The sequence below is a fragment of the Giraffa tippelskirchi genome, chromosome 6, assembly GCF_054371585.1.
Source record: "Giraffa tippelskirchi isolate mGirTip1 chromosome 6, T2T-mGirTip1v1.2.pri, whole genome shotgun sequence".
Lineage (NCBI taxonomy): Eukaryota > Metazoa > Chordata > Mammalia > Artiodactyla > Giraffidae > Giraffa > Giraffa tippelskirchi.
Window position 1 is genome coordinate 90,435,240 of NC_137280.1, and position 72,089 is coordinate 90,507,328.

Here is a 72,089-nt window from a genome sequence, read left to right on the forward strand (position 1 = left end):
GATAAGGAAGCTGTGGTACATATACACAATGGAATATTACTCAGCCATTTAAAAAAATACATTTGAATCGGTTCTACTGAGATGGATGAAACTGGAGCCCATTATACAGAGTGAAGTAAGCCAGAAAGAAAAACAACAATACAGTATACTAATGCATATATATGGAATTTGAAAGATGGTAACGATAACCCTATATGCGAGACAGAATAAGAGACACAGATGCATAGAACAATTTTATGGACTCTGAGGGAGAAGGTGAGGGTGGGACGTTCTGGGAGAATAGCATTGAAACATGTATATTATCATATGTGAAACAGAACACCATTCCATGTTCGATGCATGAGACAAGGGCTCAGAGCCGGGGCAATGGGATGACCCAGAGGGATGGGATGGGGAGCGAGGTGGGTGGGGGGTCCAGGAAGGGGAACACATGTAAACCCATGGCTGATTCATGTCAATGTATGGCAAAAACTATTACAATATTGTAAAGTAATTAGCCCCCAACTAAAATAAATAAATTTATTTAAAAAAAAAGAAAAGAAATTTGCTGTTAAAAAAAAGAATGCAGAACATAAATGTCACAGGGCTCTAATCTGAAATTTGTATACTGGTGCCCTCCCATCTGTCTGTCCCAACTGTCACGTTTGCCATGTTGTGCATAAAATCATGCTCCCCAAACTCCTTTCATTCATCAATCACTGTCTCTCTCAGGACTTACTGGGCTAGGTTGCATCTCTGCTGGAACATGACCAAGGAGCACAGACTCACTGCCCCTCTCCTGCCTGGTGTGTGATGAAGTCTCAGGATCCCTCCACAGGACTAGAAGGAAGACACAATCAGGCTGGACCTTCTAATGTAGGTTCCTACAAAGGATGGAGATAAAGGTGTGGACTCATAATATTAGAACTGGCAACATAATGAGCTAGGGACACTGACCAATTATTGACAAAGGTATGACCTTAGGGCTCAATGCTCAAAGCTCATAATTAGCCATTCGGTCCATGTTGTCCCACTCTCTGGAGACTTGTTCATATTAACAAAACAGGAAAAAGAGAAAAGTGAATGTCTTGGGAAGGGTCTGGGTCCTTCTTCATCTCAGGAGGAAATTCCATGTACTCTTGCTTCTTACCTCCAACTTGCAGGATCTTAACATAATGTCAGACATTTTTCCCTCAATTTTACACATTCAATGTGTGATTTTGATATGTTGAAATCCACTGTATCAATTATGAAAACTATGTAGCAAGAGGTCTAGCCAACGATGTGATGCACTTTCCATTTTCAGAGTTAATAATTGTCTGTAAAGATAACATGCTTTCATCTCTTTAGTTTGCTACTGCTAAGTCGCTTCAGTCGTGTCCGACTCTGTGCGACCCTATAGACAGCAGCCCACCAGGCTCCACCGTCCCTGGGATTCTCCAGGCAAGAATACTGGAGTGGGTTTCCGTTTCATTCTCCAGTGCATGAAAGGGAAAAGTGAAAGTGAAGTCGCTCAGTCGTGTCCGACTCTTAGCGACCCCATGGACTGTAGCCTACCAGGCTCCTCCGTCCATGGGATTTTCCAGGCAAGAGTACTGGAGTGGGGTGCCATTGCCTTCTCCGCTCTTTAGTTTAGGTTTTCATTCCATTGTATGTTTCCTCCCATCAACTGTGAACTCTTTAGTTTAGGTTTACTTTAGTTCACAGTTGATGGGAGGAAACATACAATGGAATGAAAACCAAGAGTTGGGATAAATGAGAGCATTTCAGATCCTGCCCACCACACAGGCCTCATCCTCTCTAAGGACTTTGTACACCAAACTCTTCCAAGATCAAATCTTGCCCATCTGCTTTTCAGTATATTCCCAGATTCACTGCACCAACATGATCTCAACAAAAATTCCCTGGAAACAAACTAGGAATGGGTAGACCTTCCTCTCCCCTGGGTACTTCTACAACTTCAGGTCATGCAGTCTCAAGTAGGCCCCTGGTTTCTGATATACTAGGAGAGCCCCTCCATCAATGTTGGGAAAATCTGCAGCTGTTCCATGAACAGATGTAACAAATTTCCACATGTTATGTTCCACATGTTTCTGATTTCTGGTAATTCAAATGGAATCCACTCAAACCTGGATATATTTTCTCTTGGTTTCTTTGTGGTCTCAGCTCTTGAGGATTTTAATAAAATGTGGATTTGGCTTACCCATTTTTGCTATTGGATAAAGTGGGATGTATGTGGAGAGTGTTGGGAGGTAACCTTCTCAATCCTGTCCACGCAATCTTCCTAACAGAGAATGCTCTCCTGAGGAATGCAGAGGTTGGTTTATGCTTAAGTGACATGAAGAAAACTTTACTTAAACCATATCAGATTGGATATGGAGGAAAGAATGTCATGCAACCATGTATAAATAAGTGACAGAGGATATTTTTAAGGGAGATTGCATAGCAGATATGCACAGGTAGATATGAGAGAAAGTCACCGAGTGTTGTAGCATTTAAATATTTAGTTCATGGCAAAACTGTATCACTAAACTGAAATGCTTTCACATTAAGATCTAGGAATAAGATTCTAGGGTCAAAGACAAAGATGAACTTATAGTACATGAGACAAGGAAACCAAGGTAGTTATGTTTGTACCATAAAATGTGACGTATGTCATGTTCTTTTCCCAGTTCTCAATACTCCCTATCATGATGACCAAATAGTAACTCAGTAGATTTTATTGGGGGCTTCCCAGGTGTTGTTGTTGTTCAGTCACCCAGTCGTGTTCAACTCTTTGTGACCCCATGGACTGCAGCACACCAGGCTTCCCTGTGCTTCACCATCTCCCGAAGCTTGCTCAAACTCATGTCCATTGAGTTGGTGATGCCATCCAACCATCTCATCCTCTGTCATCCCCTTCTGCTGCCTTCAATCTTTCCCAGCATCAAGGTACTTTCTAATGAGTCAGCTCTTCACATCAGGTGGCCAAAGTATTGAAGCTTCAGCTTCAGTGTTAGTCCTTCCAATGAATATTCAGGGTTGATTTCCTTTAAGATGGACCGATTTGATCTCCTTGCTGTCCAAGAGACTCTCAAGAGTCTTCTCCAACACCACAGTTCGAAAGCATCAATGTTTCAGTGCTCAGCCTTCTTTGCAGTCCAACTCCCACATCCATATATGACTACTGGAAAAACCATAGCTTTGACTATATGGACATTTGTTGGCAAAGTGATGTCTCTGCTTTTCAATATGCTATCTCAGTTTGTCATAGATTTCCTTCCAAGAAACAAGCATCTTTTAATCTCATGACTGCAGTCATTGTAGGGAGTGATTTTAGAGCCCAAGAAAAGAAAATCTGTCACTGTTTCCATTATTTCCCCATTTATTTGCCATGAAGTGATGGGAACAGATGCCATGATCTTAGTTTTTTTTTTTCTAAAACTCAGTAACAATACAATAAAACAACTCATTTAAAATGGGCAAAAGATTCTGCCCAGTTTTACTGAAGTATGATTGACAAATATAAAGATTTTATATTTAAGAAATATAGTGTGATGTTTTATTATCCATATATATTGTGAGATGATTACCACAATTAAGTTGATTAATATATTTATCACCTCACATAGTTACCATTTGTGTGTGTGTGTCTGTGCGTGCATGCATAGTTTTTTCACATTTTGTTTTAAGCCAACTTTTTCACTTTCCTCTTCTTTCACCTTCATCAAGAGGGTCTTTGCTTTCTGCATTTAGGGTGGTGTCAGGTTGCTGTCATGCTTGTGAGTCAACCATCACAGCATTTTGCATGATGTTCACAGTGCATATAAGTTAAATAAGCAGGGTGACAATATACAACCTTGATATACTCCTTTCCCAATTTTGAAACAGTCCATTGTTCCATGTCCAGTTCTAACTTTTGCTTCTGTCCTGCATTCAGATTTCTCAAGAGACGGGTAAGGTGGTCTGGCATTTCCATCACTTTAAGAATTTTTAGCAGTTCGTTGTGATCCATGGAGTCAAAGACTTTAGTGTAGTCAATGAAGCAGAATTAGATAGTTTTCTGGAATTCCTTTGCTTTTTCTATAATGGGTGTTGACTACTTGATCTCTGATTCCTCTGCCTTTTCTAAATCCAGCTTGTCCATCTGGAAGTTCTCAGTTCACGTACTGTTGAAGCCTAGCTTGAAGGATTTTGAGCATTACCTTACTAGCATGTGAAAGGAGCACAATTGTGCAGTGGTTTGAACATCCTTTGGCGTTGCCCTTCTTTGCAATTGGAATGAAAACGGATATTTTCCAGTTCTGTGGCCATTGCTGAGTTTTCCAAATTTGTTGGCACAGTAAGTGTAGCATTTTAACAGTGTCATCTTTTAGGATTTGAAATGGCTCAGCTGGAATTCCATCAGTTCCACTAACTTTGTTAGTCATAATGCTTCCTAAGGCCCATTTGACTTCACACTCCAGGATGTCTGGCTGTAGGTGAGTGACCACACCATCGTGGTTATCCGGGTCATTAAGAACTTTTTCATAAAATTCTTCTATGTATTCTTGCCACCTCTTCTTAATCTCTTCTGTTTCTGTTAGGTCATTATGCTAAGTGAAATAAGTCAGACAGTGAAAGATGTGGAATATAGTATTTCTTTCTCTGTGGAATGTAATATATTAAACTCATACAAGCAGAATGTATTTTCTGACATATTACTAATTGTGAACATTGCGTGAATATTGTAGAACACCTAGGATTACTATTTAAGTATATACTTTCAGTTGTAATATTTATGGATTTAAAATGCCCTATATTCATTTGCTATGAGAATTTAACATGATCTAATAAGAAAACAAGTGATAGAAGTTTAACAGAACATAAACAGAAAATTAAACCACAGAACCACATACACACACTCACACACACATACACACACACACTCACGCACACACACAAAGTAACATTACTTTGGCTTCTTTCAAGATCCTTTGACTGTCACTTAGGTTAGCTTAAATGGATATGCAGATATAGTATTTTAGTGATTTTAGTAACTTTTCTGAGGTGATATTTCTTTCCCTAAACTAGTAAGAACTTATCTTTTTTCAAGTATATTCTTTCTTTTAATATCAAAGTCTCTCATCAGTAGAGTTGGTTGATGATTTTCTTAAGTGGTAAAATGGAAAGCAAATAAAGTAGTTCTGCACAGCTTTCAGTCAGCCAAGATTACTACCACAAAAACGATATGTGACATCTCAATTTGTGATGGATAGTTATCTTGCAGAATGCAATAGGAGCCGTAAGATGTAAATATTCTGACAGAGGATAGGAAGGCATGGTAATCAAGTGGAAAAGGAGGACATCAAGGCTGTATATTGCCACCCTACTTATTTAACTTATATGCAGAGTACATTACATGAAATGCGAGGCTAGATGAATCACAAGCTGAAATCAAGATTCCCAGGAGAAATATCAATAACCTCAGATATGCAGATGACACCACTCTTTTGGCAGAAAGTGAAGAGGAACTAAAGAGCCTCTTGATGAAAGTGAAAGAGGAGAGTGAAAAAGCTGGCTTAAAGGTCAACATTCAGAAAATTAAGATCATGGCATCTGGTCTCATCATTTCATGGCAAATAAATGGAGAAACAATGGAAACAGTGACAAACTTCATTTTCCTGGGCTCCAAAATCACTGCAGATGGCGAATGAAGTCATGAAATTAAAAGACACTTGTTCCTTGGAAGAAAAGCTGTGACAAAACTAGACAGCATATTAAAAAGCAGAGACATTACTTTGCCAACAAAGGTCCATATAGTCAAAGTTATGCTTTTCCCAATAGTCATGTACAGATGTGAGAGTTGAATCATAAAGAAAGCTGAGCACTGAAGAACTGATGCTTTCAAATTATGGTGTTGGAGATGACTCTTGAGAGTCCTTTGGAATGCTAGGAGATCAAACCAGTCCATCCTAAAGGATATCAGTCCTGAATATTCATTGGAAAGACTGATGCTGAAGCTGAAGCTCCAATACTTTGGCCACCTGATGCGAAGAACTGACTCATTGGAAAAGATCCTGAGGCTGGGAAAGACTGAAGGCAGGAGAAATGCGGATGACAGAGGATGAGATGGTTGGATGGTATCACCAACTTGATGGACATGAGTTTGAGCAAGCTCCAGGAGTGGTGACGGACAGGGAGGCCCGGCGTGCTGCAGTCCATGGGGTCACAAAGAGTCAGACACGATTGAGTGACTGAACTGAACTGACTTGTCTTGTAGAATTCAATAAGAGACCTAAGATGTAATTATTGAGACAGAGAACAGGAAGACATGGTAATCAAGTGAAGTCCTAACCAGGCTGTTTCTAGTAAAAGGAAAAGTCCTCCCTTGAAAGAAGGTAAACTTATTATGAAGATTTGGATGACTCAACGTATCTCAGGCATTATTAGAGTCACACAGCAATTGGAATATGATACCACCTATTCTCCAGCTGTGTACCCAAAGCTAAAACATACCCTTGACTTCCACTTGTCTTTCCTGGGCACATTTTGCATCTTCCAATTGCAGGAAGATACATAACAGCAAACCTTTATACCCAGTTCTATAGTATCAGTCAAGAGTCAGTCAAGTAAAAAAAAAAAAACAATTAGTGTTTCTTCAAAAACTTTTTTATTGGAGTAGAGTTGATTTACAATGTTATGTTAGTTTCAGGTGTACACTACAGTGAATTAGTTATACATATATCCATTCTTTTTCAGAATGTTTTCTATATAGTTCACTACAGTGTATTGAGTAGAGTTCCTTTTGCTATTGAAAGGTTTGTTGCTGACCCATGTAAAGACGCCGGGATTCTTGGCCTCTGGAGGAGAAGAATTCAATCCGGGGCCAGAGACAAGGCTTGATCGCTCAGAGCTTTTGTGTAATAAAATTTTATTAAAGTATAAAGGAGATAGAGAAAGCTTCTGACATAGGCATCAGAAGGGGGCAGAAAGAGTACCCCCTTGCTAGTGTTAGCAGTGGAGTTATATACTCTAAGATAACAGGATTAGCCAGAAGGTTTAATCCAGAGACTGTCCTTCAAGCAGGATACATTATTGTTATAATCCTTGTAAAGACAGACCTACTCCCATAATTTACATTTTAAGATAACAGGATTAGAATCCAGAGAGTTTAATCCAGAGACTGTCCTCAGGCAGGATATATTATTGTTATATAATCCTTGTAAAGACAGACCTACTCCCATAATTTACATTTTAAGATAACAGAATTAGAATCCAGAGACTGTCCTCAGGTGGGATACGTTAGTGTTATATAATCCTAAGGAATGTAGAAAGAAAAGAAAAAATTTGTCCTTTCTTCCTCCTTGAGAATTCCAGACCCCTCTCTCCTTGGGGACCCCTAGACTTCTTATCAACCTGCCTAGGAAATGACTCTCTCACTATACAGTAGGTTATTAACAGCTATCTATTTGGATACAATTGTGTTTATATGTCAATTCCAACCTTCCATTTTATCCTTTACTACCCCTTACTCACTGATAAGCATAAATTTGTTTTCTACATCTGTAACACTATTTCTGTTTTGTAGATACGTTCATTTGTACCCTTTTATAGATCCCACATATAAGTGATATCATATGATATTTATTTTTCTCTAACATACCTCATGCGGTATGACAATCTCTAGGCCCATTCAGGTTGCTACAAATGGCATTATTTCTTTATTTTTTATGGCTGAGTGGGAGTCACCCAGGAATAATGCAGTTAATCATTTTAGTGAAAAGCTTTAACACAGAGAGTTGGTTAAATAGTTATTGAAGGGCTGAAAGGTAAAAAAAAAAAAAAAAGAAAGAAAGAAAGAAAGAAAAAGAAGTAACATAGCTATCATAAGTGAAGGAAGAAGCTACTCCACCAAGGGCTTGAGGGGTTTAAAGGGATCACCTGAGCATTTAGGGCAAAGAGATGTTTACAGATCATGTTGAAAGTATGTAAGATCAACACAGGATGCAACATAGAAAAGTGATTCTGAGCATCCGACCCCAGAGCAAAGTACATGCATATGATGTATATACACCATGTGAAGATTATTGGAAATAATGGGGGAAATGCATTGCTTGTTACTACAGCAGAGTCTTCATACCTTCCACCCTTTGACCTCTGATCTTTTCTGGATCTTCAGCATTTGTCCATGAGCAGTTAGGACCCAAAGTATAAGGGTCACTTTTGAAGGAAAATTCTGACTTATATCAGTAGTTCTCAATCCTGGCCACACACCAGAACCACCTGAGTGCTTTAAAAAATACTCATATTTAGGCGACAACCAAGTACAGTTAGAGTGTCTGGTGGTAAAACACAAGGTCAGTATTTTTAATCTTCCCAGATATTTTTGATAAAAGTCTAGGTTGAGAAGCAGTGACATACCTCCTCACCCAACTGAATGTGCAGATTTAAAACATAGATACAGAATTTACTATTGAAATGATATAACAGTTGTGCAAAACTCATAAATTTTCAATATATTGAAAGGGAAGTATTCATTCTTCGAGGATGTTTGTGCCACCAAAGATAAATTATAGAATCCCCATAAATATAAAGAAATTCAGGTAAGAAGTGATTATGACAAACAAAGGATACTCGATCCCACTGTCATGTTAAACCAGAAACAGAAACAATATTCAGGTGGAAAGCAAAGAAAGACATGAAGGTCATAAGAGTTGCAAAACTGATGACATGAGAATGGTAGAATTTTAAATCTCCAGGTTTTGTTTTGCTACATTTTCTAGCCTACATCAGATGGGTGGCCAGGCCCTAAGCTGAGATTGTTCTGCTGAGGAACCTCCACATGGCCTTTTTGATGCCTTTGTTCCTCAGACTATAGATGAAGGGATTTAGCATGGGGGAGACCACAGTGTAAACCACTGAGGCTGCTACATCCTTCCTTGGAGAAAGGGAGATGGCTGAGCTGAGATACACCCCCAGGGCTGTTCCGTAAAACAAACAAACCACTGTCAGGTGAGAGCCACAGGTGGCAAAGGCTTTATACATCCCACCTGATGAGGGGACTCTCAGAATGGAGACAAGAATTTTATAGTAAGAGAAAAAGATTCCTGAGGTAGGGAGAAAACCAAAGATGGCAGCAATAATATAGCTGACTATATTATTCACGAAAGCATCAGAACAGCCAAGCTTGAGCAGCTGAGAAGGGTCACAGAAGAAACTAGAAATTTCTACATCCTTGAAGCAAGTAAGTTGTAACACAGTCACATTATGCACCTGGGAGTCCCAAAGGCTAACAAAAAAAGACACCAAAATGAAGATACAACAGGTGCGTGAGTTCATGATGATTGTATAGTGCAGTGGGTGACAGATGGCTACAAACCTGTCATAGGCCATCACAGACAGAAGCATACTATCCATACACGCAAAAAGGGTAAAAATAGACATCTGTGTCAGGCAGCCTGAATAGGAGATGACTCTGCTGTGAGTTTGGATGTCCACAATCATCTTGGGAACAGTGGTGGAGACGAAACTGATGTCCGCCAAAGACAGGTTGGAGAGGAAGAAGTACATGGGGGTGTGGAGGTGGGGGTCAGAGGCGACGGCCAGAATGATGAGCAGGTTCCCCAGCACAGTGACCAGGTACATGGACAGAAACAGGACACAGAGCAAAGGCTGCAGTTCTGGATCATCTGAGAGGCCCAGGAGGAAGAATTCTGAGACACTTGTTAGATTTCCAGTTCTATGTATCTTGGACACCTCTGGAAAAAAAAAAAAAAAAAGAGGTCTGGAAACAAAGGAAATAAGTAAATGGGCATTGAGCACTGTGCCCATATTTTGGATTCAAGCAATTCATTTTAAGATTATACATCCCAGTATCTTCAGCAATATTTCTCAGTGTGACAAATTCTACCTGCTTAGAAATGTTTTCTCCTTGGTTTCTGTGTTATTCATCTCTGCCTACACACTCTTACTTTATAAAACTTCACAGAAAAGTGAAAGGAAACAAGAACATTAGAGGTAATACATTCACGATCTCAGTTAAATACAGCCAACTTCTTTAGACATAATGTAGAAGGAGAAGTTCCCTTCCCCTCTAATAAAATATATAATTTGATTTAAATAAATGAAGACATACATAGTTATATAAATATTAATTCAATCAAAAACAATTCTAGATATTTTCCTCATTTTCAATATTGATAAATCTATGAAATGCAGAACTAGGTCATTTTTATTCTTAATTAAAAATGAATGTTCATAATGAGAACACATTTTATATGATATTCAGAGTTTTATTATTCTTTGTTTCATGAAATAAGTCATTACTCAAACATCAGAGTGGTCTTTTAAAAGTTTTTAGTATATTCTTCATATCTTTGACTTTAGTGGAATTCGAATTTTGATCAGTATGGTTTAATTAAATGCAGGATCATAATCCATTGATGACTACAAAGGTAGTATTACTGTACAGAGCAATGTTAATTATTAAATGATAATAAAATTTAAGAAACTCTCTTGAAATTTTGATTCATGATGATGTATGGCAAAAACCATCCCAATACTGTAAAGTAATCATCCTCCAATTAAAATAAATTAATTTTTAAAAAATAGGCATAATATTCTCCAGGTCATTCCAGGTTGTCACCAAATGGCAGGATCTCCTTGTTTTTATGGCTGAGTAATATCCCATTATTTATATAAACACACAACATTTTTTACCTATTCAACAATCAATAGACACATTTTTCACTATTTAAAATAATATGATGATGATGAGGGAATGCAAATATCTCTTAGAAGTTCTGATTTCAGTTCTTTGGCACCTACCCTGAAGTGGGTTGCTAGATCCTATGGTAGTTCTATTTCAATTAGTTGCAACTTTTAATTTTTCAAGGAACCTCCATTCTGTTTTCTGTAATGGCTGTACCAATATTCATTCCCACCAACAAAGTCCAAGTGTTCTCATAACAGTGAGCAGGGATTAGGGAGTCTCTGCCAGGACTGACAGGGAAGTGACATGATGGTTTGGGGTGGCAGAGGTATTGCCCACATACCTTGCATCTGGAATCAGTCTGTCCAAAATGACTGACTTCAAACATGATATTATCATTCTTTAATTCATGATCTGGTTGCTGTTGCTTAGTTGTGTCTGACTCTTTGAGACATCAAGGACTGTAGCCCACCAGGCTCCTCTGTCCATGGGATTTCCCAGGCAAGAACACTGGAGTGGGTTGCTATTTCCTTCGGCAGGGGATCTTTATGACCCAGGGATCGAACTTGAGTCTCCTGTATTGGCAGGCAGATCCTTCACCACTTGAGCCACCAAGGAAACCCCAAGAACTGGTACATGTTACATAAAATATTTCACTTCTTTCCCCTTATTAAAATAATAGTAATGTTGTGCATATATAATTGGGGAGAAATTATGCACATGTAATCAAGCAGGAAATATAAAAGGTATACTTCAGAGCCCGACACTTAGGAAGCCTTCAATAACAGGACAGAATGGTATGGTTCATGTCATCCTCGTCATGCTCGTCCTCATCCTCATCACTGATCCCATAATGAACTGAAATGTTAGTGGGAAGGGGAACAGAGGATGAGATGCTTGGATGGCATCATAGACTCAACGGACATGAGTTTGAGCAAAGTCCGGGAGATGGTGAAGGACAGGGAAGCCTGGTGTGCTGCAGCCCATGGGATTGGAAAGAGTCTGACATGACTGAGTGACTGAACCACAACTGAACAAGGGGAAAGTTTACAGAGGTGCATTTGCTTCTCTAGTGAGAGGGATGCCAGCCAGAGCCAGGCCAGTGAGGGTGAAACCAGAACTCTGAATGAGAGTTTTCACATCTCAACCAGAACTAAGAATATGAACTTCAAAACATTCTATTCCAAACCCATGTAGATTGCTCCCAACACCCCTTCACCATCCCTGTCTCACTAGCACTTACTGGGCTGGCTGTATCTCTGCTGGAGCATGACCAAAGGGCATGACTCACTGCCTCTCTCCTGCCTGGTGTGTGATGAAGTCTCAGGGTCCCTCCTCAGGATGAGCAGGAAGACAGACTCAGGCTGGACATTCTGATGCAGGTTCCTACAAAGGATGGAGACATTGGTGTGAATTCACAATATTAGAACAGGTAAAATAATGAGCTGGAGGCACAGGCCAATTATTTGCAATGGTATGATCTTAGAGCTCAATGCCCAAAGCTCATCATTAGCCACTTGGTCCATGTTGTCCTCTTCTCTGGGAACTTGTTAATATTAAAAGAACAGGAAAAGGAGAAGAGTGAATGTCCTGGGAAGGGTCTGGGTCCCTTTTCATCTCAGGAGGAAATTCCACATACTCTTGCTTCTTACTTCCAAGTTGCAGGATCTTAACATAACATCAGACCGTTTTTTCTCAATTTACCAATCAATGTGTGATTTTGATGTGTTGAAATCCATTGTATCAATCACGAAATCTTTGCAGCATGAGGTCTAGACCAACGATGTGATACACAATCCATTTTCAGAGTTTTCCATTTTCCACAGGACTGGAAAAGGTCAATTTTCATTCCAATTGCAAAGAAGGGCAATGCCAAAGATTATTCAAACCACTGCACAATTGTGCTCATTTCACACATTAGTAAGGTAATGCTCAAAATCCTTCAAGCTAGGCTTCAACAGTACTTGAACTGAGAACTTTCAGATGGACAAGCTGGATTTAGAAAAGGTAGAGGAACCAGAGATCAAGTAGTCATAGAAAAAGCAAGGGAATTCCATAAAACTATCTACTTCTTCTTCATTGAGTATGCTAGAGTCATTGACTGTGTGGATCACAACAAACTGTGGAAAATTCTTAGAGAGATGGGAATACCAGACCACCTTAACTTCCTCCTGAGAAATCTGTATGCAGGTCAAGAAGTAACAGAACCCGACATAGAACAAAGGACTGGTTCCAAATTGGGGAAGGAGTATGTCAAAGCTATATATTGTCACCCTGCTTATTTAACTTATATGCAGAGTATAACATATGAAATGCCAGGCTGGATGAAGCACAAGCTGGAATCAAGATTGCAGGGAGGAGCATCAATAACCTCAGATATGCAGATGACACCACCCTTATGGCAGAAAGCAAAGAGGAAATAAAGAGCATCTTGAGGAAAGTGAAAGAAGAGAATGAAAAAGCTGGCTTAAACTCAACATTCAAAAATCAAAGATCATAGCTTCCAGTCCCATCACTTCATGACAAATAGATGGGAAAACAATGGAAACAGTGACGGACTTTATCTTCCTGGGCTCCAAAATCACTGCAGATGGTGGCTGCAGCCATGAAATTAAAAGATGCTTGCTCTTTGGAAGAAGAGCTGTGACAAACCTAGACAGCATATTAAAATGTAGAGACATTACTTTGCCAACAAAGGTCCATCTAGTCAAAGCTATGGTTTTTCCAGTAATCATGTGTGGATGTGAAAGTTGGACTATAAAGAAAGCTGAGCAAAGAAGAATTGATGCTTTGGAACTGTGGTGTTGGAGAAGACTCGTGAGAGTCCCTTGGACAGAAAGGATATCAAACCAGTCAATGCTAAAGGAAATCAGTCCTGAATATTCACTGGAAGGACTAATGCTGAAGCTGAAGCTCCAGTACTTTGGCCACCTGATGTGAAAAACTGACTCATTGAAAAAGACCCTGAGGCTGGGAAAGATTGAAGGCAGCAGAAGGGGATGACAGAGGATGAGACAGTTGGATGGCATCACCGACTCGATCCAAGTAAGTTTGAGCAAGCTCTGGGAGTTTGTGATGGACAGGGAAGCATGGCATGCTGTAGTCCAAGGCATCGTAGAATCAGACACAACTGAGCAACTGATCTAAACTAAAATGAAACTGAGAGTTGGTTTAAAAGATATTGAAAGGCTAACAGGCAAAAAATAACAAAGCAGTAACATAGCATTCATGGGTGAAGAAAGATGTTACTCCACCAAGGGCTTGAGGAGTATAAAACGAACAGCTGAGCATTTAGGGCAAAGAAAATTTACTGACCACTATTGAATGTATGTAAGATAAAAAATAGAGCAATCATTTCAAGAGCCACACCCCAAAGCAATGTATACTATGTGTACTGTATACAACACATACAACATATACTGACTACTATTGAATGTATGTAAGTTAGAAAATGGAACAAACATTTCAAGAGCCACACCCCAAAGCAATGTACATAAGTGTGAGTTTGGAGTAGAGACAACAGCTTTATAAACAGCACATAGGCCATAGAGACCAAATTCTACGGTGTAGAGAGGCTATATGTGAAGAATCATTATCAGCAATAATGGGGAAAACACACTGCCTGTTGGGCTTCTCAGTAGTAAAAAACTGCCTTCCAATTCAAGAGATGTGGGTTCCATCCTTGGGTCAGGAAGACCCCCTGGAGAAGGAAATGGCAACTCCAGTATTTTTGCCTGGAAAATATCATGGACAGAGGAGCCTGGCAGACTACAGTCCGTGGAGTTGCTAAAGAGTCAGACACAACTTACCAACTGAGTATGCACGCGGGCACATTGTCTGTTACTACAGCAGGCTCTTCATATCTTCCCCCATGAGCTCAGGTCTCTTTAGGATCTGGGACATTTGTCCTTGAGCAGTTAGGACACATGACATAAAGGTCACATTTGACTGAAAGATCTGACTTAAATCAGAAGTTCCAACCTCGGTCACACGCTAGAATCAGCCTCAGTGTGTTTAAAAATCCTCATGCTGGGACTTCCCTGGTGGTCCAGTGGATTAGATTCCACTTTTCAATGCTGGAGGCATGAGTTCAATCCGGATTAGATTCCACTTTTCAATGCTGGAGGCATGAGTTCAATCCCTGGTCTGGGATTTAAGACCCCACATGCTGCATAGTACAATCAAAAATGAAAATAAGTAATTTTTTTAAATAAATTTATTTATTTTAGTTGGGGGCTAATTACTTTACAATATTGTAGTAGTTTTTGCCATACATTGACATGAATCAGCCATGGGTTTACATGTGTTCCCCTTCCTGGACCCCCCTCCCACCTCCCTCCCCATCCCACTCCTCTGGGTAATCCCATTGCCCCAGCCCTGAGCATTGTCTCATGCATCGAACATGGAATGGTGTTCTGTTTCACATATGATAATATACATGTTTCAATGCTATTCTCCCAGAACGTCCCACCCTCACGTTCTCCCTCAGAGTCCATAAGACTGTTCTATGCATCTGTGTCTCTTATTCTGTATAATTCCTTCACAATGTTAGGGTGTCCTGAATTGAGGATTTAAAAAAAATTACTTACTTAAAAATAAGTAATTTTTTTTAAATCCTCAATTCAGGACACCCTAACATTGTGAAGGAATTATCCTCCTTTAAAATAAGTAAATAAACTTAAAAATAAATAAATGAGAATAAAATAAATAGACTCTTTGGCAGTGAGACTCAGTTGTCAGTTTATTTTTTAGTTTATTTTATTGTAGTATAGTTGATCCACAATGTTGCAAAACAGTGAGTATCTTTAAGCCTCCCAGATGATTTTGAGAAAAGCCAAGGTGGAGAAGCAGTGACATGTATCCTCACACATAGACTGCATGCATGTGTGCGTGCTCAGTCACTTCAGTCATGTCCGACTCTCTGCGACCCCATGGACCATGGCCCACCAGGCTCCTCTGTCCATGGGATTCTCCAGGCAAGAATATGGAGTGGGTTACCATTTCCTTCTCCAGTGATAAAATATGAAGTGCATGAAGTGAGAGAAGCGAAGTCGCTCAGTCGTGTCCGACTCTTTGCGACCCCATGGACTGCAGCCCACCGGGCTCCCCTGTCCATGGACTTTTCCAGGCAAGAATACTGGAGTGGGTTGCCATTGCTTTCTCCACATAGACTGCATACACAGGTTTAAAACATAGTAATCAACTGGAAAATAAACAACAGCTTCCCCAAAAATATACTATCTAAATCTGTAAGAATGGAGTTGTTCATCTTTCTAGTATGTGGGTCACCACAATAAATGAGAGACTCCTCTTTAGATACAATAAGATTCAGTCACACAGTATTTCTGACATCTCCAGAATCCCAGAAGATCCTCCCAGCCCCATAAAAAACATATATAAAGAAGCAATATTCAGGTATAAAACAAGGAGAGGCAAGAAGGTCCTAAGGGCTACAAATGATGTCATGAGAGAGGTAGAATTTTCAGATCCAGATATTAATTTTGCTAGATTTTCCAACCCACACTCCAAATGAAGGTTAGATTATTTTGTTGAGGAATCTGCACAAGGCCCTTTTGATGTCTCGGTTCCTCAGGCTGTAGATGAAGGGGTTCAGCATGGGGGTGACCACAGTGTACATAACTGAGGCCAGTGAATCCTTCCTGGGAGATTGTGAGATGGCTGAGCTGAGGTACACACCAAGGCCTGTTCCATAATATAAGCAAACAACTGTCAGGTGAGAGCCACAGGTGGAGAAGGCTTTATACCTCCCACCTTTTGATGGGACTCTCAAAATGGAGGAAAGAATTTTGTAGTAAGAGAAAAAGATCCCCGAGAAAAGGACAAAAGCAAAAATGGCACCAGTAAAATACAGGATTATATTATTGGTAAAAGTGTCAGAACAGGCAAGCTTAAGGAGCAGAGAAGGGTGACAAAAGAAATTAGAAATTTCTACATCTTTGAAGCAGGTAAGTTGTAGCACAATCAAATTGTGTACCTGGGAGTCCATAAGGCTACCAAAAAAAGACACCAAAACTAAAGAGAAACAGAGGTGTGGGTTCATGATGACCAGGTAGTGCAGTGGGTGACAGATGGCCACAAACCTGTCATAGGACATCATGGCCAGAAGCATACCATCCATACATCCAAAAAGAATAAAAGTAGACATCTGCATCAGGCAGCCCCCATAGGAGATGACTCTGCTGTGAGTTAGGATGTTCACAGTCATCTTGGGGACTGTGGTGGAGACGAAACCAATGTCCGCCAAGGACAGGTTGGAGAGGAAGAAGTACATGGGGGTGTGGAGGTGGGGGTCAGAGGTGATGGCCAGGATGATGAGCAGGTTTCCCAGCACGGTGACCAGGTACATGGATAGAAACAGGACACAGAGCAAAGGCTGCTGTTCTGGATCATCTGAGAGGCCCAGGAGGAAGAATTCTGAGACACTGGTTAGAGTCTGTGTTAGATTTTGTGGTTGTATGTACCTTGGACACCTTTGAAAAAGAAACGAGATTTGGAAGAAAGAAAACAAGTAAATGACATGCAGTACTGTGTCCATATTTTGGATTCAAGCAATTCATTTCTAAGATCATTCACCCCAGTTGCTTCAGCAATATTTCTCAGAGTGAAAAATACCATCTGCTTAGAATTCTTTCTTCACTGGTTTCTGTGTTATTCACATCTGTCTATGCACTCTTACTTTATAAAACTTCACTGAAAAGTGAAAGAAATAAGAACGTTAGAGGTAATATATCCATGACCTCAGTTAAATACAGCCTACTTCTTTAGAGATGATAAGAGATTCCCTTACAGAATAAGAGATTCCCTTACAGAATAAGAGATTCCCTTCCCCGTCTAAGAAAATATATAATAATTCAAATATTAAAAATTTACATCATTTATATAAATCTTATTTTCTCAAATACAATTCTTGATATTTCTCTCACTTTTCTATTTACAAACCTCTATGAAATTCAAGACTATGTCACCTGGATTCTAAATCAAAGATGAATGTTCATAATTGGAAACATTTTGTTTGATCTTCGGAGTTTTATTCATCTTTTGTTTTTCTATCTTCCTTCCTTCATGAAATAGAGATGACTCAAATATCAGAGCTGTCTTTTAGAAATCATTTAGTATATACTCCATATCTTTGACTTTGGTGGACTTCAAATTTTAATCAACTTTGTTTAATTAAGAGCACAAGATCTAATGTGTTGGTGACTACAAAGATAGTGTTCATGTGCACAGTATTGTCAATGATTAAATGATGATGAAATTTAAGTAACCCTCTTGAAATTTTTTATCTTATACAGGATTATTTGTTTCAAACCATCTCAGTAAAACGTCTGAAGTATGAGACTACCTCACATTGCTTGGACTCTGTTCTGTACTTACAGGATAATACTACTTCATTGTTTTTCTTTTTTTCAGTTTATTGAAGTGATTGACAAAATGGCATGTATTTGGGTTGTGCGAGATGAAACTTTTTAAAGATATACAAAAGGACGATTTAAATACATATACACACAGGGAATGATTACCACAGTCAAGTTAATTAACATATCTGTCACCTCACATAGTTTCTTTGTGTGTGTGTGTGTGTGTGTGTGTATCAACAGGTAAGCCAAACTCTCTTAGCAAATCTCAACAACACAGTGCAGAATTATTAGCTATAATCACTAGGCTGTACATTAGATCCACAGAACTTACTCATTTTATAACTGAAAGTTTGTTCCTTTGACCAACATCTCCCCACTTTCTCCACCATCAATCCTCACAACTACAGTTTAAACTATGATTCTAAGAGTTTGATATTCTTCGCTTCCACACATAAGTGAGATCATACAGTATTTGACTGTCTATGTCTGGTGTATATATTTTAATAAGCATAATAGTCTTCAGGTCCATCCATGTTGTCACAAATGGCAAGATTTCCTTGTTTTTATGGCTGAATAATAGCCCATCATTTATATATATGCAGCGCATTTTCTTTATTCATCTGTCAACAGACACATATCCATATTTCACTATTTAAAATAATATCACAAGGACAAGGGAACGCATATATCTCTTAAAGGTTTTGAGTTCATTTTGTTAGCATGTACTCTGAAGTGCAGTTGCTAAGTCCTATGGTAGTTCTATTTCAGTTCATTGTAGTTTTTTGTTTTTTTAGGGAACCTCCATTCTGTTTCTTCTAGTGTCTATAAATACTCATTCCCACCAGCCAAGTACAAAGATTCACTTACCTCCGTATCCTCACCAACATTTGTTGCTTTTTATAAAAAAAAAATAGCCATCCTAACAGATATAAGATGATATTTAATTTACATTTGGACTTACATGTCTTCTTATTAACTGATGTTGAGTGCCTTTTACCTGGTGATCTTGTTCTCCTGATCATAAACACTGTTATTTATAGTTGAGGAGTTTCAGGGGAGGTTTCATAGCCAGGTCAGAACTCAACCTTCTTATCGCGACATAACAAATTTCCATGTCAATCCTTCCTGATATAGGGATTGCAGTTCTTACACTTCTGCCTTTAAAAGGTAATTCTGGTTCATTATTTTGGCATTCAAACTATAACTTAATTGTGTAAAAGATCAAAACAGAATAATGAAAACACATCTGGGCAGTTTTCTTATCCATGAAATTATTATAGTAATTGAACCTACCTAATAGGACTATTGCAAGCAATTTTAAAGAAAAATCATTAATGTTGCTTAGACAAGTGGTTTTCAGGTCCAGTTGATCTATTATTTATATGTGCATATTTTAAAAATACTCAGTTATCCCAGCCTCAGTCTAGAACCGGTTCCAGGATCTCTACATGTGAATTTCTTGGTCTCGCTTCTGTGGAGCCGGGCTTGATAAACACCACCTTAGAATACTGCGCAACACTGAGAAGAAGGTCCATGACTATTGTATCTATTAATACTATCATGAATACTTCACCTACTTTGAAAATATGGACATTAATAATATTTGCCTCAGATGTCATATTTTACAAAAATTTAAAACATTGAAATTTTCATGGCATCTCAGTTCAATCCCATTCTTCTCCATGCACATCCCCGAAAGCAACCACTGTTGTGAAGTTGATGGGTTTGTTTCCTTGTAAATGTCAGTATTCATTTGTATATCCAAAACCAGCTTTCATAAAATCTTCTCTAAACAGAATACGATCCATATTGCCCCTGAAATACTATCCATATTACACAACATTTTGGTTCCATCTCTCTGTGAAGTACATACAACTACTTCATTTTCCTGACACATTTTTGCATAAGGAAAGACAACATTTCATCAGTTCATAAATGTACATTTATAGAAAGCAATATAAATTTAACAAATTTAAAATATATCTTTGACATACATATTAAAGGCAAAATACATACTTTAATATAGTTTATATATTAAATGATTATTTAATTTACATTATATGTATTATATTTTTATTCATATCAGTTTCTGCTTACAACAATCCTATGAAAATTCTTACACCTCTCTCTATATCAAACAAATGAAGATTTGTATGTAATATGTGAGTGGTAATTAGTTGTTCAAGTTCTAACAATTGATTCATAATCAGTTTTACTAATTAATATTAGTAATTACTAATATTTGTTTCAATGAAAAAATCATTTTTGACAACTGCACCATCTTTTAATAAGGTATCTTTGGAAAAGATCTTTGAAGTCTGTCTTGTGATAATTTCACATTAGCTGCACATTTTCATCTTATATAGGAAATCTTCTCAACCTTAGATTTCAAAACTGGACAGCAAAATGCATGGCTAATCATTGAAAACCCTATAATCCTCCATGTTAGGGTCATTATGGCCTCTGTGAACTGCTGTGTCACTTTCATAATTCACAGATACACCCCCTGAACCAAAAGAAGATGAAACAATTTATCTTCCCTGTCACTTCTGGGACCCAAGTAGATTTGAAAAGAAACTCTTATTAGGTACAGTGGAGGTGACTGAGAACTTGTGTAAGAATGAGCAGATCAGGGTTTGAGTGCTGAGTCTTTCACCGCCTATAAGTGGAGTGCGTGCAAATCTCTCCACCTCTCTGTGTTTCTGTTCCTTCCTGGAAATTCAGTCCAATATTTGCCTCTACAGTGTATATTACACCTAAAGGGAAGTTTGGAACTTAATAAATAATCGATCATTTGTGTAATGACTTCCAATCATTATTGGGAGATCATACTCATTAATAAAATAAACTCCCCCCAGTTTAATGACCTTTCATGGGTTATAAGGCAGAGAGATCAAAGCCTTTCCTGTCTCAGAGCTGGAGCATAGAAGACATGAAATCCTAAAATGTGTCTTGGTTCATGCATTAAGATGTGCATGTCCTCTTCTTTTCTGACTCTTTTTCCCCCATATTCATGAAAATTTCTTCAATGACTTCTCAGTGATTGAATGCTGTAGAGGCTATTGAATAGAAAATGATAGGTCCCAAAGAAAATCCCATGATATAGGAAAAACCAAGCAGTATTTTAACTTGTCTCTGGTCCTATGGGACACTCTGAAAAGGATAAAACACTAGTGTGAATGGTCCACTGTGTGGAAGCTATATTGCCCACACATTGTTTCTATGAAAAATGGACGGGTTTATTCAACACTAAAATGAGTTTTTCATACTTGTTGCCTCCACTGTACTACCAACATATAGGTTCTGAGGACTCAGAAATAAATAAACCTCAGTCATTTCTCTTCTTTATGAAGAATGTGCTTGTATGAACAAAAATCACAATAAACTAAACTAAACAATAAAATAAGCAAAAATCTCCTGTCAGGGATGTGAGGAAACCATAACATCAGATAAAGAGATAATCAAATCTGATGACAGGAGAATTAGCCTTATCATTATTAGTAACAAAATATCAAAAATGTATTTTGCCCTCTCTTCTTCCATCATATAGTTATTGTAGAGAGGGCTACCATTATTTGTTTAGTCCTTATTCAGTGGGTTTGTATCAATGAGGAATCAAGTCTGTTGACAATCCTAAGTCTCACAGATTCTAAGAAATTTCCCCATAACACACTAAGAATTAGTGGAGCATAAAAGATTCAAAATAAGGTTTTTCTTCTCTGAGTCTCATGCCCCAAATTTCACTGTTTTCAGACTTTCTGAAAGTTTTCAGCAAAAGTACAGAGATATAGCAACATACACATCTGGAATATATTATTTTAAACTGTTTTCATTTACCTGAGTAAGAATGGACCACAAGACTGATTTTGTGTCTGCTTTCATGATTGAGTCAGCTGATCACAGCACAGAGGAGAAAGTGGACAGATGAAGTGAAATCCAGAAACAATGTCAACAGAGAAATCTACCCTGGAGTATCAGGTGGCAATCATTTCTCTGGTCTTTGCCTGTGATCTCATATGTTCTTCCTAAAGCTGACAAAGCAAGAGCTACCTACTGCTCTCCACTGTGCCCTCCAGAAAACTCCAAGGGGAAGAACACAGTGAGCAGAGAATCTCTGCCAGGACTGACAAGGAAGTGGCACGATGGTTTGGGGTGGCAAGGGGACTTTCCACATACCTTGCATCTGCAGTCAGTCTCTCTAAAATCACTGGCTTCAAACTTGGTTTAAACATTGTCTAACTCATGATCTGGTTGCTGTTGTTTAGTCCTTAAGTTGCATCCGACTCTTTGAGACCCCATGAATTGTAGCCTGCCAGTATCCTCTGTCCATGGGATTTCCCAGACAAGAATACTGGAGTGGGTTGCCATTTCCTTCTCCAGGGAATCTTCTTGACCCATGATTCAAACCCACATCTCCTTAATTGGCAGGCAGGTTCTTTACCACTAGGCCACCAGGAAAGCCCCTTGAACTGGTACATGTTGGATAAAATATTTCACTTTTCTCTTCTTATTAAAATAATAGTAATGTGTATACATATAATTGCGGAGAAATTATGCAGATGTACTCAAGCAATAAATGTAGAACAATTCCAAACCCATGTAGATTGCTCCCAAACCCCCTTCATCATCGTCTCCCTCAGCACTTACTGGGCTGGGCTGCATCTCTGCTGGAACATGACCAAGGAGCACAGACTCACTGCCTCTCTCCTTCCTGGTGTGTGATGAAGTCTCAGGGTCCCTCCTCAGGACGGACAGGAAGACAGACTCAGGCTGGACATTCTGATGTAGGTTCCTACAAAGGATGGAGACAGAAGTGTGGATTCACAATATGAGAACAGGTAAACTAAAGAGCTGGAGGCACTGGCCAATTATTTACAATGATATGACCTTAGGGCTCCATTAATAAAGCTCATCATTAGCCAGTTAGTCTATATTATTCCAAACTCTGGGGACTTGTTAATATCAACAGAACAGGAAAAGGAGAAAAGTGATTGTTCTAGGATGAGTTTGGGTCCCTCTTCTCCTCAGGAGGAAATTCCCTGTACTCTTACTCCTTACTTCCAAATCACAGGACCTTAACATAAAGTCAGATTTTTTCTCATTTTGCCACTCAATGTGTGGTTTTGATAGCTGAAAATCATGAAATCTATGCAGCATGAGGTCCATGCCAAGGATGTGTACACTTTCCATTTTCAGAGTTAATAATTGTTTCTAAGGATAACTTGTTTTCATTTCCTTGCTTTAGCTCACACTCAATGGGAGGAAATACACAATGGAAGGAAAACCAGGAGTTGAGATCAGTGAGAGCATCTCAGATCCTGCCCACCACACAGGCCTCATCCTCTATAAAGATTTTGTGCTCCAAGCCATTCAAGGCTCAGGTCCTGCCCATCTGCTTTGTAATATGTCCCCAGATTCACTGCACCCTACTGTAGCTATAGACAACTTGTTTTCCCCATTATTTCTGATAATTATTCCTCACACATAGTCTCTCCTCACTATAGATCTTGGCCTATTAAAATATTGTTTCTGATTCAAACTCACACTTGTATACTTTGCTTTTGGGGTGAAATCATTGCTCTATTTTCTGTCTTCTGTTCATCTTACTCAACACTCATCTGACTCAATACTTGTCAGTAAAATTCTCTTTGCTGTTCCCTTTATACTCCTCAAACTCTTGGTGTAGTAGCTTCCTTTCTCACTCATGATCGACATGTTACTGCTTTGTTTTGTTTGCATCTTATCCTTCAATAATTCTTTAACAAACTCACTGTAATAAATTCTCTTCATTAAAATGACTAATTGGTTTCTCTTTTCTTGGATGAATCTTGGCTGGTATGAGCATGAGTATAAAAACATGTTGTGAGGTGCCTGTAACTGAAAGATTGCAAAATGTGCACAGGGAAGACAAGTGGTTGTCAAGGGTATGATTTAGCTTGGGGTATGCACCTGCAAAATATAGGTGGTGATATTGTATTTTCAATTGCTGTGTGCCTCCAATGATGACTGAGGTTCATTATGTCACCAAAGCCTTCACAACAAACTTATCTTATTTTACATTACTGTCAGATTGCAAAGAACCCTACTGTCAGCAAAGGGGAGCTCTTTTATTTTTATTTATTTATTAGTAGAAACAGCCTGGTTGGACTTAACTTGATTATCATGACTTCATGTCTTCTTTCACAATGACTACATCTTAGGGCTTCTGTTCAGTTCTACAAGATGAGTATCCACCGTTTCTTAGAAGAGTCACACATCATTTTTCTGGTCAATATTGGCAGTCTGAAAGCTGTGAAAAACTAGTTTAATTTACTTTGTGTTTTTCCACTTAAGAAAATCACCTACCAATGATATCAATGAGAAATCTTGATATTAAAGAAAATGATATACTTGACAGAGGATGAAGTCTTATTAGTTTGGAGGAAGAGATACTGCCCAATAAAAACTTACTAGTGCTCACCTCAATAACAAATATACTAAAATTGGAATGATACAAAGAAGATTAGCATGGCCCCTGTGCAAGGATGACATGCAAATTTGCAATGTGTTCTAATTTTTACAATGGAATATTGGTTGGCCATAAAAAGGAACAAAACTGGGTCATTTGTAGAGGCATTGATGGACCTAGATACTGTCATACAGACTGAAGTAAGTCAAAAAGAGAAAAATAAGTATCATCAATTAATGCATACATGTGAGCTTTAGAAAATTGGTACAGATGAACCTGTTTGCAAGACAGAAATAGAGACACAGACATAGAGAACAAACATATGGACACTAAGTGGAAAGGGGGTGGTGGGGTGAATTGGGACAATGGGATTGACATATATACAATAGATAATTAATAAAGGCCTGTTGTATAGTACAGTGAACTCCATTAATACTTAATATTCTGTGGTGACTTAAATGGGAAGAAAATCCAAAATAGAGGGGAGAGAGATATATATATGGCTGATTTACACATATGGCTGATTCACTTCACTGTACAGGAGAAACTAATACAACATTATAAAGCAACTATACCTCAACCAAAAAAGAGAGAAAAAAATAATGAACATATATAAAGAAAGTAAAAAAAACTTGCTAAAATTACGAAAATATTGTATCTGTGTATCTATTTGTGCAACCAATGAAAGTCAAGAATCTTGGAAAAAGCCAAAGGAAAATTGCTTTTGGGGGTGGGTTGGTTAATTTCTAGTTTATGTTCTGTTAAATTTACTACCTCCTATCTTATTACATCATCTTCAAATTCTCACAGAAAATGAAAATAGGATATTTTAAATATAATATTGGAAATAAAAGCAAAAATAAACAAATGGGACCTAATTAAAATTAAAAGCTTTTGCACAACAAAGGAAACTATAAACAAGGTGAAAAGACAGCCTTCAGAATGGGAGAAAATAATAGCAAATGAAGCAACAGACAAACAATTAATCTCAAAAATATACAAGCAACTTCTGCAGCTGAATTCCCGAAAAATAAACGACCCAATCAAAAAATGGGCCAAAGAACTAAACAGACATTTCTCCAAAGAAGACATACAGATGGCTAACAAACACATGAAAAGATGCTCAACATCACTCATTATTAGAGAAATGCAAATCAAAACCACAATGAGGTATCATTTCACACCAGTCAGAATGGCTGCTATCCAAAAGTCTACAAGCAATAAATGCTGGAGAGGGTGTGGAGAAAAGGGAACCCTCTTACACTGTTGGTGGGAATGCAAACTAGTACAGCCACTATGGAGAACAGTGTGGAGATTCCTTAAAAAACTGGGAATAGAACTGCCATATGACCCAGCAATCCCACTGCTGGGCATATACACCGAGGAAACCAGAATTGAAAGAGACGCGTGTACCCCAATGTTCATGCAGCACTGTTTACAATAGCCAGGACATGGAAGCAACCTAGATGTCCATCAGCAGATGAATGGATAAGGAAGCTGTGGTACATATACACAATGGAATATTACTCAGCCATTAAAAAAAATACATTTGAATCGGTTCTACTGAGATGGATGAAACTGGAGCCCATTATACAGAGTGAAGTAAGCCAGAAAGAAAAACAACAATACAGTATACTAATGCATATATATGGAATTTGAAAGATGGTAACGATAACCCTATATGCGAGACAGAATAAGAGACACAGATGCATGGAACAATTTTATGGACTCTGAGGGAGGAGGGTGGGACGTTCTTCGAGAATGGCATTGAGACATGTGTATTGTCATATGTGAAACAGAGCACCATTCCATGTTCGATGCATGTGACAAGGGCTCAGGGCCGGGGCAATGGGATGATCCAGAAGGATGGGATGGGGAGGGAGGTGGGTGGGGGGTCCAGGAAGGGGAACACATGTAAACCCATGGCTGATTCATGTCAATGTATGGCAAAAACTATTACAATATTGTAAAGTAATTAGCCCCCAACTAAAATAAATAAATTTATAAAAAAAAAAAAAGAGAGTAAACAGAAAAAAAATAAATAAATAAATAAATAAATATAAAAATATTATAATAGAAAGTACACACCTGAATACTAATTCTAGATGTTCTACAACATTCATGAAATGTTTTCCACAATGTTCACAATTGGTCAAATGGGAGAAAATACACTCTGCTTCTGTGGGTTCAATAATTGAGATTCCACAGATAAGGGAAATAATATTAATATATTATAAGTCTTTCAATGTCTGACTTATTTCACTTAGCATAGCTCTGTCCAGTTTTATTCATTGTAGCAAATGGCAGGATCTGCTACTTTTTTGTGAGTGAATAACATTTCATTGTATGTATTACATGTTTATCACATTTTCTTTATCCTAATTAATCGATGGGCTCTAGATGTTTCTAATTTTTTGCTCTTCTTAATGGTGCTGTAATAAACATGGCCATGCAGTTATCCCTTCAAGATAGTCATGTCATCTCCTTTGGACATATATGCAGAAGAGGGACTACTGTATCATGTGGAAGTTCTATTTAAAAATTTTGAGAAAGTTCCACACTGTGTTTCATAGTGACTACACTTTCCCGTCAACAATGCGTGAGGACTCCGTTTTCCACACTTCCTTGCCAGCATGTGTTAACTCTTATCTTTTTGATAATAGCCAGTCTAACAGGTATGAGGTGGAGATCTGCCATCCCGGTGTTGGACCCCAGGCTAGGGTGCCCAATAAGGGGTTTGAATCCCTTACTCTCACTCCCCAGGTAGGTTATCACAGTACATGATAGCCCCCTCCTCTTCTGTGTCCCCTCCTGAGAGCACCTGATCACTTTCTCTTCTTTCCTACTTGATTCCATGTGTTTCTTTCCTTACCATCTTTGCAGAAGAGTCTCTCTGACAGTTTTCAGTTTGTTGTCAGTGATAATTACTTCAGCTGCAGATGTATTTTTTATGTTTTTCTGCAGGGAGTTGAGCTTAACATCCTCTTACTACATCATCTTCATGCCCTCCTAGAAATGAAGTTAAATTTAAGCGAACATCTGGAATTCATAAGTTGGCTGATGTTACAAACTGTAACCTTGAGTGTGATACAAAACCTCTTCCCAAGTTTCTCATCTGTAGAACAGTGTTAACAAAATTTCTTGACTGAGAGGATGCTTGAGACATTTTAACCAAAAGTACTTACTAGAACACTGTTAGGACAAAGTATTGCATCAATAAGTGCATGCTATCATATACACCATGTTAATAGGTAAGTGTAGTGTTTCAACTAATGCGCTTTCCACATAGTAAATTTTATGTTAAGCATTAATTCCTTGAAGTTATTAGCTTTGTGAACAAAATTTTTAAAAAAACAGAATTAAAAAAAAAGATGATCCAGAGATTAAGTCTGAACATTTCCAATGCAGAGCACATGGTTTAGATCACTGGTTTGGGAACTAAAATCCCACATGCCATGCAGTTCAAAGACAGAGGCGATGGTTGAGGGTTTCCATGGGAACTCTCATGCATTCTTTTTTTTAGTTAATTTTTATTGTAGTATGGTTGTTTTACAATGTTGTATTAGTTTCTACTACACAGCAAAGTGAATCAGCTATACATATATGTATATCCCCTCTTTTTTTTAATTCCCTTCCTGTTTAGGTCCCCGCAGAGCATGGAGTAGAGTTCCCTGTGCTATACAGTATAGTCTCATTAGCTATTTTATACATTTATCTATCTTATACATAGTATCATAGTGTGTATGTGTCTAACTGTAGGATTCTATTTGTAGGAAATGTTCCAAAAGACAAACCTACAGAGACAAAAATTAGATTAGTGATTGAGGTTAGGGTAAGGATTTATTGTGGATAGACACAGGGGATCTTATTGGAGTGATGAGTAACATTCTAAAACTAGAATATGATGATGTTTGTACAACTCAGTAAATTCGTCAAAAATACTGAATTGTACACTTATAATAAGTGAATTTTATGTTATTTTAATTATGCCTCAATAAAGTTGTTTAAAATATAACTTATATGTGCCAATCCCAATCTCCCAGTTCCTCCCACCATTTCCCTTTCCCAATGGTATTCATTCATTTGTTCTCTACATCTGTGTCTATTTCTGCTTTGCAAATAAGACCATTTGTATCATGTTTCTACATTCCACCTATATTCATTATATAGGATAGTTTTTATCTCTTTGATTTATTTCACTTGTATAACAATCTCTAGGTCCATCCACATCTCTACAAGTGATCTAATTTTGTTACATTTTATGGCTGAGTAATATTCCATTATGTGTGTGGGTATATATTCAGTTCAGTTCAGTCACTCAGTCATGTCCTACTGTTTGCGACCCCATGGACTGCAGCACATCAGGCCTCCCTGTCCATCACCAACTCCCAGAGTTTATTCAAACACATGTCCATCGAGTCGGTGATGCTATCCAACAATCTCATCCTCTGTCATCCCCTTCTCCTCCCGCCTTCAATCTTTTCCAGCATCAGAATCTTTTCAAATGAGTCAGTTCTTCACATCAGGTGGCCAAAGTATTGGAGTTTCAGCTTCAGCACCAGTCCTTCCAGTGAATATTCAGGACTGATTTCCTTTAGGATGGACTGATTGGATCTCCTTGCAATCCAAAGGATTCTCAAGAGTCTTCTCCAATACCGCAGTTCAGAAGCATCTATTCTTCTGCCCTCAGCTTTCTTTATAGTCCAACTCTCACATCCATACATGATTACTGGAAAAACCATAGCCTTGACTAGATGGACCTTTGTTGGCAAAGTAATGTCTCTGCTTTTTCATATGCTGTCTAGGTTGGTCATAACTTTTCTTCCAAGGGGCAAACATATTTTAATTTCATAACTGCAATCACCATCTGCAGTGATTTTTGAGCCCAAGAAAATAAAGTCTGTCACTATTTCCATTGTTTCACCATTTATTTGCCATGACGTGATGGAATCGGATGCCATGATCTTAGTTTTCTGAATGTTGAGTTTTAGGCCAGCGTTTTCACTCTCCTGTTTCACTTTCATCCAGAGGCTCTTTAGTTCTTCTTCACTTTCTGCCATAAGGGTGGTGTCATCTGCATATTTGAGGTTATTGATATTTCTCCCGGCAATCTTGATTCCAGCTTGTGTTTCATCCAGCTCAGCATTTCACATGATGTACTCTGCATATAATTTAAATAAACAGGGAGAATATACAGCCTTGGGGTACTCCTTTCCCAATTTGGAACCAGTCTGTTGTTCCATGTCCAGTTCTAACTATCCCACATCTTCTTTATCCATTCCTCTGTTGATGATTTAGGGGTTGGAGGGGAGACTCTAAAGCATTCTATTTGTAACCACTCTACGTTAAATTAAAAGTACAATATGTGCACGTGGTTAAAAAAAACACTAAACATTAATTTTTTTACAAAATTCAAATCAAATTTAATTCTACCTCCCTGATTATTCACATATTTTGCAGTATTTCCTTTTATTTTTTTAAGCACAGTTTTCAATTTCCTTTGACAGCTTGATAAATAGCTTATCATTTTGTTTCCTGAAATTATTTACAACCATATTTTCCAGATAATCAAATATCCTTCAATATATTTTTAATGGTAGTTTAGTGTAGATGTACCTAAGAGTCAATTTCATTCTTGTCATTTACTCTGAGGTTGATACACTTCAACTAAATTTATTGAACATCATTAGAGCTTTATACTGAATGCTTGAGTCACATTTTATGTTTATACCATGAGACTTTGAATAGGTCAAGATCAGGGATCAAATATCATTTATCTGTATACTCAAATGCAACACAGTGAAGGTGGGAAAGGTTAAACACAGCTCTACTTTGTATACCATTAAATAAATTATTCTCTATAAGAAAAAGTGAAGACAATTTAACATTTATATATTCACTATTTCCCTTCTTTCCTGGAGCCCTTGCCTCATATAGATATTTCTAAGAACTCCTGAAAGAGAAAAAAGTATGATTTGCTTGCTTTTATTATCAAGACTTTCAATGGGATCTATTTTTCTCTAATGATCACTGCAAGATTAAGACTCTTAGATTAAGATTGGGGGTTGAAAGTTCTATGAATAATAAAGGGACAAGAAAGGGAGTACAGAATTTCTCAACTATACATAAAACATAAAAGTGTGAAAAGATTCCTGTTTCCTTCAAAGATATTCATCATGTGTGGAGAAATTGGGGAAAAGAAAAAGAAAATCATTTATTTGACTATTAATTATATAAACATCAGTATCTATGTTTTTCAAGCACCATGTTCTCAGCACTCATCTTTACCAGTAATCCTAAGATTTGATTCCCTTTACTATGATATGACTTCAGTTTAATGTTATTTTTGCTACTGCCCACTATATTAAAGGGCTCCAATACTCACTTTTCCTTTCTCTATAATCAACTCTACTGACTTGCTATTTGGTCATGGATATTCATCATGGGGGGCTTCCCTGGTAGCTCAGCTGGTAAAGAATCCACCTGCAATGCAGGAGACTCTGGTTTGACTCTTGGGTCAGGAAGATCCCCTGGAGGAGGGCATGGCAACCCACTCCAATATTCTTGCCTGGAGAATTCCCATGGACAGAGGAGCCTGGAGGGCTACAGTTCATGAGGTTGCAAAGAGTTGGACACAACCAAGTGACTAAGAACAGCATAGCACTCGTCATGGGAGGGGACACTGGGGACTGGGGAAACAACAAAATCTACATTACATTTTATGGTAGAAACATACCAACCTTGGGTTTTCATGTCTCATGTCCTATAAATCCATCTTTGTCATTCATTCTAGAATCTTATTCCCCAAATTCTGTATGAAATCATCTCAGTTTAGTGATACATTTTTGCTCTGAACTAATTAATTTAAATACTCCAGTACCCAGTCTCTCACTCTCATATCCACCTGTGCATGTCTACCATGTGATCTCCCCTAAAAATACCCTTTGTCATTTATCCACATGCTGGTGAATAGCATTCTTTCCTCCATATCCAGTTTGGCTTGATTTACATTCAAGTGTTCTTCATATCACTTAATGACAAACCAATTTCTGCATTCGTCAGGAGAGAGCTCTCTGTTGGGAAGGCTGCGTGGATGGGATTGAGAAGCCTACATCACATCACTATCCACAAGCATCCCACTTTATCCACTACACACACACACACACACACACACACACACACACACACACACACACGTAAACCAAAACCACATTTTTTAAAACTCTTTAAGAGATAAGACCACAAAGAAACCTAAAGAAAATAGATTTTGGAGTGAGTGGATTCCTCTCTAGTTAGCAGAAATCAGAAATACAGAAAACAGTTGCTCCATTTGTCCATGGAATGGCTGCAGATTGTCGTGATGTTGATGGAGGGGCTCTCCTAGTGTATCAGAAACCAGGGGTCTACTTGAGACTGCAAGACCACAGTAGTACAGATGGGTCTGCAGACGTACCCATTGGACAGGAAGGTCTACCCATTTGTGAGACTATATCTGGGATATTTTATTAGATCATGGTGGTGAGATGAATTTAGGACTATGTTGGAAACAGATGAACAGGACCTGAGTCTTAGAGCACAATATCCTTATAAAGGATGAGGCTTGGCTGATAGGCAGTCTCTCAGATGTTTCCAGTGGTCCCAAATCCAGGTTTTCATGCCCTTGCAAACTTCCCTCTCATTGACTATGAGGTGTACATAGTGATGTGATTACAACAGAGAATGTGGAAGAAATATTTGGAAGTCTCCTCAGGAATTGGAGTAAAAAAAATCTGAATTTCTTCTTGCTGCCTCTCTCTTTCTCTCTAGGTTAATAGAACCCAACTTCCATGTTGTGCGCTGCTCCTTCAGGGGCCCACATACCAAGGAACCTTGGGAGCTCTCTGAATAATAACCTGGGTACCTGTGAATGCTACCAACAGCCCTGTGAGTGAGCTCAAAAGTGATTCTCTGCTCATCAAGATTTCAGAGGCCTGCATCCCCAACCAATACCCTGACTGCAACCTTCTGAGAGGTGCTCTGAAATATTTCAAAAAAATATGGGGAGGGAGATGGAAGGGGGGTTCTGGAGGGGGAAAACATGTACACCCATGGTGGATTCATGTCAATGTATGGCAAAACAAATACAATATTGTAAAGTCAAAAAATAGAAAATAAACTAATTAAAAAAATATATACCCAGAGGGATGGGATAGGGAGGGAGGTGGGAGGGGGGTCCAGGAAGGGGAACACATGTAAACCCATGGCTGATTCATGTCAATGTATGGCAAAAACTACTACAATATTGTAAAGTAATTAGCCTCCAACTAAAATAAATAACTTTATTTTTTTAAAAAAAAAGAACAAACCCAAATGACAATTGGCTAAAATTTGTCCAAACACAGAAAAAAATTAATAATTCAAATACAGCTCTTTAATTAAATTAAAAATGAATTATCAAAAACATTTTGATAACTCAATTTAATACATTTAATAAAGTCTCCTTAAATCAAAAAAATATAAATTACCAAATAATAAGCAAAAATCAAGAGTTTCCCAATATGGCAATGTAATTCCATTAGAGAAAAACTTAAAAGTGAAGACTCATTCAAATTACAAGAGAAAAGTAAAAGCAATGTTGTTAAGCCTCCATGATATGAAAATGTCTTCCAAAGCAAAGCCAATGGCAACAAAATTAAGAAGTTATACTTAGAAAAAATATTAACTGAAAAAATGGAAAGAGTATCACATTCCTGATATAAAAGACCTAATATAGCATAGAGTTCATGGTTAATAAAATGAAGTTACAGATATCAAAATAACACATTGATTGTTAAATGAGAAAAAGTCTGAATTTTATGTTAACATCTATAATTTGTAAGTAAGAATCAAGAGCACAGGTGTACTTCATCCTGAGGAGAAGAGGGACCCAGACCCTTCCCAGGACATTCACTTTTCTCCTTTTCCTGTTCTGTTAAAATTAACAAGTCTCCAGAGATTGGGACAACATGGACCAACTGGCTAATGATGAGTTTTGGGCATTAAGCTCTAAGGTCACACTATTGTAAATAATTGGTCAGTACCTCTAGCTCATTATTTTGCCAGTTCTTTTTTTAATGTTTATTTATTTAAATTGGAGGATATTTAATTTACAATACTGTGGTAGTTTTTGCCATACACCAACATGAATCAGCCACAGGTGCACATTTGTCTCCCTTCCTGAGCCCCCTTCCCATTTCCCTATCTCTCTGGGTTGTCCCAGAGCATCAGCTTTGAGTGTCCTGCTTCATGCATTGAACTTGCCCTGGTCATCTATTTTGCATATGGTAATATACATGTTTCAACGCTATTCTCTGAAATCACCTTACCCTCGCATTCCCCTACATAGTCCAAAAGTTTATTATTTACATCTATGTCTCTTTTGCTGCCTTGCATGTTGGATCGTTACCATTATTCCAAATTCCATATATATGCATTAACACACTGTATTGATGTTTCTCTTTCTGATTTACCTCACTCTGAATAATAGGCTCCAGTTTCATCCACCTCATTAGAACTGACTCAAATGCGTTCCTTTTTATAGCTGAGTAATATTCCATTGTGTATATATACTACAACATCCTTATCCATTCGTCTGCCTATGGACATCTAGGTTGCTTCCATGTCCTAACTATTGTGGTTCCATGTCTGTGTCCATCCTTTCTAGGAACCTGCATCAGAAGGTCCAGCCTGAGTCTGTCTTCCTGCCTATCCTGAGGAGGGACCCTGAGACTTCATCACACACCAGGCAGGAAAGGGGCAGTGAGTCTTTGCTCCTTAGTCATGTTCCAGCAGAGATGCAGCCCAGTCCAGTAAGTACTGAGGGAGACAGTTATGGATGAAGGAAGTGTTGAAAAGGTATTTTTTCTTCAAGAAGAATAAACATAATAGTTGTTATAGAAAGATGCTGTTGTTGTTCAGTTGCTCAGTCATGTCTGACTCTTTACAACCCCACGGACTGCAGCATGCCAGGCTTCCGTGTCCTTTACTATCTCCTGGAGTCTGCTCAAACTCATGTCCATTGAGTCAGTGATGCCATCCAACCATCTCATCCTCTGTCCCCCCCTTCTCTTCCTGTCCTCAGTCTTTCCCAGCATCAGGGCACCAATCTATTCGGGTTTGGAGTAGAGCCCTTTGAAGTTTATGTTCACGGTTCTGGTTGGGGTGTGAGAACCCTCATTTAGAGTTCTGCTTCCACCCTCGCTGGTTCTAGCTCTGGCTGACTGGCATCCCTCGTGCCAGAGCAGCAGCAAGTGGGTCTCTGTAAACTTCCCCCTAGGCACTTCAGTTCATTATGAGAGAGGTATTGAGGATGAAGACAAGCATTAGCAAGATGACATGAATCATAACATCATATACTGTTACGGAAGGCTTCCTAAGTGTCAGATTCTGAAGTATGTGTTTTCTCTCCTGTTTCATTTCATCTGAATAATCTCTCCCAAAATATAGGTGCACACATTATCATTATTTTAATTGGAGGAAAAAAGCACAGCATTCTATGTAACATGTGCAAGATCATGAGTCAGGAAATGTTAAAACCAAGTTTGAAATCAGTCGGTCTGGTCAAACTGACTCCAGATACAGGGCACCTGGGCAGTCTTTCTGTTTTCACCCAGTCATATCAATTCCATCAGTCCTAGCAGAGACCCCCTGCTCACCGTGCCCTTCCCCTTTGTAGTTTTCTGGAGGACACAGTGGGGGGCAGTAGGTAGCACTTGCTGCAACAAGTGTAAGAAGAACGTCTGTGATCACAGGCAAACGTCAGAAATAATTGGCACTTGATGCTCCAGGATAGATCTCTCTGTTGACTCTGTTCCTGGATTTCACTTCACCTGTCCATTTTATCCTCTGTACTTATAATCAGTTGCCTCGATCATTTTACCTATTCAGGAAAATGAAAACCTTGAAAAAAAATCTACCTGATATGCCTCTGTGTTTAGACTGAGATACCTCTGTTTAAAGCTGTGCTTCTGCTTGAAACGTCGACATTTAGGGCATGGGACTCAGAGAAGAAAAACTTAATTTTGAATCCTGTGTGCTCCACTCATTCTTAGTATGTTATGGGGCAATTTCTCAGAATCTGTGAGACTTAAAATTTTGTCAACTGAGTCGATTCCTCATTGATAAAAACCCGCTGAATTAGAACTAAATGAATAATGGTCACCCTCTACGCAAAAACTCTGTGACAGATGCATTAAGAAAAAAGGGCAAAATACATTTTTATATTTGTTCCTAATAATGATAATGCTAATTCTCATGTTATCAGATTGAAATATCTGTCTGTCTGATGTTATGGTTTCCCTACATCTCTGACAGGGCATATTATTTTTCTTTATATAAGCACATCCTTCATATATGAAGAGAAATAACTGAGGCTCATTTATTTTTGATTCCTCAAAGCCTATACCTTGATGGCACAGAGGAGGCCCAAGGAATAAAATATCTCCAGTTAAATAAATAAGTAAGTAAGTGTTAGTTGCTCAGTCGTGCCTGACTCTTTGTGACCCCGTGCAGCCCACCAGGCTCCCGTGTCCATGAGATTTTTCAGGCAAGGATACTGGAGTGGGTTGCCATTTCCTTCTCCAGGGGATCTTCCCAACCCAGGGATTGAACCCGGGTCTCCTGTACTGCAGGCAGTACAGTATTCTTTAGCGACTGAGCTACAAGGGAAGCCCAAGTGTTAAATAAGCCCTTCCACTTTTCGCAGAAACAAAGTATGGGCAATATGGCTTCCGCACAATGACCACTTGTGCCAACATTTTCATTTTTTTCACAATGTCCCATAGGACTAGAGACAAGATAAAATAGTGCTTGTTTCTGTCTATGTCATAGACTTTCTTTGGTACCTATTATTTTTCATTTAATAGCACCAGCAGCATTCAATCATTGAAAAGCCATTGCAGAAATTTTCATGAATAAAATGAAAAAAGAGTTGGAAAAGAAGGCATATCTTAATGGATGGCCGAGACACATTTTAGTATTTCATGTTATTTATGCTCCAACTCTGAGACAGGAAAGGCTTTGATCTCTCTGCCATATAATCCATGAAAGGTCATTAAACTGAGGGGATTTTATTTTATTAATATACATGCTATCCCAATAGTGATTGAAATTCTTTTTATTAATACAAATGACCAAGTATTGATTAAGTTCCAAATTTCCCTTAGGTCCCACATGTGTTCTGGAAATGGGTATTAGATTCTTTTATTTCCAAGAAGGAGCAGAAGCACAGAAAGGTTGGGAGATTTGCACACAATCCTCTTCTAGGAAATAAAAGACCTAGGACTCAATCATTAGTATGCTTATTTCTTCTGCACCAGTTCTCTGCCGCCTCCATATAGCTAAGAAATATTTCTTTTCAAACCTATTTTGGCCCCTGAAGTGAAATGAAGGTAGAAGAATTGATTCATCCTTTTGGTTCAGGGACTTCTCTGTGAATTATGGGACTGCTGCAGCAGTTTACAGAGGCCATAATGGCCCTAACATGAAGGATTATAGAGTTTTCAATGACTTGTCATGCATTTTGCCTTCCAGTTTCGAATGTAAAGTTGAAAAGATTTCCTATACAAGATGAAAATATCAAATGCAGCTATTATGAAATTATCATAAGACAGACTTCAAGGATATTTCCAAAAGATAGGCTAATAAAAGCGAATGCATTTGGCAGAAAATGATTTTTCCTTTGAAAAAATGTATGCAATTAATATTAGTAAAACTGATTATTCACCAACTGTTGAAACTAGGAAGACTGTCATTCACATATGATATACAAATTCCCATTTGTATGATACAGAGAGAAGTACATAATTTTCATAGGACTGTTGTAAGCAGAAACTGATATAAAAAAATATATAATATATGAAATACAAATTAAACATTTATTTAATATATCAATAAAATGTATTAAATCATACATTATATTTAAATATATGAAAGATATATTGGAAATTTGTTAAATTTATAATAATGTATATAGTATAAATTTATGAACTGAAGAAAATGGTTTCTTTTTGTGTATCAGGAAAATGTTTGAAGTATTGTTTGTAGTTCACAAAGACAATTAACCAAAACATTGTGGTAAGCAAATTCATTTCAGGGGCAATATGGATAGTATTCTGTTTAGAGAAGATTTTACAAAAGCTGGTTATAGATACATAAATTAATATTGACATTATGAAAGCATTTCCAAGGAAACATACCCATCAAGTTCATGATACTGGTTGCTTTTGGAGACATGTATTCTGAGGAACGGGATGGAGCTGAGACACCAAGAAAAGTTAAATTTTATCTTTAATGTTTCAAATCTCTATGAGATCTGAAGCAAATATTATTAAATGTATATACTTTAAAATAGGTAGGAGTTATTGATGATAGCATTAACTGGTAATATTAATGGAGCTTTTACTAATGGCTGGGCATTGTTCTTTGGCAGTATTTATCAAGCCCAGCTTCACATTACAGTGACCAGTAAACTCACTTGTAGATCCTGAAAGTTGGTTCTAGGCTGAGGCTGGGGTAACTGAGAATTTTTAAAAAGACACATGTAAATTTGGAGAAGGAAATGGCAACCCACTCCAGTATCCTTGCCCAGAAAAATCCCATGGACAGACAAGTCTGAAGGGCTACAGTCCATGGGGTCTCAAAGGGTCAGAGCCAACTTAGTGACTGAACAGCAACAAAAATGGCAACACGTAAATTATCAACCAACTGGAACTGAAAACCACTTGTTTAAGCAATATAAATGATTTTTAGGACTTTCTTTCAATAATCCTATTAGTGGTTGGTTTAGTTGCTAAGTTGTGTCCCACTCTTGCAACCACACGGACTGAAGCCTGCCAGGCTCCTCTGTCCATGGGATTCTCCAGGCAAAAATACTGGAGTGGTAGCATTTCCCTTCTCCAGGTGATCTTCCCAACCCAGGGATCGAACCCAGGTGTCCCACATTGCAGGTGGATTCTTTACCAGCTGAGCCACAAGGGAAGCCCAAGAATACTTGGACTAGGAGGGATAGGAGTGGGTAGCCTATCCCTTCTCCAGTGGATCTTCCCCACTCAGGAATCGAACCAGGGTCTCGTGCATTGCAGGCAGATTCTTTACCAACGGAGCTATGAGTCTGAGCCACCAGGGATAGTATAATAATCCTGTTAGGAATATCCAATTATTATCACAATTTTAGAGGTCAGGAAATGGCCCAGAGGTGTTTACATTATACTAATTAGAATTTTTTCTCAATTAAATCAGAATGCGACCCGCTAAAATAATGAAGCTGAGTTACTTTCAGGCAGCAGAAGTAAGAGAATTGTAATCCCTTTACCAGGAAGGGTTGACATGAAAATCTGTTAACTTGACCTAAGAAGGCTGGGTCCTGACCTGGCTGTGGGACCTTCCCTGGGGCTGAACTCCTCTTCTGTAAGTATACAGGTTTATGATCAGGAGAACCAGACCATCAGGTATACGAAAAGGCACACAACATCAGTTAATATTGGAAACGCAAGTCTAAAGCTAAATAAAAGTTCACCTCACATCTCTTTGGATGACTTTTTAAAGAAAAAACTTAAAAGAAAACAAATGTTGGTGAGAATGTGGAAGTGGGGGACCACTTGCCCCTAATCAGTGAGAATGAATATTGGTACAGTCATTACAGAAAGCAGAGTGGAGGTTCCTTCAAAATTAAAAACTGAAACTAATGGAAATAGATCTACCATAGGCTCCAGCAACCCCACTTCAAGGTAGACGCCAAAGAAATAAAATTAGAACCTCAAAGAGATAAATGCATTTCTTGTCAATGTGATGTTATTTGAAATAGTGAAAATATAGATAAATGTCTATTGACAGATGAATAGGTTAAAAAAAAACAGCTAATAATTCTGGTTATGTTCTTGAAATCTGCTAACAGAGATCTGCTTAACTGTTACTACACACACAAATAGAAACTTCATTTCTGTTTGAGGTGACAGGTATGTTAACTAACTTGACTGTGGTAATCATTCCCAAGGTCCCTGTGTATTAAATCATCACTTTGTATATCTTTAAAAAACCTTCATGTTGCACAACTCATATATGCAATTTTGTCAATCACTTCAATAAACTGAAAAAAAGAAAAGACAATGAAGTTGTATTATCCTGCAGCACAGAATAATGTCCAAAAATATTACATTGGTTTATCATATCAGACATCTAACTGAGACAGTAGTGAAACAAATAATCCTATATATAATTTAAAAATTTCAAGAATAATTCTTAAATCTTGTTATCATTTAAAAATTGAAACTGTTCTGTATACTAACACCATATTTGTAGTCACCAACGCTGTATAATCATGAGTGCTTGGTTAAACCATACTGATCAAAATTTGCAGCCCACCAAAGTCAAAGATGGGGCTTTCCAGCTGGCACTAGTGGTAAAAGAACCCACCTGCCAATGCAGGAAAGGTAAGAGACGCGGGTTCAATCCTTGGGTCAGAAAGATCCCCTGGAGGGCAGCATGGCAACCCACTCCAGTATTCTTGTCTGGAGAATCCTATGGACAGAGAAGCCTGGGGGGCTACAGTCCACAGGGTCACAAAGAGTCGGACACAACAGAAGTGACTTAGCAAAGTCAAAGATATGAAGTCTATCCTAAATGACTTTTTAAAAACAACTGTGGGACTTCCCTAGTGTTCCAATGGCTAAGACTCTGCAATCTTAATGCAAGGCACACTGGTTTGATCTTTGCTCCAGGAACTAGATCCCACATGCCCCAACTAAAGACTCCTTATCTGCAAGGGAGATCAAAGATCCTGCGTGCCCATAATGAAGACCTGGCATGTATAAGCAAATAAATAAATATAAATTTTAAAAGAAGATAATCCTGATATTTGAATAATCAGTTATTTCATGAAGTAAGGAAGACAGAAGGAACAAAGGATGATCTAAAACTCTGAATGTAATATAAAAGCGTGTTCTGGTTAGGAGCATTCATTTTTAATTTAGAATCTAGATGATACTGTCCTGCATTTCATAGAGATTTGTAAATATTCTAAATGAAGGAACTATCTAGAATTGTATATGAGTAAAATAAGATATATATAAATATGTCCTAATTTCTTTACATTTGAATTATGTAGTTTCTTAGAGGGAGAAGGAAATTTCAGATTCTGTATTATTTCTAAAGAAGTAGGCTGTATTTTACTGAGATCATGGATGTAATACCTGTAACATTCTTGTTCCCTTTCACTTTGGGGTGCAGTTTTATAAAGTAAGAGTGTATAGACACAGGTGAATAACACAGAAACCAATGAGGGAACAATTCTAAACAGAATTTATCACACTGAGAGATATTGCTGAAGGAACTGGGGTGTATAATCTTAGAAATGAATTGCTTGAATCCAAAATATGGACACAGTGCTCAACACCCATTTACTTATTTCCTTTGTTTCCAGCCCTCTTTTCTTTTCCCAAAGGTGTCCAAGATACACAGAACTGGAAATCTAACAAGTGTCTCAGAATTCTTCCTCATGAGCCTCTCAGATGATCCAGAACTGCAGCCTTTGCTCTGGGTCCTCTTCCTGTCCATGTACCTGGTCACCATGTTGGGGAACCTGCTCATCATATTAGCTGTCGCCTCTGGTCCCCACCTCTACACCCCCATGTACTTCTTCCTCTCCAACCTGTCCTTGGTTGACATCGGTTTCATCTCCACCACAGTTCCCAAGATGATTGTGGACATCCAATCTCACAGCAGAGTCATCTCCTGTGAAGGATGCTTGACTCAGATGTCTATTTTTATCCTTTTTGCATGTATGGATAGTATGCTTCTTACTGTGATGGCCTATGACAGGTTTGTGGCCATCTGTCACCCCCTGCACTATGCAGTCATCATGAACCCATGCCTCTGTTGCTCCTTAGTTTTGGTGTCCTTTTTTGTTAGCCTTTTGGACTCCCAGGTGCACAATGTGATTCTGTTACAAGTTACCTGTTTCAAGGATGTAGAAATTTCTAGTTTCTTCTGTGACCCTTCTCAACTGCTCAACCTTGCTTGTTCTGACACTTTCACCAAAAACATAGCTATACTATCGGTGCCATGACTGGTTTTCTCTCTATCTCAGGAATCATTTTCTCTTACTATAAAATTCTCGTCTCCATTCTGAGAGTCCCCTCATCAGGTGGGATGTACAAAGCCTTTGTCACCTTTGGTTCTCACCTGGCAGTTGTTTGCTTATTTTATGGAACAGCCCTGGGTGTGTACCTCAGCTCAGCCATCTCACAATCTCCCAGGAAGGATGCAGCAGCCTCGGTGGTATACACTGTGGTCACCCCCTTGCTGAACCCCTTCATCTACAGCCTGAGGAACAAAGACATCAAAAGGGCCTTGTGGAGGTTCCTTAGCAGCACAAACTCATCTTAGGACATGGCAATCCCTTTGAGTGTGTACTAGAAAATGTAGCAAAACTAAATCTGGAGATATAAAAATTCTCTCTCTCTCATGACGTCATTTTTATAGCTCTTATGGCCTTCATGCCTCTCCTTGCTTTCTACCTGAATATTACTTCTCTATAGCTTATTCCCCTGCCAATGCAGGAGACACAAGTGACACAGGTTCAATCCCTGAGTCCAGAAGATCCCTGGAGGAGGAAATGGCAACCCACTCCAGTATTCTTGCCTGGGAAATCCCATGGACAGAGGATCCTCATGGGCTACAGTCCACAGGGTTGCAAAGAGTCAACCAAGACTGAGCACGCATGCACACACATGTTTTAACATGACAGTGGAGAGTTCTAAGATTCTTTTTGTATCAAAATCACTCCTTGACAGAATCTCATTATATCTATGGAGATTCTATATTTTTATCTTTGGTAGCCCAAGCATCCTCAAAAGATGAATAATTCCCCTTTAATGTGCCAAAAATTTACAAATTTTTCAAGCTCTTATATATTTTTCAAGAGCAAATTCTATTTTCAAATCTGCACATGCTGTTATGTGAGCTGCATGTCACTGCGCCTCAGCCTTGACTTTTATTACAGTCATCTGAGAAGTTTAAAATACTGACCACTGGGTCTCACCACCAGAGTTTCTGATTCAACTGAACTTGAGTGTCGTCCAAGCATGAGGATTTTAAAAAACTCTCAGGTGGTTCTAGTGTGTGCCCACGGTTGACAAATACTGATCCAAGTCAAGTCTCTCTTTCAAAGGTAAACCTTATGTCTTGGGTTCCTCATGGACAAATGCTGAAGATCCAAAAGAGATCAGAGGTCAAAGGGGGGAGATATGAAGACCCTGATGTGGTAATAAGCAGTATGTTTTCCCCATTATATCCAATAAATTTCTTCACATAGCTTCTCTACATCGTACACCTGGCCTTTGCTTTAGGGTGGGGCATTTGAAATCACATTCCATCTTGTGGTCTATGTTCCATCTTGTGTTCATCTTAACACACATTCAGCAGTGGCCTGCAAATGTCTCTTCACTCTAAAAGCTCAACAGGTCCCTTTATACACTTCCAGACCTCGGTAGAGTAGCTTTGTCCTTCAGTTATAATCACTATGGTACCAATTTTTCCTTTCTTGTATTTCAGTCCTTCAATAATATTTTAACCAACTCTCTGTATCAAATATTCATCTGTAAACAGCTAATTGGTTTCTACTGCTTTTTTGACTGAACCTTTACTGATATTGTAGCATGGGATATAAAAGTACATTGTATGATGCCTGCAGTTTCATGATTACAAAACATACGTAGGTAAGAAGGGTGATTATCCATAATATGTCTTAGTCATGGGTAACCAACTGGAAAATAGGTGATGATATTATTTTTCCAATTACACGTGGCTCTAATGATGCCTGAAGATCATTAAACCACCCAAGTCATCACAACAAATGTATCTTCTTTTATATTACTGTAGGATTGCAAAGGACCACATTGTCAGAAAGGGGAGTGTTTCCTTTGAGCAGTGGCATCCTGGTTAGGACTTCACCGTACTTCCCTGTCTTCAGTCAGGATAACTCAGTTTTTGGGCTCCTTTTGTTTTCTACAAGACAAGCTTTTGAAACTCCTCAGAGATGTCACACATCATTTTTGTGGTAGTTATCTTGGTGTTCTGAAAGCTTTCCTTAACTAAATTAATTTGCTTTGCATTTTCCAACCAAGGATAAACAGTTATCCACTGAATTGATTGAAACGTAAATAGTAAAGAAGGGAATCCATGTAACAGAAGATGAATTCATATTATTCAGTGGGAAAAGATATAGCACATTAAAATTACTAGTACTTGTAAAATATTATATTAAATATATGTCCTAAAAGATTATATTTATGCTCCATTCATCCCAGCAAATGATAGGCAAGGAATCTTGGAAAAGGCCAAAGGAAAGTTGCTTTTTTGTGTATATGGTTTAATTTCAAGGATGTTCTGTAAAATTTTCTAGCTGTTATTTTCAGATTGCACCATCTTAAAGATTTCTAAAGGTAAGTAAACATATGAATTTTTCAATTTGAGAATATTAGAATATACACATTTGAGTGTTAATCTTAAACTTTCTACAACATTCGTGAAATGCCTTTCCATGATGTATAACATTGACAAAATGGGGTAGATACACTTGCAAGACAAGGCTGAGTGAAACTACTGCTATATTTTACAAACAGTGCTGCAATGAACATTGGGTTACATGCGTCTCTTTCAATTCTGGTTTCCTCGGTGTATATGCCCAGCAGTGGGATTGCTGGGTCATATGGCAGTTCTATTCCCAGTTTTTTAAGGAATCTCCACACTGTTCTCCATAGTGACTGTACTAGTTTGCATTCCCACCAACAGTGTAAGAGGGTTCCCTTTTCTCCACACCCTCTCCAGCATTTATTGCTTGTAGACTTTTGGATAGCAGCCATTCTGACTGGTGTGAAATGATACCTCATTGTGGTTTTGATTTGCATTTCTCTAATAATGAGTGATGTTGAGCATCTTTTCATGTGTTTGTTAGCCATCTGTATTTCTTCTTTGGAGAAATGTCTGTTTAGTTCTTTGGCCCATTTTTTGATTGGGTCGTATATTTTTCTGGAATTGAGCTGCAGGAGCTGCTTGTATATTTTAAAAGGATAACCAAGTAGGACCTACAAAGAACTCTGCTCAATGACATGTGGGAGCCTGGATGAGAAGGGAGTTTGGGGGAGAATAGTACATGTATTTGCATGGCTGAGTCCCTTTGTGGTTCACCTGAAACAATCACATTGTTAATCAGCTACACCACAGCACAAAATTAAGTCCAAAAGAAAAAAAAACATTGGGTGAAATTAAATGATTAAAAAACAATGTGAAAATAATTTTGTTTAAAGATGTTCCCAAATACTAGCAAATGGGATAAATTAGATTTCACCTTGTTATACAGGACAGATTTTCACAACTGACCTGTCTTATTGTCCTCTTTTTCTGGTTATTATCCCATTCCACTAATTCTTCTGGAACAGTGGTAAACACAATAGACATTCTGGATCCAGAGGCACCTGTTTCCCAACAAAAATAGAGCATAAGTTTTTCCTAGCTTTATTGAGAAATCATTGACATATAACATTGTGTAAGGGCTCAGACAGTAAAGATCAAAAACTATAAAACTCCTAGAGGAAAACATAGGCAAAACACTCTCTGACATAAATCACAGCAGGGTCCTCTATGACCACCTCCCAGAGTAATGGAAATAAAAGCAAAAATAAACAAATGGGACCTAATTAAACTTAAAAGCTTTTGCACAATGAAGGAAACTATAAGCAAGGTGAAAAGACAGCCTTCAGAATGAGAGAAAATAATAGCAAATGAAGCAACGGACAAACAATTCATCTCAAAAATATGCAAGCAGCTCCTGCAGCTCAATGCCAGAAAAATAAATGACCCAATCAAAAAATGGGCCAAAGAACTAAACAGACATTTCTCCAAAGAAGACATACATCTGGCTAACAAGCTCAGGAAAAGATACTCAACATTACTCATTATCAGAAAAATGCAAATCAAAACCACAATGAGGTACCATCTCACGCCGGTCAGAATGGCTGCTATCAAAAAGTCTACAAACAATAAATGCTGGAGAAGGTGTGGAAAAAGGGCACCCTCTTACACTGTTGGTGGGAATGCAAACTAGTACAGCCACTATGGAGAACAGTGTGGAGATTCCTTAAAAAACTGGAAATAGAACTGCCAGCAATCCCACTGCTGGGCATACACACTGAGGAAACCAGAATTGAAAGAGACACATGTACCCCAATGTGCATCACAGCACTGTTTACAACAGCCAGGACATGGAAGCAACCTAGATATCCATTGGCAGACGAACGGATAAGGAAGCTGTGGTACATATACACAATGGACTATTACTCAGCTATTAAAAAGAATGCATTTGAATCAGTTCTAATGAGGTGGATGAAACTGGAGCCTATTATACAGAATGAAGTTAAGTCAGAAAGAAAAACACGAATTCAGTATATTAGAGCATATATATGGCATTTAGAAAGATGGTAATGATGACCCTATATGCAAGACACCAGAAGAGACACAGATGTAAAGAACAGACTTTTGGACTCTGTGGGAGAAGGCAAGGGTGGGATGATTTGAGATAATAACATTGAAACATGTATATTATCATATGTGAAATAGATCAGCAGTCCAGGTTTGATGCATGAGACAGGGTGTTCGGGGCTGGTTCACTGGGATGACCTTGAGGGATGGGATGGGGCTCAGGATGGGAAACACATGTACACCCATGGCTGATTCATGTCAATGTATGGCAAAAACCACTACAATATTGTAAAGTAATTAGCCTCCAAGTAAAATAAATAAATTAATTTTTTTAAGATGATGTAACGGAATACTACTCAGCCATAAAAAGAATGAGATTTTGCAGTTTGCAACAATCTGGATGGACTCGTAGGGTATTATGCTAAGTTAAATAGGTCAGACAGAGAAAGACAAATAAAAAAAAAAGAAGCTGACTACAATGCAGGAGACCTGGGATTCAATCCCTGGGTCAGGAAGATCCCCTGGAGAAGGGAATGGCAACTCACTCCAGTATTCTTTCCTGGAAAATTCCACAGACAGAGGAGCCTGGTGGGATACAGTCTACGGGGCCGCAAAGAGTAGGACATGACTGAGCAACTAACACTTTCACTTTCAAGATGTACAATAGGATGTTTTGATACATGTATATATCGTGACATGTTTACCAAAATATTTCACTGTACAAACAACTACCACTGGTTTTCATATTCCATGTCCTGGAAACCAAGTTTATCACTGACCTTAGTGTCTTATTCCTTTTATTCACTGTGAAATAATTTCAGTTTAGTAATGCATTTTTGCCCTGGACTAATTCATTTAAGTGCTTCAACACACAGTCTCTCCCTTTTGTATGTGCCTGTAAATATCTGCATGTGCTCTTTCCTAAAAATACCCTCTGGTACTTATCCACACACAGGTAAATGCCATTCTTCCCTCCACATCCAATTTGATGTTGGTATAAATTAAAGTTTTCTTCACATCACTCAATGACAAACGAATCTCCATATTCCTCAGCAAAGAGTTCTCTAAGTCAGGAAGGCTGCACGGACAGGATTCAGAAGGTTACATCACACCAGTTTCCACCTACATCCCACTTTATACAGTAGGAAAAAATCGGTTAAGCCCAATGACATTTTATTTATTAAAGTCTTCAAGAGCTGAGACCACAAAGGTATCTAAAGAAGATATATTCTGAAGTTAGCTGATTGTTCCCTAATTAGAAAAAATCAGAATACTTGGAACATTTGTTACATTTTGCCATGGAATGGCTGCAGGTTGTACTGATGTTGATGTAGGGGCTCTCCTAGTATATCAGAAGCCAGGGGTCTACTTGAGACTGCATCACCTGACGCATAGAGTGGGGTCTGCAGAAGTACCCAGTGGAGGAGGTTTGACTCAAATGGTACTTTGTGTCCAGGGAAGCTTTGCTGAGGTTGTGGGGTGAATTTGGGAACATGCTAGAAGTAGAAGGACAGGGTCTGAGTCTTGACTTGCTTGGAGAACAAAGTCTTTAAAAGATGAGGACGGTAGCAGGGTGAGGGTGGCAGGGGGCAGGATCTGAGATGTTTTCAATGACCCCAAATGTTGGTGATCATTATTTTGTGTATTTCCTTCTCACCGATTCAAGACGTACATCACTTCAGTTCAGTTCAGTTCAGTTCAGTTCAGTTCAGTCGCTCAGTCGTGTCCGACTCTTTGTGACCTCATGAGCTGCAGCACGCCAGGCCTCCCTGTCCATCACCAACTCCTGGAGCCTACACAAACTCATGTTCATTGAGTTGGTGATGCCATCCAACCATCTCATCCTCTGTCATCCCCTTCTCCTCCTGCCCTCAATCTTTCCCAGCATCAGGGTCTTTGTAAATGAGTCAGCTCTTCGCATCAGGTGGCCAAAGTATTGGAGTTTCAGCTTCAACATCAGTCCTTCCAATGAACAACCAGGACTGATATCTCCTTTAGGATGGACTGGTTGGATCCCCTTGCAGTCCAAGGGACTCTCAAGAGTCTTCTCCAACACCACAGTTAAAAAGCATCACTTCTTCAGTGCTCAACTTTCTTTATAGTCCAACTCTCACATCCATACATGACTACTGGAAAAAGCATAGCCTTGACTAGACGGACCTTTGTTAGCAAAGTAATGTCTCTGCTTTTTAATATGCGGTCTAGGTTGGTCATAACTTTCCTTCCAAGGAGTAAGCATCTTTTAATTTCATGGCTGCAATCACCATCAGCAGTGATTTTGGAGCCCCCCAAAATAAAATCTCTCACTGTTTCCACTGTTTCCCCATTTATTTGCCATGAAGTGATGGAACTGGATGCCATGATCTTAGTTTTCTGAATGTTGAGATTTAAACCAACTTTTTCACTCTCCTCTTTCACTTTCATCAAGAGGCTCTTTAGTTCTTCTTCGATTTCTGCTATAATGGTGGTGTCATCTGCATACCAAAGGTTATTGATATTTCTCCTGGCAAACTTGATTCCAGCTTGTGTTTCTTCCAGCCCAGCGTTTCTCATGATGTACTCTGCATATAAGTTAAATAAGCGGGGTGACAATATACAGCGTTGACGTACTCCTTTTCCTATTTGGAACCAGTCTGTTGTTCCATGTCCAGTTCCAACTGTTGCTTCCTGACCTACATACAGGTTTCTCAAGAGACAGGTCAGGTGGTCTGGTATTCCCATCTCTTTCAGAATTTTCCACAGTTTATTGTGGTCCACACAGTCAAAGGCTTTGGCATAGTCAATAAAGCAGAAATAGGTGTTTTTTCTGGAACTCTCTTGCTTTTTTGATGATCCAGAGGATGTTGGCAATTTGATCTCCGGTTCCTCTGCCTTTTTTAAAACCAGCTTGAACATCTGGAAGTTCACAGTTCACATATTGCTGAAGCCTGGCTTGGAGAATTTTGAGCATTACTTTACCAGCGTGTGAGATGAGTGCAATTGTGCAGTAGTTTGAGCATTCTTTGGCATTGCCTTTCTTTGGGATTGGAATGAAAACTGACCTTTTCCAGTCCTGTGGCCACTGCTGAGTTTTCCAGATTTGCTGGCATATTGAGTGCAGCACTTTCACAGCATCATCTTTTAGGATTTGAAATAGCTCAACTGGAATTCCATCACCTCCACTAGCTTTGTTTGTAGTGATCCTTCCTAAGGCCCACTTGACTTCACATTCCAGGATGTCTAGCTCTAGGTGAGTGATCACACCATCGTGATTAACTGGGTCATGAAGATCTTTTTTGTAAAGTTCTTCTGTGTATTCTTGCCACCTCTTCTTAGTATCTTCTGCTTCTGTCAGGTCCATACCATTTCTGTCCTTTATCGAGCCCATCTTTGCACGAAATGTTCCCTTGGTGTCTCTAATTTTCTTGAAGAGATCTCTAGTCTTTCCCATTCTATTGTTTTCCTCTATTTCTTCACATTGATCACTGAGAAAGGCTTTCTTATCATAGTTACTCGATTACAATGATGAGAATGTGGAAGAAATGTTGGGAAGTCACTTCTGGGAACAGAGTAAAGTAATCTGGCTTTCTTTCTGGCTCCTCTTTCTTGCGTTCTTGATGGCTCACATGAATAAAATTCAGCTGTCCCGCCAGGAGGCCATGTGTCAAGAAACTGAAGGAATTCTCTGGACAATATTGTGTGAACAGGTGAGTCTCACCAACAGCCTCATGAGTGTGCTTGAAAGTGGACACCTGCTGATTCAGCCTTGAGATGCCTGCAGCCCTGGATGACACCTCTATTGAAACCTTCTGGAAGGCCCATTGAAGTATTGAATTAAAGTATCAAATATTAAATAATAAGCAAAAATCAATATTTTTCTAATATACCAATGCAATTCGTTTAGAGAAAAAGCTTGGAACTGAAGATTTGTTCAAATCAAGAGAAAAGTTATCCTTACAAATATTAACTGTGAAAATGGAAAGTGTATCACATCCTTTGTATAGAACTGATCCTGCAGAGATGTCATGATTGATAGAATGGATTTGCAGCTCTCAAACCACACATTGAGTAGTCAAATTGAGGACAGAGTCTAAATTTTATATTAAGATCCAGCTAGTTAGAATTAGTAAGTGAGAGTACAGCAGAATTTCCTCCTGAGGAGAAGAGGGACATATACCCTTCCCAGGACATTCACTTTTCTCCTTTCCCTGTTTTGTTAATATTAACAAGTCTCCAGAGATTGGGACAACAGGGACCAACTGGCTAATGATGAGCTTTCAGCACTGAACCCTAAGTTAATATCATTGTAAATACACGGTGCCTCCAGCTCTTTAGTTTGCCTGTTCTAATATTGGAAATCCACACCTATGTCTTCATCCATTGTAGGAACCTGCCTCAGATGGTCCAGTCTGAGTCTGTCTTCCTGCCTGTCCTGAGGGAAGGACCCTGAGACTTCATCACACACCAGGAAGGAGAGGATCAGGGAGTCTGTGCTCCTTGGTCATGGACCAGCAGAGATGCCGCCCAGCCCAGTAAGTGCTGAGGGAGATGGACATGGATGAAGAAAGTTTGGGAGCATGATGTTTTTTTCTTCAACAAGGCAAACGTGACAGTTGGAATAGTTAGGTGGGTGGGCATCAGTGTACAAATTTTGGTTCAGAGCCTTATACCATATATTCTTATTCCTGATTGGGGTATGAGAACTCTCACTCAGAGTTCTGCTTCCACCCTCACTGGTTCTGGCTGTGACTGGCATCTCCCCGACCACAGCAGTGAATGGGTCTCTGTACACTTCCCCCTCAGCACTTAAAAGAATTCTGAAAACAGTGATGATGAGGTGGATGACATTAACCACCTGCTAAGTCACTTCAGTCGTGTCTGACTCTGTGCTACCCTATGGAATGTAGCCTACCAGGCTACTCTGTCCTTGGGATTCTCCAGGCAAGAATACTTGAGTGGGTTGTCATGCCCTCCTCCAGCAGATCTTCCCTACCCAGGAATTGAACCCACATCTCTTATGTTTCCTGCATTGGCAGGCAGGTTCTTTATCACTAGCACTCCCTGGGAAGCCCAATATTAACCATAATGTACTGTAACTGTGGGTTTCCTAAGTGCCAGACTCGAAAGTATGTGCTTTGTTTCTTGCCTAATTTCATCTGCATAATCTCCTGATAATAAGCACACAGACATCATTATTTTAATAACAGTAAATGCATACAGAATTTTATGTAATTTATATCTGATCATGACTTAGAAAGCATTGAAGCCTGTCAGTCTGGGCAGACTGACTCCAGACACAGGACACATGGGCAGTCCTCCTCCTGCAAACCCAAAGTGTTCTGTCACCTCCCTGTCAGTCCTGGCAGACTCACTGCTCACTGTGTCCTTCCCTTTAGAGTTTTCTGGAGGACACAGAGGAGGGCAGTAGGTAGCACTGGCTGCATCTACTATAAGAAGGGTGGCTGACATCATAAGCAATGTCTTAGAGAAAAGGGACACAGGGATAATTCAGGGAGATTCTCTGTTAATCCTGCTCCAAGATGTAATGTCCACTGTCCACTTTCCTCTCCATGCTTATAATCAGCATACTTAATCACAAAAAATGATATACATTCAGAGTCTTATTGTTTATTCTTACTTAGGAAACCGAAAACAGTTTTAAAAACATACTTCATACATATCTGTGGTTAGATATCCGTGGGCATTCCAGCTAAGTCACTTCAGTTGTGTCTGACTCTTTGGGACCCCATGGACTGTAGCCCACTAGGCTCCTCTGTCCATGGGATTCTCCAAGCAAGAATACTGGAGTGGTTTGCTATGCCCTTCCACAGGGGATCTTCCTGACCCAGGGATCAAACCCACATTTCTTACGTCTCCGGCATTAACAGGCGAGTTCTAGTGCCACCTGGGAAGTCTGCTTAAAACTTTCAGAATGCCTGGATATGGTGAAATTTTGTGTGAGGGACTCTGGCTGACACCTTCATTTTGTATTCTGTTTGTTCCATTTATTATCAGTTTATTTGGGGACAAATTCTTAATATACATGAACTAAAGATTGTCCACTAATTCATTACTTGTTGATGCAACTTCAGTGAATTACAACCAAATAAATAATGGATGCCTTCTACGTACTAACTGTGTGATGGATGCATAATGAAAGGGCGAGAATGCAGAGTTTGAAAGAATAGCAAGGAGAGATTAGAAAGCCTTCCTCAGTGATCAGTGCAAAGAAAAGGAGGAAAACAATAGAATGGGAAAGACTAGAGATCTCTTCAAGAAAATTAGAGATACCAAGGGAAAATTTCATGCAAAGATGGGCACAATAAAGGATGGAAATGGTATGGACCTAACAGAAGCAGAAGATAGATATTAAGAAGAGGTGGCAAGAATACACAGAAGAACTTTACAAAAAAGATCTTCATGACCCAGATAATCACGATGGTGTGATCACTCACCTACAGCCAGACATCCTGGAATGCAAAGTCATGTGGGCCTTAGGAAGGATCACTACAAACAAAGCTAGTGGAGGTGATGGAATTCCAGTTGAGCTATTTCAAATCCTAAAAGATGATGCTGTGAGAAAAGATTTAAATTCGGAAAACTCAGGGAAAAGGTCAGTTTTCATTCCAATCCCAAAGAAAGACAGTGCCAAAGAATACTCAAATTACTGTACAATTGCACTCATCTCACACACTAGCAAAGTAATGCTCAAAATTCTCCAAACCAAGCTTCAACAGTATATGAACTGTGAACTTCCAGATGTTGAAGTTGGATTTAGAAAAGGCAGAGGAACCAGAGATCAAATTGCCAATATCCGCTGGATCATCGAAAAGCAAGAGAGTTCCAGAAAAACGTCTATTTCTGCTTTACTGACTATGTCAAAGCCTTTGACTGTGTGGATCACAACAAACTGTAGAAAATTCTGAAAGAGATAGGAATACCAGACCACGTGACCTGCCTCCTGAGAAACCTGTATGTAGGTCAGGAAGCAACAGTTAGAACTGGACATGGAACAACAAACAGACTGGCTCCAAATTGGGAAAGGAGTACCTGAAGGCTGTATATTGTCACCCTGCTTATTTAACTTATATGCAGAGTACATCATGAGAAACACTGGGCTGGATGAAGCACAAGCTAGAATCAAGAATGCCAGGAGAAATATCAATAACCTCAGGTATGCAGATGACACCACCCTTATGGCAGAAAGGGAAAAAGAACTAAAGAGCCTTTTGATGAAAGTGAAAGAGGAGAGTGAAAAAGTGGCTTAAAACTCAACATTCGGAAAACTAAGATCATTGTATCTGATTCCATCACTTCATGGCAAATAGATGGGAAAAAGTGGAAACAGTGAGAGACTTTATTTTCTTGGGCTCCAAAATCACTGCAGATGGTGACTGCAGCCATGAAGTTAAAAGATGCTTGCTCCTTGGAAGAAAAGCTAAGACCAACCCAGACAGCATATTAAAAAGCAGAGACATTACTTTGCCAACAAAGTTCCGTCTAGTCAAGGTTATGGTTTTTCCATTAGTCATGTATGGATGGAGAAGGAAATGGCAACCCATTCCAGTGTTCTTGCCTGGAGAATCCCAGGGACAGGGGAGCCTGGTGGGCTGCCATCTATGGGGTCACACAGAGTCAGACATGACTGAAGCGACTTAGCAGCAGTAGCAGCCCCAGCAGCATGTATGAATGTGAGAGTTGGACTATAAAGAAAGCTGGACTATAAAGAAAGCACTGAAGTATTGATGCTTTTGAACTGTGGTGTTGGAGAAGACTCTTGAGAGTCCCTCGGACTGCAAGGAGATCCAACCAGTCCATCCTAAAGGAAATCAGTCCTGAATATTCATTGGAAGGACTGATGTTGAAGCTAAAACTTCAATACTTTGGCCACCTGATGCAAAGAAGAACTGACTCATTGGAAAAGACCCTGATGCTGGGAAAGAGTGAATGCAGGAGGAGACATGGACTTCAGAGGATGAGATGGTTGGATGGCATCACCAACTCAATGAACATGATTGAGTAAACTCAATGAACATGAGTAAACTCCAGAAGTTGGTGATGGACAAGGAAGCCTGGCGTGTTGTGGTCCATGGGTTGCAAAGAGTCAGAAACGACTGAGTGTCTGAACTGAACTGAATGATAAGGCTAATTTTCACATCATGTGATTTAAATATCTGGTGACCTGATGGTATATTTTTCCTACATCCCTGACAGAATATTTGGTTTTGTTTATGTTTTTCATAGATGAAGGAAAACAACTGAGACTCTTTTATTTCTGATTCCCCAGGCCTACTGGATTTTCTTGGGCTTCCCAGGTGGTGCTAGTGGTAAAGAACCTGCCTGCCAAAGCTTGAGACATAAGACACGTGGGTTCGATCCCTGGGTCAGGAAGATCTCCTGGAGAAGGGCATGGCAACCCATTTCAGTATTCTTTAGAATCCCAAGGACAGAGTAGCCTGGCAGGCTATGGTCCATAGAGTCACACAGAGTCACACAGAGTCAGACACAACTGAAGCAACTTAGCATGCACACATCAGAGCCTACATCCTGATATCACAGAGGAGATATCAAGAATTTTTTTAACAAAGCCCTGTTAAGATTTGAATAAAAACTTCCATTTTGTGTGGAAATAGAGCATTCAGTAAAGTCCCCATACAGTCAACCATACATACCACTGTTTTCATCCTTTTCAGAAATATCCCAAGGGACAGAGACAACATAAAATTGTGTTTATTTGTGTGTATCTCATGAACTTTCTCTGAGGCCTATTATTTTCCATTGAGTAGCATCAGCAGCATTCAATGATTGGAAAACCACTGCAGAAAGTTTCACAAATATGGCCGGGGGTGCAAGTCAGGAAAGAAGGGGACAGAACATCTTAATGCATGGGTCAAGACACATTTTAGGATTTGTTGTCATCCATGATTCGTATCACTGAAATAGGAAATGCCTGAATCTCTCTTCCATATAATCCATGAAATATCATTAAATTTGGGATCTCTGTTTCTTTGCTAAATGCAGTACCCCAAACTGATTGAAATTCTTTAAAAAAAAAAAAAAAGACCAAATATCTGTTAAGTTCCAAACTTCTTTTAGGTACCATGTACATTCTACAGGTGCAATTTAGACATTTTTTCAGAAGGAACAGAAGCACAGAGAGGTGGAGGGATTTACAGACATTTTGTTAATAGAGGGTGAAAGAATCAGGATTCAATCATTGATCTACTTATTCCTGCACCAGTTCTCAACCAATTTCACTGTTAATACTGTAACTGTTTCTTTTCAAACCTACTTTGGCCTGTTTTTCTTTTTCATTATTTTATTGGAATATAAGTGCTTTACAATGTTGTGTTTGTTTCTGCTGTACAACATCGTGAATCAGCTATATGTGTGCATATATCCCCTCTCTCTTGAGCCTCCTTCCCACCCTCCCATCCCATCCCTCTAGGTCATCACAGAGCACCAAGCTGAGCTCCCTGTGCTATACAGCAACTTCCCACTAGCCATCTACTTTACACATGGTAATGTATATATGTCAATGCTACTCTCTCAATTTGGTCTCAGTTTTGAAATAAAGAGAAAATAATTGATTCACCCTCTTTGGGCTCAGAGTGTCAACCAGTGAATTATGGGAATGAGGCAGTATTATAGAGGGGCCATAAAGGTACTAACATGATGGAATATAGGATTTTATATGAATAGTCATGTTTTGCAGTCCAGTTTTGAAATGTAAGATTGATAAGATCTCCTGTAAAAGGTGAAAAATCATGTGCAGGTATCATGAAATGATCAGAAGACAGATTTCAATAATATATTCATATGATAACTTAATAAGGGATGATGTCAACAGTCCATGAGTTGCAGAATCAGATATGACTGAGTGATTGAGCATGCACGCATGCAGTTGATAGAAAATATTTTTGCATTGAAATGAACATAGGCAATTAATATTAGTAAGACTGGACATGCACTAATTCTTAGTTATTGAACGACTAATTGTTGAACACTCACATATCATATACAAATTCTCACTTGTATGACACAGAGAGGTACAAGAAATCTCATAGGATTGCTGTAAAACAAAGTTGATATAAATAATAATATAACAAAATAATATATGTGACATTAAATATTTAATAGATATGGAAGTGTTGTTATAGTTATTGCATTTTAATATATGTTAAATATATATTTTAATAATGCTAATTTTTTGAAAATTTTTATTGAAGAATAGTTGATTAACTATGTTGTGTTCATTTCAGGTGTACAGCAAAGTGAAACAGTTATACATATACATACTTTTTTACATATACACTCTTTTTTAGATTGTTTCCATAGAGGTTATTACAGAATATTGAGTGGAATCCTTTGTTCTATACAGTAGGTCCTTTATTAGTTATTTTTTTGATGAATGTGTTACTCAGTCTTGTCTGACTCTTTGAGGGTCCATGGACTGTAGCCCACCAGGCTCCTCTGTCCATGGCATTTTCCAGGCAAGAATACTGGAGTGGGTTGCCCAGCCCTCCTCCAGGGAGTCTTCCCAACCCAGGGATCACATCTGGGTCATTTTATGTATAGTAGTGTGTATATGTCAATCCCAGACTCCTAGGTTATTCCTCCCCCTCTTTCCCCTTTGGTAGCCATAAGTTTGTTTTCTTCATGTGTGACTCCATGTCTCTTGAAAATAAGATCATTCATACCATTTTCTTAGCATTACACATATAACTGATATCATATGATATCTTGTGTTTCTCTAACTTACTTCACTTGGTATGACTAATATTCCATTAGTCAGTCATAAAAAAATAATGAAATAATCCCATTTACAGAAACATGGATGTACTTAAACATTGCCATACAGCACACTCCAGTATTCTTGCCTGGAGAGTCCCCATGGACAGAGGAGCCTGGCTGGATACAGGCCATGGGGTTGCAAAGAGTCAGACATGACTTAACAACTAAAACACCATCTACCTATCTGTATATCTATCTATCTATCTATCTACTTGTCTATACCTAACTTTCAATCTATTTATCTGTATCTCTATCTATCCAAGCATTTATGGGGACTTTCCTGGTGGCTCCGTTGGTAAAGAATCTTCCTGCCCATGCAAGAGATGTGAGTTCCATCCCTGGGTCGGGAAGTTTCCCCGGAGAAGGAAATGGCTCCCCACTCCGGAATTCCTGCCTGGAAAATCCCGTGGAGAGGGGAGCCTGGCAGGCTATCGTCCATGGGGTCGCAAAACAGTTGGGGCATCAAACCCATGTCTCCCACATTGCAGGAGGATTCTTTACCAGCTGAGCCACCAGGGAAGCACCAAGATTATACATATTGGGTTGAAACAAATAACCTCATGTTAAAAAAAAAATTCAAATGTTTCAAAATTTTATTATTGTATAAACATTAACAGAGCTCTGAGGCTTCCCTGGTAGCTCAGTTGGTAAAGAATCCGCCTGCAGTGCAGGACACCCCAGTTTGACTCCTGGGTTGGGAAGATCCCCTGGAGAAGGGATAGGCTACCCACTCCAGTATTCTTGGGCTTCCCTTGTGGCTCAGCTGGTAAAGAATCTGCCTGCAATATGAAAGACCTGGGTTCGATCCCTGGGTTGGGAAGATCCCCTGGAGAAGGGAAAGGCTATCCACTCCAGTATTCTGGCCTGGAGAATTCCATGGACTGTATAGTCCATGGGTTCGCAAAGAGTAGGGCACGACTGAGCAACTTTCACGTTCACGTGTACTAACATCATTTTTGCGATCCTCAGTGATGTTTCATTATGTACACTTAACGAAACCATACTTATTGTAGTTTGGTTCCAGCAAAACCAATGGTATGAAGTATATACTTAACGACTTTTAAAAGACAACTCTCAAATAAATCAATTAATTAAATAAAGGACAACTCTCATTTTTGAGTAAATACTTATTGTTTGAAACAGGAAATTCAGGAACTCAAAGAATGATAAAAATTATGAAGATTACTATGACACAAAAATGTTTTCTGACTGTTAATCTTCAATTTAGAATTCAGATGACACAGTCCTATGTTTCACAGAGTGCTTATAAACATTCTAAATAAAGGAAATTTCTAGACTGTATTTTAATAAAATAAGATTTATATAACTATGCCTCACTTTCTTTCTATTTGAATATTTTTCTCTTTTTAACTTTTTTTTATTGGAGGAAAATTGTTTTACAATGTTGTGTTGGTTTCTGCCATACAACAATGCAAATTAGCCATAATTATACATATATTACTTTTTCTTAGAGGGGGCAGTTATCATTCTAGATTTTTTCTGAAGAGAAGACTATTTTTTACTGAGATCATGGATTTAGTATCTCCAATATTCTTGCACCTCTTTTACCCTTCAGTCCAGGACCTACAAAATAATTGTGTATAGAGAGAGGTGGAGAAGGAGAAAGCAATGAAGGAACAGTTCTGAGCATATAGAATTTGTCACACTGAGATATATTGCTGAAGGCCCTGGGGTGTATGATCTTAGAAATGAATTCCTAGAATCCAAAATATGGACACAGTACTGCATGACCATATAATTATTTCCTTTTTTCCACTAATTCTTTTTTTTTTTAAGGTGTGCAATCTGCATAGAGCCACAAAACCCAAGAAATGTATCAGAACTCTTCCTCATGGGTCTTTCAGATGATCCAGAACTGCAGCCTTTCCTCTTTGGACTCTTTCTGTCCATGTACCTAGTCACCGTGCTGGGAAACTTGCTCATCATTCTGGCAGTCTCCTCTGACCCCCACCTTCACACCCCCATGTACTTCTTCCTCTCCAACCTATCCTTGGCAGACATAGGTTTCAGTTCCACCACGGTCCCCAAGATGATTGTGAACATCCAGTCTCATAGCAGAGTCATCTCCTATGCAGGCTGCCTGACACAGATGTCCATTTTTATCCTCTTTGGTGGGATGGATTGTATGCTTCTGTCTGTGATGGCCTATGACAGGTTTGTGGCCATCTGTCACCCACTGCACTACCAGGTCATCATGAACCCCTGCACCTGTTGCAAATTAATTTCAGTGTCTTTTTTGGTTAGCCTTTTGAACTCTCAAGTGCAGAATTTGATTGTGTTACAACTTACCTGCTTCAAGGATGTGAAAATATCTAATTTCTTCTGTGACCCTTCTCAACTGCTCAACTTTACCTGTTCTGACATGCTCACAAAAAATATAGTCATGTATTTTGTTGGTGCCATTTTTGGTTTTATTCCTTTCTCTGGAATCTTTCTCTCTTACTGTAAAATTCTTTCCTCCCTTCTGAGAGTTCACTCATCAGGTAGGAAATACAAAGCCTTCTCCACCTGTGGCTCTCACCTGGCAGTTGTTTGCTTATTTTATGGAACAGGTCTTGGTGTGTGCCTCAGTTCAGCCATCTCACAATCTCCCAGGAAGGATGCAGTGGCCTCTGTGGTGTACACTGTGGTCACCCCCATGCTGAACCCCTTCATCTACAGCCTGAGGAACCAACATATCAAAAGGGCCATGTGGAGGTTCCTCAGAAAAATAATCTAACCTCAGTCCCTGTGCCACCTATTCGAAGTGTAGGCTGGAAAATGCAGTAAAACTAAGCATGTTGACCTGAAATCCTACCTCTCTCATCTCATCATTTTTGTAGCTCTTGCAGCCTTGATGCCTCTCCTTGCTGAACAACTGAGTGTTTCTTCTTTTGGTATTGTTTTAATGGGACTGGGGGAGACTTCTAGGATCCTTTGTCCATCTTAATCATGACATGATTGAGTAGTTTTCATCTATGGTGATTCTATTGTTAATTATCTGTGGTTCAAGGATCCTGAAAAGATTAATAACTCTTTCTATATATTTAAATTTCACATCTCTTTTCACAGCTCTGATGTATTTTCCACAAAATTTTCTCAAGTTTGAAGTCTATTACACAGGTTAGATGTGACATCAACCTTGGTTATTATTGAAATCATCAGGAAGTTTAAAAACACTGACAACTGGGTCTCACAACCAGAGTCTGATATTATACTTGAGTGTGTCCTGAGGAATTTTAAAAGCACTTAAAGGGATCCAGTGTGTAGACAAGGTTGAGAACTTCTGATCTCAGTCATATCTTTGATTCCAAGATGATTTGTACACCTTGAATCCTAACAGCTCTTGGACAATATCAGAACTCAAGGTGGGAAGATGTGAAGAGCTTACCATGGCAACAGGCAATTTTCTCCTTTCTGATAATGATTCTTCACATATAGTCTCTCTCTACACCATACAGTCGGGTGTTAAGTGCTGGTTATGAAGCTACTCTCTCTGCTCCAAACTCACACTTCTGCACTTGCTTTGGGCTGGGGCTCTTAAAATCACTGCTCTGTTTACCATCTTGTGTTCTTACATTCATGCATGCATGCCCATTGCTCAGTTGTGTCTGACTCTTTGCAACCCCATAGACTAGAGAAGGGGTAGGCTACCCACTCCAGTATTCTTGGGCTTCTCTTGTAGTTCAGCTGGTAAAGAATCTGCCTGCAATGTGGAAGACCTGGGTTTGACCCCTGGGTTGGGAAGATCCCCTGGAGAAGGGAAAGGCTACCCACTCTGGTATTCTGGCTTGGAGAATTCCTTGGAGTCACAAAGAGTTGGACATGTCTGAGCAACTTCCACTTTTCACTTTCATAGTCTCCTCAGTCCTTGGGATTTTCTAGGCAAGAATACTGGAGTGAGTTGCCATTTCCTTCTCCATGGGATCTTCCCAACCCAGAGTTCAAATCCATATTTCCTGTATCTCCTGCATTGCCAAGAGAATTCTTTACCGCTGCACCACCTAGGAAGCCATTTAATTAAGTACCAGTTACCAACAAATGTGTAAAAATCAATAGTTTTCTAATATGCCAATGAATACAATTAGAGCAAACTCTTAGAGCTGATGACATATTCAGAGAAGCAAATAATAAAAACATGTAAATATCCATCCTATAAAATGCCAACCAAAGCAAAGACTAAGGAAAAGAAAATAAATTATCCTTGATGGTGGCTTAGTTGCTAAGTCATGTCTGACTCTTTGCGACCCCATGGACTGTAGCCCGCCAGGCTCCTCTGTCCATGGGATTTCCCAGGCAAGAATACTGGAGTGGGTTGCCATTTCCTTCCCCAGGGCATCTTCCTGACCCAGGAATCAAACCCCAGTCTGCTGCATTGTAGGCAGATTTTTTAATGACTGAGCTACAAGAGAAGTTCTAAGTTATACTTAGAGACAAATAATAACTGAGAAAATGAAAAAGGTATCGTCTCATATCCTTGGTGTAGACCTAATGGTGCATAGATTTCACATGAAATAAAATGGATTTACAGATAACAAAATTTCACATCAAGTGGTTAAAAAAAACAAAAGCCTGAATTTTATGTTAAAATCCTGCAAATTGGAAGGAAGAAGTAAACGTGGACTACCACCTGAGGAGAGAGGGTCCCAGACCCTCCTAAGGATATTCACTTTTCCTGTTTTTTACCTTTTCCATTAATATTAACAAGTCTCCAGAGATTGGGACAACATGGACCAATTGGCTAATTATGCCCTTTGTGCATTAAGCCCTAGGTCATATCATCGTAAATAATTGTCTGGTGCCATCTACACATTAGTTTGCCAGTTCAAAGCATGTGGTTCTATACCTGTGTCTCCTCCATTTGGAAGCACCTGCATTGGACGTTCCCCACCTGAGTCTGTCTTCCTGCCCGTCCTGAGAAGAGACCCTGAGACTTCATCACACACCAGGCAGGAGAGGGGCAGTGAGTCTATGCTCCTTGGTCGTGCTCCAGCAGAGATGCAGCCCACCCCAGTAAGTGTTGAGGGGGTGACAGTGATTGAAGGAGGGACCACTGGGAGCAATATTTCCTGTTCAGGAGGAACAAACATAACAATAGAGATGGAAAGATGAGAGGGCACCGACATACAAGATTTTGAATCAGAGCCCTATGAAGTTTAAGTTCTCGGTTCTGATTAGGTTGTGAGAACTCTCAATCAGAGGTCTACTTCCATCCTTATTGGTTCTGATTCTGGCTGGCATCTCTCCAACTATAGCAGCACACAGGTCTCTGTAAACTTCCAGTAAACAGTTCTAATGATCCTGAAAGCAGTGATGAGGATGATAAGGAGGATAACATTAACCATAATATCACGTACTGTTGCTGAGGTCATCCCCAGTGCCAGACATTGAGGTCTGTTTCATATATGTTGTTGGATTTCATCTGCATAACCCCTCCAGATTATAAGTGCAGACACATTATTAATACTTTTTTTTTAGCTGCGCTGGGTCTTCATTGCTGCACACAGACTTTCTCTAGTTGCAGAAGGAGGGGGGCTACTCTCTAGTTGCAGTGCTCAGGCTTCTCATTGCTGTGGCTTCTGTTGAGCATGGGCTCGAGGAGCATGGACTCAGTAGTTGTGGCAGATGGGCTTACTTGCCCTGGGGCATGTGGGATCCTGGAACAGGGATCAAACCCATGTCCACTGCATTGGCAGGTGGATTCTTAACCACGGAACTATCAGAGAAGCCCTCATTAGCACTTTAAGAAGAGGAAAGGCTCACAGCATTTTCTGTAACTTGTACCAGGTCATAAGTTAGATAGGGTTGAAGCCAGATTTGAAGCCGGTGAATCTGGGCAGACTTCCTCCAGACAAAGAGCACCTGGACAGTGCCCCCTGCAAATCCAGAGTGACATGACTGGGCAGTCCTGGCAGAGACTTCCTGCTTACCACACCCTTCCCTTTGGAGTTTTCCAGAAGACACAAAGGCTGCACTTGCTGCATCGCTCATAGGAAGGAAAGGTGGCTGAGATCACAGCCAAACTCATAGAGAGAAGGAACCCAGACCCTTCAAGGCAGATCTCTCTGTTTACCCTGCTCCTGGATTTTAACTGTTCACTTCCTTATCCACTTATAATAACCTACTCAATCACAAAAGGGAATATAAAGTCAGAGTCTTGTTGTTCATTTGTACTCAGGAAAATAAAAACATTAATAAATATACCTCAGACATATCTCTGATTAGACCTTGGTACCTTTGGCTTCCCTGGTGACTCAGACTGTAAAGAACCTGCCTTCAATGCAGGAGACCTGTGTTCAATCCCTGGGTTGGGAAGATCCCCTGGAGAAGGAAATGGCAACCCACTCCTGTTTCCTTGCCTGGAGAATTCCCAAGGACAGAGCCTACAGCTGGACACGACTGAGCGTGTCCACTTTCACTTTTTCACCTTTACTTAAATCTTTCAGAAAGTCTGGAAACAACAAAATTAAGAGTGTGGGACTCAGAGACTGACAACTTGCTTTTGAATCCTGTGTGCTCCCCTTATTCTTAGCATATTATGGGGCAATTTCATAGTATCTCTGAGATGTAGGATTGTCAAATGTATTGATTCCTTGTTGATACAATGCCACTGAAGTAGGACTAAACAAATAATGGATGCCTTCTATGAAATAACTATGTGAAATGACTGAGGCTCATTTATTTCTGAATCCCCAGACCCTATACTTTGTTGTTACAGAGGAGGCACCAAGAATTTAAAAAAAATAATTAAATATTGAACAAATTTTTCCATTTTTAATAGGAAAAAAGTTAGGCAATATGACTTCCACATCGTAGACTTGTTCCTGAAAGGTAGGGTCCAGCTGCTCACTGCTCAAAAGCCAATAAACAGGCCAGGTTGATGGAAAGGAAAATTTGCTTTACTTCAGATGTGGGCAACTGGTGGATGGTGACATCTGTCCAAAGGCCAACTCCCCCTCACTGACAGTCAGTAGGGAAGAGATTCATAGGCTGAGGGAGGGGGCTACATGCAGAAACAGTACAGTCAGCTCTGACAGTCATCTTCAAATTGGTCATCGGTGGCCTGAACAGCATCATATTAGTTGTTTTAGGTACAGTTAATCTTCAATTCTAGGGTCGGTTTGTTTCCATTTCTTTGAGGTCAATGCTCGAAACTGTGGCAGCTTATGTCATGGCTACAGTAGTTATCCATGTAGTTAACTTCTCCACTTGGTGAGGGTTTCAGTAAGACAGCTCACAGAATAAGGCTCAGAATATTACCTATAGCCCTTGAGGAGGAACTAAAGGTCCTTGACTATGCTTAATGAACATTATTATTATTTGGTCTCCTTTAACTGTTTTCCCTTGTTTTTTCATGTTCTCGTTTCTCTGATTAAACTTATTCTTTGACTGAAGTTTTTCCACAGACAAAAGGCAGGCAGAGGATATGGAGGGAAGGACCACTGGATCCTGCTGTGTTTCATCCTTTTCAGAATGTCCCATAGGACCAGAGACAAGATAAAATAGTGCTTGTTTGTGTCTAGGTCATGGACTTTCAATGAGACCTATTATTTTCTATTTAATAGCATTTGCAGGATTCAATGATTGAAAAACTATTGCAAAAATTTTCATAAATACGGAGAAAAAAGAGTCAGAAAAGAAGGACATGGTACATCTGATTGCATGGACTGAGACACATTTTATACTTCATTTCATTCCGTGCTCTGATGCTCTGAGACAGGAAAGGCTTTGATCTCTTTGCCATATAAACCAGAAAACATCATTAAATCTGGCATTGCATTTCATTACTTAACATATTATCTTAACAATGCTTTAACCAAATATTTATAAATTCCAAATGTCCCTTAGCTGTGACATATGTTGTAGACGTGGGTAGACACTTTATTTCCAGGAAGGAATAGAAGCACAGAGAGGTGGAGAAATTTACACACTCTCCACATACAGGGGGTGAAAGATCCAGGACTAAAACCTTGATCTAGGTTTTAGGGAAGATCCAGGACTAAAACCATGACAAATGTACCTCTTGTCAGTCCCCTCCACTGTAGCTCATAAGTGTTTCTTTTCTAACCTGCTTTATTGGTCCAGGATGTGAAATGAAGGTAGGAGAAATGATTCATTCTCTTTTGGTTCAGTGAGTCTACCTGTGAATTATGGGAATGAGGCAGTAATTTACATGAACTATATAAGCACTAACGTGGTGGATTATTGAGTTTTCTATGAATAGTTATGTTTTTCAGTCCAGCGTTGAAATCTAAGGTTGAAAATATTACATATAAAAGATGAAAATGCTATGTGCACATATTAAGAAATTATCCCCAGGTAGTTAGTTTATAGAAAATGAATGTTTTATTGCAACACATACAGGAAGTTAACATTAGTAAACCTGAATATACACCAATTGTTAGAAATTGAATAACTAATCACCCCTCACATAATATATACGAATTCTCATTGTACAGTACAGAGAAAGATACAAGAATTTTTGCAGGATTATTTGAGAATGCATGTATGTGTGTTAAATCACTTCAGTCATGTCTCTTTGCAACTCCATGGATTATAACATGGCAAGCCCCTCTGTCCATGGGATTCTCCAGGCAAGAATACTGGAGTGGATTGCCATACCTTCTTCCAGGTTATTTGAGAATAAATTGATATAAGTAATATAACAAATATTATATATATAATGTAAGTTAAATATTTTAATATATAAATTAAATATATAAAATTATATATTACTGCCTTTTAAATGAATATAAAATATATTTTTAAATTGTTAAAATCAAAATATATAAATATAAATTTATGCAATGAAGAAAATATTGTATATCCTTATATGATAATGTGCCTCAGGTAAATGTTTGAAGTAGTTTTATGTATTTCACAAGGAGACTTAACCTCAAAGTTGTGATAAACAAGAGCATCTTAGAGGCAATAAGAGTAGTATTCTGTTTAAGCAAGATTTTTAAGAAAGCTGGTTATGGATACATAAATGAAATTGACATTATGGAAATACTGACAAGGAAATAACACTCATCAACTTCATGACACTGGCTCCTTTTGGGGATGTGTATACAGAGGAATGGGGTGGAGCTCTCCTGGTTTTACACCTGAATATTACTTCTTTTGATATGTTTTTAATGGGGCTGGGAGAGTATCCCGGGATTCTGTAGATGTAAGAAGTACTGTGTGACTGAATCTTATTATACTTAATGAGGAGTCTAGTTTATCATGGTGATCCACATTCTAGAAAGATGAAAAAACTCCCTTTTTACAGATTTAAATATTATATATATTTTCCCAAAGCTGTTCTTTATTTTCCAGCTGATTACTGTTTTAATTTTGTGCATGCAGTCTATGTATGAGGATACATGTCACTGCTTCTCAGCCTTCCTTTTATCAAAATCATCTGGAAGGCTTAAAAATACTATTTCCCAACATTGTAAATCAACTATACTACAATAAAATAAATTTTAAAATATACTTACAACTGAGTCTCAATGCCAAAGATTCTGATTTAATTAGACTTGCATGTGTCCTGAACTGAGGATTTTTTTTTAATTTTCCTTATTTTTATTTATTTATTTTTGGCCACATGGTGTAAAATATGATGTCTTAATTCCTGCACTAGCGATTGAACTCATACCCACTGCATTGGAAGGCAGCCAAAAATAAATAAATAAATCTTAAAAAAAAAAAACACCACAATGAGATATCACTTCACACTTGTCAGAATGGCTATCATCTAAAGACAAGTGATGTTTATTATCCACAAAACACACAGTGAAACAGCACAAGTGAACTCAAATAACTGGCCAGTGTTGTATATTTAGTATGTAGTGGAACTATGTCTGAATCCAGAACCCATGGTTTTTATCATTGTACTATACTGCCTCCAGAGATCAGAGAATTCTGAAGTACAAAGTTAGGAAAAGCAGGCTATGTGTGGTTGGTTAGGGAACTGCTAGGGTCATCTGGGGCTGAGACAGCATTTTGGGGTGACCTTCACTTGGCATCTTCTAGGCAAGCAAAAGAAAGCTTTTCAACCATCCACAGAAACATTGAATGTATTGCAACATTACTTCTGTTTTATGTTTTGGTTTTTTTGGCTGTGAGGTATATGGGATCTTAGCATCCCAATCAGGGATCAAACTCTCATCCCCTGCATTGGAAGGTTAGGTGTTAACCACTGGACTACCAGAAAAGTCCCTCATTACCTATTATGGAAGAACATTTGCACATGTAAATGAGGAAACCTACAAGAATATTAATTGTGCATTGTATGATAATGCAAAAAAATGGAAATGTATTTAACTCACAGATTCAAACTGAATACAATTCTGCATCTTAGTGATTAAGAATGTTGGAGCTGAGGCTAGACTGCCTAGTTATCCAGACACTACATTCAGAAAACTAAGATCATGACATCCAGTCCCATCACTTCATGGCAAATAGATGGGGAAACAGTGGAAATAGTGACTGACTTTATTTTGGGTGACTCCAAAATCACTGCAGATGGTGATTGCATCCATGAAATTAAAAGGTAGGAAAGTTATGACCAACCTAGACAGCTTATTAAAAAGAAGAGACATTACTGTCGGGAGCTGCATTAGGCATTACTGACAAAATGGAGACACGACCCCAACCCTCTCTCCTCATCCCGCAGGCACAGTCTTGGGATGAAGGAGTTAGGTCTTGTGATTCTGACTTGTCCTTTCCTTCCTTTGGTTGAGTTGGCTGGAAAGTATGTTAAGGTGCTTATTGTTCTTGCATGAGAAAGCACAAAGCCTTCTGCAGTTGACCAGGAAATAATCCACAAAGTTATATTTGTTCAAGGACCTTTACAAAGAATGTTCCAGGATGAGCACATAGGCTGCAGCTTGAGGCCATGGGAAACATTGTTATCTGAAACCTGCTTGTAAGGGAAATGTTTATGGCAAAAGTAGTTTGCTGAGTTTAAGATTTAGGAATAATTAAGAATAGTTAGAAGCTAAAAGTTTAAGGTATGTTGTAGTGTTGGCATATTTTACTATAGCTTATAGAAACTAGGAATTTTAGAGATACTAATAGCTAAAAGCCTTTTTAGGAGATAATGAGCTTAAGTTACTAGGGGATAACAGGATTTAGAAAGATAAGAAATAAACTGAGGAATTTGGTATGCAGCCCAGAGACAAACTTGAGCTACAATGTTATCATTGTAGGACACTTAAGGACAAGGACACTTAAGAGGGAACTCTGAAGGACAACAATGATTTATGGAGACAGTAAATCTGGGTGAGGGGAAACTGAAGATGTCATACCTCTGACCTAATGCTTTTGTAAAAGTGTAAAGGAAAACCTGATGCTTAAAATAAACATGTAGTTCAGTGCTTCGAGTGAGAGGCTGCATCATTCTCTCTGCCGACACCATTCATCCCTTCAGGGCGTTTCCCTGGCTGCTGGAGTTGGACTCTGGCACATTACTTTGTCAACAAAGGTCCATCTAGTCAAGGCTATGATTTTTCCAGTAGTCATGTATGAATGTGAGAGTTGGACTATAAAGAAGGCTGCTGCTGCTTGCTGCTAAGTCGCTTCAGTCATGTCTGACTCTGTGCGACCCCATAGACCCCATAGGCCACCAGGCTCCTCCGTAGCTGGGATTATCCAGGCAAGAACACTGGAGAGGGTTGCCATTTCCTTCTCCAATGCGTGAAATTGAAGTGGCTCAGTCGTGTCCGACTCGTAGCGACCCCATGGACTGCAGCCCACCAGGCTCCTCTGTCCATGGGATTTTCCAGGCAAGAGAACTGGAGTGGGATACCATTGCCTTCTCCAAAAGAAGGCTGAGCACTGAAGAATTGATGCTTTTGAACTGTGGTGTCGGAGAAGACTCTTGACAGTCCCTTGGACTGCAAGGGGATCCAACCGGTCCATCCTAAAGGAGATCAGTCCTGAGTGTTCACTGGAAGGACTGATGTTGAAGCTGAAATGCCAATACTTTGGCCACCTGATGTGAAGAGCTGACTCATTTGAAAAGACCATGATGCTGGAAAAGACTGAGGGCAGGAGGAGAAGGGGACAACAGAGGATGAGATGGTTGGATGGCATCACCGACTCAATGGACATGAGTTTGGATAAACTCCAGGAGTTGGTGATGGATAGGGAGGCCTGGCATGCTGTGATTCATGGGGTCGCAAAGAGTCAGACATGACTGAGCAACTGAACTGAACTGAATCCAGATACTAGTACAGTAAAGAATCTGCCTGCAATGCAGGAGACCGGGGTTTGAACCCTGGGTCGAGAAGATCCCCCAGAGAAGGGAATGGCAACCCACTACAGTGTTCTTGCCAAGAGAATCCTATGGACAAAGGAGCCTGGTGGGCTACAGCCCATGCGGTCGCAGAGTCGGACACGACTGAGTGTCTAACACTTTTACTAGACTACTAGCAATGGTGCCATGAGAGTCACTCAATCTTCTTCTCCTCAACCCAGTTTTATTGAGAGATAACTGACATACAGTATTGTATAAGTTTAAGGTTTGACTTAACACATCAAAGGTTTGACTTAACACATGATTTGACTTCAACACATCATGAAACAATGACCATAATGGGTTTAGTGAATAACTTTCATCTCATATAGATAGAACATTAAAGAAACAGAAAAAAAAACCACTTTCCTTTGTTGTGAGAACTCTTAGGATTTACTCTTTTATCAACTTTCATATATAATGTATAACAGTATTATCTTTGTACATGTTGTACATTACATCCCTAGAACTTAATTTTTTAGCTTTTTATTTCGTATTGGGTTATAGCTGATTAACAATGTTGTGATAGTTTCAGGTGGACAGCAAAAGGACTGAGCCATATGTATCCATTCTCCCCCAAACTCCCACCCCATCCAGGCTGCCACATAACATTATGCAGAGTTTCCTGTGCTATACAGTAGAACCTTGTTGGTTATCCATTTTAAGTATAGCAGTGTGCCTAGTAGCTTTATATTATAGTAGCTAAATTTTATAACTAAGAATTTGTACTTTTTGACTACCTTCATCCAATTCTTTCTTCCCCAACTCCCACCTCTGGTAGCCACAAAATGTATTTACTTTTCTATGAGTTTGTATGTTTGTTTTTTGAAGTATAATTGACCTACAATACTATGTTAGTTCCTAGCACACAATATAATGATTTAATATTTCTATACATTTCAAAATGATCACCATGCTAAGTCTAGTTGTCATCTGTCACCATACAAAGATATAACATAGCTATCAACTACATTTTCTACATGGTACATTTTATATCAGTGACATATTTATTGTGTAAACTAAAACTTTGTACCTCTTAATGTCTTCACCTATTTCTATTCCCCTTTCCCCCTCTCTGGCAACCACCCATTTGTTCTCTCTGCCTATGCTGTTTCTATTTAATTATATTTATTTGTTTTGATTTTTAGATTCCACATATAAGTGAAATCACACAGTATTTGTCTTTCTTTGTTGGACTTATTTTACTTAGCATAATACCCTCTAGGTCCATTCACATTGTTGCAAATTGCAAGATAGAATTCTTTTTCATGGCTGAGTAATGAGCTATTGTGTGTATAAATATACCACGTCTCTTTATGCATTCATCTGTTGGTGGGCAGTTAGTCTTCCTCTATATCTTGGCTGTTGTAAATGATGCTACAATGAACATAGGGGTGCAAATATCTTTTCATATTAGTGTTTTCATTTTCTTCCATATCCAGAAGTGGAATTGCTAGTGGTTCTATTTTTAATTTTTGAGGAGTCTCCATACTGTTTTCCATAGTGGCTGCACCAATTTTATTCTCAACTGAAGTGGAGGAGTGTTCCCTTTGCTGCATATCCTCATCACCATTTATATCTCATCTTTTTGATAATAGCCATTCTGACAAGTCTGAAGTGATATCTCTCTGTGGTTTCGATTGGCATTTCCCTGATAATTAGTGATGTTGAGCATTTTTCATGTGCCAGTTGATAATTTGTATATTGTATTTTGAAAATGTTTATTGACATTTTTTTGCCCAGTCTTAAATTGCTTTTTTTCTTTGTTTGTTGCCACTCTATCACTATTTTATTGTGTTACAAGGAGAGATAGACTATGAAAAGGGAAAAACCACAATGATAAATAATTTCAGATAATATACTTCTACTCGAGAAAAACAGGCTTCCCTGGTGACTCAGCTGGCAAAGAATCCACCTGCAATGCGGAAGACCTGGATTTGATCCCTAGGTTGGGAAGATCCCCTGGAGAAGGGAATGGCTACCCCCTCCAGTATTCTGGCCTGGAGAATTCCATGGACTGTATAGCCCATGGGATCACAAAGAGTCAGACACAACTGAGCAACTTTCACTGAAAATAAACAACTAGAGACACTCTTAGAATAGAGTGGTGGGCAATGGAAATACACAATTTAATTATTTTCTACAATGCCAGTATAAACCAATTTTAGCAATAAATAAAACAAGGTTATAACTTAAAATAGCAACAAAATATTACTAAGGACTAAACTCCACAAGGAATTAGAAGGGCTTACATTAAGAAAAGTGTGAAGCTCTCTTTGGTCATATCAAAGTGTTCAACCATGGAAAGATTGTCAGATTCTAGCATGGTAAACGTTAACAACAAAGATCCCAATATTGCTGATATTATTTCATCATTGAGGCAGTTTCAGTACTCAATATTGCAATTGAATTTTTAGCTGAGAAAATAATAGGTCTGAACTTTGTAGCAAGGGCCTTCCTTTTGGATATGTGATGAGAGCAGGCCAAGTGAACTTCCCCCTTGGAAGGGGTAAGGCTCAGAGTAATTGAGTTGACAGACACTGATTTTCTTGTGGTTCTCTAAAGATTGTGAAGTCTTCAGGGAATGCAGTTCATGGATCAATCTGGCTAATTAGGAGCTCTGTGTATCAAGCTTTCAAGGCCATGAAACTGTAAAGAGTCAGCTTGTGTCTCCAGCCCTTCAGGTTGTGGGTCCATGTCCAGCAGGCTCCACACCTGTGTCTCCTCCCAGAGTAATCATCTCCAACAGGATGCTCTGGCTGGAGTCTGTCTTTCTGCCAATCCTGAGGCTGGAGCTTCAGCCATCATTGCTTACTAGGCAAAGAGGAGTGGCAGACTCACTGCCCTTGGTCATGGACAAGCAGGGTCTTAGCACAGCCCAGTGAGTGCCATGGATACAGTGGATGGAGGAGGGATTTCAGGACTTTTGTTTCCTCATTGTCAGAGCAAACAAAACAATTGCAATTGACAGATGGTAATGACAGGGTAGCAGGCAGGAAGGCCAGGGGTCTCCAAACGGAGGAAATAGGCTGCAAGTGTCAGACATTTTTTTTTTTTTTT

At 39.0% G+C, this 72,089-nt stretch overlaps 2 protein-coding genes, 1 non-coding gene and 3 pseudogenes across 3 annotated transcripts; 3 read left to right on the plus strand and 3 right to left on the minus strand.

Annotated features, from left to right (window-relative positions):
* LOC145509447 (olfactory receptor 7E178-like) overlaps nt 1-747 on the minus strand; it is a 7,608-nt pseudogene extending 6,861 nt beyond the window's left edge.
* Nucleotides 748-7,656: 6,909 nt separating this feature from the next.
* On the minus strand, nt 7,657-12,031 carry LOC145509455 (olfactory receptor 7E24-like). Its single transcript, XM_081498105.1, has 2 exons — nt 11,895-12,031; nt 7,657-9,698 (listed from the first exon to the last, which is right to left on the minus strand). The coding sequence occupies exons 1-2, from the start codon at nt 11,920-11,922 to the stop codon at nt 8,749-8,751; spliced, it is 978 nt and encodes a 325-aa protein (XP_081354231.1). The 5' UTR covers nt 11,923-12,031; the 3' UTR covers nt 7,657-8,748.
* A 4,156-nt stretch (nt 12,032-16,187) lies between these two features.
* Nucleotides 16,188-27,487, minus strand: LOC145509456 (olfactory receptor 7E24-like). The gene is made up of 4 exons (XM_081498106.1): nt 27,351-27,487; nt 24,184-24,319; nt 22,678-22,822; nt 16,188-17,142 (listed from the first exon to the last, which is right to left on the minus strand). The coding sequence occupies exons 3-4, from the start codon at nt 22,704-22,706 to the stop codon at nt 16,188-16,190; spliced, it is 984 nt and encodes a 327-aa protein (XP_081354232.1). The 5' UTR covers nt 22,707-22,822; nt 24,184-24,319; nt 27,351-27,487.
* On the plus strand, nt 24,483-24,589 carry LOC145511770 (U6 spliceosomal RNA). The gene has a single exon (XR_014058151.1). It is a non-coding gene; the product is annotated as a U6 spliceosomal RNA (small nuclear RNA).
* Nucleotides 27,488-33,777: 6,290 nt separating the features above from the next.
* LOC145510849 (olfactory receptor 7E24-like) lies at nt 33,778-41,878 on the plus strand (annotated as a pseudogene).
* Nucleotides 41,879-58,490: 16,612 nt separating this feature from the next.
* LOC145510950 (olfactory receptor 7E178-like) lies at nt 58,491-59,483 on the plus strand (annotated as a pseudogene).
* The last annotated feature ends 12,606 nt before the right edge of the window (nt 59,484-72,089 follow it).

Excerpts from the sequence above, each read along its gene's own strand:
- LOC145509455 (XM_081498105.1), bottom strand. The coding sequence starts at position 11,922 with ATGCTCCAGCAGAGATACAGCCAGCCCA. Across the intron at positions 9,699-11,894 it reads GCAGAGATACAGCCAGCCCA|AGGTGTCCAAGATACATAGA; the intron begins GTAAGTGCTAGT and ends TTTTTTTTCCAG.
- LOC145509456 (XM_081498106.1), bottom strand. The coding sequence starts at position 22,706 with ATGTTCCAGCAGAGATGCAGCCCAGCCCA. Across the intron at positions 17,143-22,677 it reads CAGAGATGCAGCCCAGCCCA|GTGTCCAAGGTACATACAAC; the intron begins GTAAGTGCTGAG and ends TCTTTTTCAAAG.